Raw genomic sequence first — 72089 nt, 5'->3', positions numbered from 1 at the left:
TCAAATGCTTGAATACATGAAATGGTATGCTATGATTGCATACGTCGATGGAGTGAATCTCCTCGACATTTACATGATACATGGGGGACGCCCAAACTCATAGGCCGACCCTGGAACTCGAGCCGGCATGGGTTTGGTCGGGAACTTCGGTGAACCATGAGATTCACATGATAAGCTTGATCTATTGAGAGATCTCGCTTGGCATACTCGTAAAGTATCGCCTTATAAATGTCGTGCGGGCCCGAAGTGGTGTATGGTGGACGGATGAGAAGTAAGTGGTGAACTACGGATATGAAAATATCAACCCGGTTGACGGAGAGTCTTCACGGGGAGATATACAAATGACATCGGCAAATGTGGAATTTAGCTCCTGAGAGCTTCTACATCCTTGAATTGTTTCTGGTTACGCTTTGTTGGCGTTATTAATTACTTGCAAGCTATTACCTGAATTGTTATTTGGGCTTGTTATTTGAACTATGTGTCTGCATGTGTGTTCTTGGCCTCACGAGCGTTTTGCTCACCCTGTAGATTTGTTTTCCTTAACAGGTTTGAACTCGGAGGTAAAATGAAGAAACTCTCTTGATGTACTTTTGTTTAGGGCTTGTTATTACTTTTGACTTTGCCTTTGGTTTTGGGTTGTATTTTGGAATCGCGAATGTAACTTTTGGAGCATGATGTATATTTGGGATATATGGATGGTTGTTGAACACCTGATGTGCGGGGTTGATATTGAATGACTATTATTAAGTTTGAATACTTCCGCATTTATTGTATCTAAATTATTGGCTTGTATTGTGTGGTCCGGCTATAAGTTGAATGGAATTGCTTGAGTCTTGGCGAGAGCTAGGCAGGCGTTCCGCGGATACCCTTTGGTTCGCCTTAGGGAGAAGTTGGGGCGTCACAGTTGGTATCAGAGCATAGGTTTTAGATCTTGTATTGTATCCTAGGCTTAAAGTTTAGGATGCCTGACTGTGGGATTAATTTGAATATTATGTGAACTAGAGGGTCTATTGTATCCTACGGGTTAAAGAAATTGGTTACTTGAGAGTTTCTTACTTGGGACTTGTAGAAATAAAAATTGAGGAATTAGCTGATGTTGTATTGAAGGAAAATATGGGATGAGAGATTAGTAGGGAAAGATTGGACGAATTTGAATTATTATTATACTTGTAAGTGTGGAAAGAAGTGAGACAATTATTAGTGCTGGCTAAAGCGGATAAGAGACCGAGATTTGATGGTCAAACTCCATGTATCGTGATTGTGAACCCAGATGAAAGAGTTTCAAAGGAAAAAAAATGCATTTTCCTGCTCATTTACCTCTTAGAGAATTTATGCTTTGAAATTCTAAAGGAAAAACGAGGATGTACTAGTTTTATTTTCAAACGATGATTGGAAATAATATATATATGCTTTAAGTATGTGTAATTCTTCGATTTTGGTAAATATGTGAATTTCACTTGAATTTCAATTTAAAAATTTGTGAATAACTGATGAGTTTGTTGAAATTTTGTATGTGATGGGCTGATACAAGGTTAAAATTTTCTAAACTAGATTTTCCCCCTTGATTGTATATTGGTGTATTCTCACACTTGAATTCATCTATGCTTTACAAAAAAAAAAAATTAATAATAATAAAAATAAAAATATCTTGAATTTTCGGAAGAACGGCGAACTTATGTTTTTATAATGAAAATCTTGAACTTGATAAGATTTTTGTTACTTTAAATACTCTTCTTATCTTTTAAAATTCTTGGTTTTCAAGAAGGGTGAGCCTATCTTTAGGTGTACGGATTGAGGGAATTTTGAGATATAGAGTAACCGCATTCAAGAACACGCAGTTAGTGTGAATTGACTTGGTTTCCATTTGACACGTAAGTTAGCAAGTTGTACTTATTTCTTGGGTTTGAACTTGGAGCTTGAGACTTTAACTATAAAACCCTAAAACTAGTTATTCTTGGAGATGATGGTGCTCTGGTTGGTGGCTTGCTTATTAAAGATTTTGAACTTCGAATGGATAACCTTTGGTTTCCGCTTGTGTTATGGTTTGATTGGATCTAATTTCGTAAAGGCATGTGATCTGATTGGAATTAGTGATATTCGGACCCATTGGTTTAATTAAGGACTTAGGAAGGGTGGTGCACGCCGTGAGACCTTTTGTATCCCGCTTGCATATACTTCTGCATTTTGTGACCCTTAATTGCCTATATACAGCATTTGACATATTGGGCTTGTTTTGTGACTTCTTAACTCGTACTATAACCTTCGATACATGTAAAGAATCATGTCTTGATTCTAAATATTTTTGCAACTTGTATATGCATTAAGTTCTTTTATGATTAATTATTCCTTTTCTTGCGCTTATAGACTCCTATTAAGTATGGTAGCAGGAATAGGAAAAAGGGGTCGTGGCCGAGGACTTAGACAACCCTGTACTCGTGAGAAAAATTGATGGATAGTCTTATATAATTTAATGAGATTCTAGTACTGAATATGAATCGAGAAAAACCAGAAGATTAGATCTACCAGTGTATAATGGATTAACCTAGTTGGGAACTTAGTGAGATTTTCCTGTGTGAAATTTTAATAACTGCTTTATACGTATATTATGATTGGTCCTGTGGCCATATTTCAACTTTTGTGAAAGTTTGAACTCCAAAAGTATTTCGTGGGTTTGGTGAGATGACCTGAACTCATTACCAATTTGTTCTACTTGAACAAAAGCGCTTTCAATTTTACTTGACTAATACTATACCCAGATTCACTTGTTTTACTTTTCACAAAATTTATATATATATATATATGTATATATGTATGTATACACATTTTGAACTCGTTTGAGACTCGAAATCAGATAGAGTTCAAGTTCGAATCTTTCTTAGGAACATGAATGCCTATTTGTTATGAATCAGATATTAGAAATGATCGGGTTTTATGTACCTAGCTAAGTAGATAACTTCTGTTAGATACAACAGGACTGGTGGCGTAATAGGTAATTGTGATCACCAAGTTATTCACATTCGTAATTATGACGACCAACACTATTTACCTATTCCTTCTATTAATAATATTTTCTAAAATATACGCCTTACTCGAACATAGATTTAACTCGAAACTTTGAGAAAAAGTGTTGGAACACCCTCCATGTATATGTTATGATTATTATGTATATGTTTTAAAAATCATGCATTAAGTTGCATGATTAATATTCTTAAATCTATTTGAGAGATTTTAAATATGTATTGATGATTGTGGTTAAACATTATTTGAAATCTCTTACTAAGAAAATTTAATTTTGGGTCGTGAAGAAAAATTTGTATCTTTAACTCTAATTTTGAAAATTTTGAATCGCATTTTGCCACAGATACATTCAAAATACATCAAAAGTCTTGACCTTATCTTGTAAGTCATGATTGGTTTGATTTAGACAAAATTTTGAGGAAAGGGATTTTGGTCCTGCTAGTGCGTAACAGTTTTTTTTGTTAGGATTCGGAACTTGTTTCATATGGCGTGTAATTTATGGTTTCACTACACACGGGAGTAAGACCTTAGAAGGGAAGTACATATCATTATATCAAGAGGTATTACTTTAGTCGTGTGTGTGGATTTTCTTAAGTATCATTCGAGGAGAGGGAAGAGTAAATATACCTGGATGACTTAGATGCGTGAGAATTTACAGGTTGTGGATAGTTGAGTTTCAAATTCTGATTTGCTACTTATTTAGATGCTTGAGCAGTTGATAGGCTAACAGTCAGGATTAAGAAAATGGATGAATGAAAAGTTTGGAAGAGATACGTATAGAAATAGAAGTTCTTCACAAGGAGTTGGAATTTCAAACTAAATTGGCTGAATTCTGAGAAGAAAAAAAAAAGGGGTCGAGAACTTAGGGTTGAAGATGGGATCCAATGTTGATCGCCAACTTGAGATATTAAAAGTTGTGAGATTTGGGTGAGTGAGGAAATATTTGTATGCTGAATTAGTCCGAACCTTATTACAGGACCCGGATTATTTGATTCTATTCTCACCTGATGCCCTTATATTAATATACATAGATTATTGAGATTTGAACGATGAGACTGTTAAGAACAAATGCTCCATAGCCTCACATAAACGAGAATTATAATCAAGGGTCAGGAGCAGCGAATAAGGGATTTAAAGTAGAGTTACTACCAACCGGAAATCCTAGAAACTGATGTGCTTAACCACTTCCAATTTAAGATGGGGATGCTTGAATTTTCAGTTATGCCAATTGGGTTGACTAATGTATTAGCAGCAATTATTACATTAATGCATCAAGATTTTAAATCGTAATAGGATTAATCTGTGATGGCATTTATTGATGATGTATTAATATATCCTAAAGTTTGAGAAGATCATGAAAAAAAAAAAACCTGATGGTAGTTTTACAAACCCCGAGAGAACGCTAACTTTTGTTAAGTCCAATAAAGGTGAGATCGATGGGAAGAAATAGCCTTTCTAAGTTATATAATATCTAAGGAAGAAATTGTTGTTAACTCAGCTTAAGTGGAAGCTGTTTAAGAGGAAATGACTAGAAAATTCTACCGAAATTTGGAGTTCTTAGAGGTAGTCGAATATTACCTTGGTTTGATCAGGGACTTCTAAGGATACGAGACTTGGCAAGTTATTTGAAATTTTAAATGTGAGGAAGAATTTGAAGGTGAAAATCGTTTAACCAGTGCACTTGTGTTGGCTTTACCGAGCGGATAAGATGATTTTGTGATTTATACAGATGGTTCAAAGGATGGTTTAGAATGTATATTAATAAAATATGATGAGGTGATTGTATATGCCTTCTGAAAGTTAAAATCTTTCGGAAGAAAGTAATCAACTCATGATTTGGGGTGAGTTGGAAAACGTAAGTCAATGATTGATTTGATAGGCTTAACCATGAAGGGAATGATATTGTTCTAAGTATGAATTTCGAGGACGAAATTCCTTTCAAGGAGGGGAGGATGTGAGAACCCGAAAATTTTTTTATTTTTATAGAATATTATTGGAATATTTAAATGATTATTCACTCATTTTCTTCGAATTATTTATTTCGACCATTTTAAATCCATTTATATGGAATGACGCCTCTTTATAATTTTAAAGCGTTTTGTTGAAAAATTCGCTTTTCGAAATTTGATTAGTTCGGAACGACGGGTGCATGTTTTTCTAGGCTATACTTGAATAGGGAGTGTATTAATATTGAAGAATTAAGAACGATCAATAATAGATTAAGAAAGGTTAATGGAGGAATTAATACTCAATTCACGTGAGGACTCGTAAAATTATTATTGTTAAAACCCCTAATTTTGGCTCAATTAATTATCTATTTGGATTTTTGCCCCGAATATTATTTTCTATCCTTATTAGACCTAAGTACATGGTTTTATAGCTTCGTTATATTTTTAAAGTATCTCGTTTCAAAAATTATTTTCTTAGAAACTTGTTTAGTGAAAAAGTGAAAACGTGTCTAAACACTTTAGCCAATTGGGAGTACAATAAACTCAAAATTTGAGACCTATACAATGGTCCTAAAATAGAAAATTTTAGGTTTAATTATACAAGTGATAGCTAGTGGTACAATCGTTATAAGAATTTTTCAAAGGTTTCAATTTTTATTGCGCCTAAATTAGAAATACGTGTTTGCACGTGCGCGCTTAATTGAGGGACTTTGGACCATTATTTTGGGACAATTAAGAATGGATAATACTTATATAAATGTAAGTACCCTAGAGGTTTAGTGCACTAGTGCAACAAACGTAAGAGAAATCGAACACAAAACGCGCGCGTAGGGTACTAGTTATAATTGATTTGACGTATTAAAAGATTTGACGTCAAGCGTCTTTCGTACGCAAAGGCTTCAGAACCGCAGTTTCATTTCAATCTCATTTCATTTCTGCAAAGCTTCATGGACGGCTAGACAGCAAGAGACAACCGAGGCTTCACCATTTCTTTCTTCCAAAACTCATCCAAATTCTTACCAAAACTTCCATAGATTCTTACCAATCTCCACATTCATTTAGCTTTTCACTTGGACGGCAACTTAGCTGCAAAAGGAAGGAGCTATCCACGGTTTCTTCAAGCTTCAAAGGGGCCGAAAAATCTGTCCAAACCAGTCATCAAAGTAGGTACTAGTCAAGCACCTTGAACTTGTCTTATGGAAGTTGATCTATACATTTGAGTTGGAATCTTCACTTTAGTAGCTTGTATTGTTGGAAACGTGGGCTCTATGAACTCCCACTTTGGGTTGATGGCTGTGATGATGTTTGATGATGGTTTTATTGCTGAATTAGAGCTTAAGGAAGTAGATTAAAGGTGTATTGTGGACAGAAACGTTGTTGAACTCTTGAAGTAAAAAGTTCCCATTTTACCCCTGTTCTGTTCGGTCATTTTAATGCAGAAACTGAGGATTTAATGGCCTGATTATGTTGATTACATGTTGCAGAAGTTGTGTACAAAATTTCGTTGGAAAATATTGAGTTTTGGTTGATCAAACGAATTTATTTCAAAAACTAGTAATCTGGAAAACGGTTTCGCCGTAATCCAGACCAGTGTTTGTATTTCGTCCATAACTCCGTACTCCGACGTCGAAATCAAGTGCCGTTAGCGGCATTTGAAACTAGACGTTCCCATGTTTCCAACGGTGTATAATGGACCTTCTGGTTTCGTGTGTGTAAGCCACACCATTCATCTGAAGTCGACTGTCCTGTTTCTCCGTTCTGCCGAAATGATTTGATGATGCTGCAACTTTAGGCTTGATTTTGAACCAGTTGCATGCTGAAACTTAAAACGATTTCTTCTGTGAAGTTGTAGCCCTATGAATCTATTTTCTAACACTATCAACCATTTCCAATTCCAAGTTAAATTGAGGGAGTTATGATCAATACACGGCAACTGCCTCGTTTTTGAAAACCTTAGTTTTGGACAGATTGCCTTAAGGATTTTTCCAAATTTTGGTTGATTGAATGACCACCCTTCCGAGGGTATTTTTCCATGAAATTTGATAGAGAGATACCTTTCATATGGGAGTATTATACTGCAAAATTTGGTGTCAATCCAAGTCCGATTCGACACTTAATGAAAGGTCCAAAGTCAGAACCAAATCTGGAAATTTTGTAACAGTCTTGAATTTCTCCCAAATTTGAGCTATCATATCTTGGTGCTCGAAACTCCGATTCTTGAGCCGCTTGTTCTGTCCGAAACTTTACTTGTACTTCTAATTGAGTTATAAGTTTCAAGGGCCGGTTTGCAACGAGTGATTTTTGCCGAATTTCCAAAGTTAGCGAAAAACCAACCCCGGCTCAATCCTGGTAATCTAGAACAGCAACTTTAGGCTCATTTTTGAATACCTTCCACTTAGATTCATGGAATGGTGTCTTCTAAGGACTTTTAGTACTTTGGAAGACGATTCCAACGGTACCAAATTCATCAAGTTTCGATTAGTAGAAAGAAAGTTATGATTTTTCAAAGATTTGACCAAAAATCGAAAATTCTGGAAATCCGCGAAGGAACAATTTTACCAGAAATCCGGCCGGATTGTGGCGTGGCCAGCCCTCTTTCGATTTCGATCGTTCGATTTGCAATCGTTTTGCTCGTACTCGTTTCCAACCAATGATTTTAAGGATAATAATCCGATTTCTACTCAAGTCCTGCACCCTTTTGAGAATCCAACTTCAAAGACAAGTCAAACGAAGTTTTCAAATATTTCCGAACCTTACCCGTGTCCAATCTTTCTCACCACTTGGGGACCTATAGTAATTATCTACTATTCGATGTTCAGGCACGCACGAGGACCTCCAAGAGGACCCTACCGTGGAAGTTTGAACTCTCCCTCCAACCTACTTGCTTGCATAACTGGTGAGTGTCAAGTGTATGCCTACTTGAACTCTAAAGTCTTGATTCATGCTTGACTTACCTGATTACATGCTTAGTCTATTCGATTTTGAAAAAAATGGAGTCGAGTGTGTACTTAATCGCACTCGTTCTCATTTGACACGAATAACTCATGTCTAACATGATTTGCCTGGTTTACATGACTTGAAATGCCTGCTTAAACATGTCAAATGCTTGAATACATGAAATGGTATGCTATGATTGCATACGTCGATGGAGTGAATCTCCTCGACATTTACATGATACATGGGGGACGCCCAAACTCATAGGCCGACCTTGGAACTCGAGCCGGCATGGGCTTGATCGGGAACCTCGGTGAACCATGAGATTCACATGATAAGCTTGATCTATTGAGAGATCTCGCTTGGCATACTCGTAAAGTATCGCCTTATAAATGTCGTGCGGGCCCGAAGTGGTGTATGGTGGACGGATGAGAAGTAAGTGGTGAACTACGGATATGAAAATATCAACCCGGTTGACGGAGAGTCATCACGGGGAGATATACAAATGACATCGGCAAATGTGGAACTTAGCTCCTGAGAGCTTCCATATCCTTGAATTGTTTCTGGTTACATTTTGTCGGCGTTATTAATTACTTGCAAGCTATTACCTGAATTGTTTTTGGGCTTGTTATCTGAACTATGTGTCTGCATGTGTGTTCTTGGCCTCACGAGCGTTTTGCTCACCCTGTAGATTTGTTTTCCTTAACAGGTTTGAACTCGGAGGTAAAATGGAGAAGCCCTCTTGATGTACTTTTGTTTAGGGCTTGTTATTACTTTTGGTTATGCCTTTGGTTTTGGAATTGTACTTTTGGTATGGAAATGTGACCCTGAGAACTGTCACAGTTGGTATCAGAGCCATATGCCGACAGTTGGGACTTTAAGTCCTTCATCTGGAAAAGCCCCGAGCCTCTCGTTCGTGAAGAGTCACGAAGCGAAACTCTCCGTAGGGGATGCCCGCGTGCGGGTGGCAAACTGATAGGTATCCCGTGATGTGACCCTTTGGATATAATGTAATCTGTATTCTGACGTGTGGTTTGGAGAATGGATGACTATTATTAAGTTTGAATACTTCCGCATTTTTTGTATCTAAATTATTGGCTTGTATTGTGTGGTCCGGCTATAAGTTGAATGGAATTGCTTGAGTCCTGGCGAGAGTTAGGCAGGCGTTCCGCGGATACCCTTTGGTTCGCCTTAGGGAGAAGTGGGGGCGTCACATCGGGTGGAGGAGGAAAAAGAAGAAAAGTTGAAGGGAAAGTTTTTTGTATATTTTTGAAGTGTGTAGGTTAAAAACTTTGATAAGTTTTTTGAGATTCCTGTAGTAAAAGTTGTTAAAAAACTAGTTTTATACAAACTTGGTAAAAAATCAAGGTTCCAAACAGGCCCTATCTTTTTTTCCTATCCCTCTAGCCTTCCAATACATATCACCCTTCCTTTAGATGCCACGTCTCATTTTCTCTCTTTACTCTTCCTTCCGTGTCATCATTCGTGACACGTTTCACTACATGTCTATTATCCTCTAGAAATCACGTCCTACTCTTCTCTCGGTGTCATTGTTCACCACTCATTTAACTACTTGGCTATCATTTTTAAACATATTCAATGCCAACTATGAAAAAATACTCAAAAAAATTCAAACACCCCAAAAATATCATATACAAAGATTTTAAAGGAACTTTGTCTATTGTAAAAGTTTTCTAAAAACATCCTTAAAGTAGCCCATCAAAATTGAGCCAAACTTTGTGCAATATTTTTTAAGTTGTTGTTCCTAAACTAATTTTCGTAATATCAATGTCTTCATCAAAGCCAAATTAAGGGCCTGTTTGGATGATGACTTTTTTAGGTGTTTATAATAAATTTTACTGTAACTTACTGTAAAAGTTGTAAAAAAAAAACTTATGTGTGGTTGGGTTTTTAAAGAACATGTAAAACACTTTCTTTTTTTAATTTCTTTTTCTTTCTTTTTTTCCCTTTTTTTCTCCATCCAACCTCCCTCTCCATTGCTACCACACCAACTCTCCTGCTGCCACCCTACTCCACCCATCGCTAGCCACTCCTCCCACCCTACTTCCCTTTGGCACCACCATCTCCCTTCCCACCTTTTTTCCCTTCTACTCTTCCGTCTTTCTCCGAAAGAGAAATTGAATTATTTAATCTATCAGAAGAATTTTGCTCAGTGGTAGAGCGGTCGGCTGTTAACCGATTGGTCGTAGGTTCGAATCCTACTTGGGGAGATTTGATTTATTCTGAATTCTTTAATTCAGAATAAAGTTTCAATCAATTCCTGCCAATACCCACGCCAGGAAATTAAGAACATAAATCCAATAGCCCAAACAAGTTGTCCAAATAAGAACATCCATGCTACTCTTCCGTCTTTCTCCTCCTCTCTTCCCTCCTACTCCCTTTCCCCGTCACCCCCTCCCCTTTCACCTTTTACTGGACCCCCTCACTCTTTCTCTCTTTCTCTCATGTTGGTCATGAGACTAGTAGGGAAGGGAGAATGGGTCAAGGCGGGAGGGCAGCAGAGGAAGGGGGAGAGGAGAAGGAAAGGAGAGAGTGGGAAAGAGGGAAAGAGGGAAAAAAATAAGAAAAAAAGGGAGGATGTGCTGGCAATGGCGACGTTGATGATGATGGTGGGAGAAAGAAGGGTGGCAACAGCGGAGAAAGTGGAAATGGTTGAACAAGGTGGTGGTAGGAGAGAGAAAAGGGTGTGTATTTTTTAATATTTTAGAAGTATATTTTAAAAACTTTGTAGTGCTTTTAAATATTCTGCAAATAAAGTTGTAAAAAAAAAATTTATTCTACTAAAAACAGGCAAAAAACTTGGCATCCAAACCGACCTTAAAATCAGTCATTATTGAGTTTGATTCCAGTATAAAACTATACCTGGGACTTGAGCGCAGTATCTGTTCACATCTATCCAAGCCCACTTTATTTACCTTAGCTTAAGGGTGAATTTTTTAGAATATTGTTAAATTTGAAAAAGTTCGGAAAATTGGGATCATTTAGAGGGAATTGCTGAATAAGGGGTCGCCGCAAGTGAGAGGTGAGGCTATTAATAAAAATAATTTTCATTTTCATTTATTTTGATTTCATGTATTTTGGGTCGTTTTTTTTTTTTAAAACCCCTTCGCCTCTCATGAAATGAGCGGTGAAGGAGTCTTGGTCAAATTGCTTCGCCGCTCATCAGATGAGCTGCTAAGCTTTTGTCCTTTTTTTCCTTTTTCGAAGCATTCTTCCTAACTTTATTATTTCATATGTAATTTTTAATAAGTTATTTAATGTTTAATTTCATATGTAATAAGTTATTTATTATTTCATATGTAATTTTTAATAAGTGTCGCCGCTCATTCTAGTTTTTTTTTTTTGCGAAGCATTCTTCCTACCTTTTATTATTTCATATGTAATTTTTAATAAGTTATTTAATGTTTAATAAAAGGCAGAGCGACCAAGTTTTTTCTTGGCGTTTTTATGTAACCTTAAATAGGCGTAATTAGGATTTTTAAATTACAGTGTAACACTTTTTAAATTAAAATTTTTAAATCATATTACTAAAATTCTATTATAAATCAAAATTATAAAAAATTTAAAATATAATATTAGAATAATGTGAAATTTATAAATTAACATGCAATATTTCTATTTCGATCAATAAGTGTCACTGGTAATCCGTCGACACGTAGACCCCATTTTATTACTAATTATTACATTCTATAAATATTGTTTAATGTTGCATTATTTATTATTATTCAATTTAGCATTACCATTAAAAATTTTAAAAATATGACTTAGGTAAATTTTAGAATATTTTTAATACCATACCAATTATTTAAATCCTAAACTCTAATTATGCCTAATTTATTATTATTTAAGTTTATATAGTAATTATTACATTCTGTAAATATTGTATTATTTATCATTATTGATTGCAATAATAATATTATAAAATTTAAAAATATGACTTAAGTAAATTTTATTAGTAATTTAATAGCATACTCGATTATCATGTTAATTTATAAATTTCTCATTATTCTAATATCATATTTTAAATTTTTGATAATTTTGGTTTATAATAGAATTTTAGTAATATGATTTAAGAATTTTAATTTAAAAAGTATTACATTGTAATTTGAAAATTAGTATTTCATGTAAAACGTAAAATTCTAATTACATCTATTTAAGGGTTATGTAAAAACGGCAGGAAAAAACTTGGTCGCGCTGCCTTTATTAAACATTAAATAACTTATTAAAAATTACATATGAAATAATAAAAGGTAGGAAGAATGCTTCGCAAAAAAAATAAATTAGAATGAGCGGCGACACTTATTAAAAATTACATATGAAATAATAAAAAGGTAGGAAGAATGCTTCGAAAAATAAAAAAATAAAAAAGTAGGAAGAATGTTTCGAAAAAAAAAAAGAAAAAAAACTAGAACATAAGGACAAAAGCTTCGCCGCTCATCAATTGAGCGGCGAAGCAATTTGACCAAGATTCCTTCGCCGCTCATTTCATGGGCGGCAAAGATTTTTTTTTTTTTTTTTTTTTTTTTTACAAAAACTGACCCAAAATACAGGAAACTAAAATAAATGAAAATTAAAAGTGTTTTTATTAGTAGACTCAACTCTCAATTTCGGCGACCCCTTACTCAGCATCCCACCCGAATACCCCCAATTTTGTGAACTTTTTCAAAATTGACAATATACTAAGAAACTCGCCTAGCCGAAGCCCGAGTATTAACAGAGTCGGCCCCTATCAATTTTCCGTCAAAAAAACATGGAAAAATCCATTCATTAAGAGAGTCGGCCCCTATCAATTGTTTCGTTGAAGAAGTCCGTTCTCCTTCTTTCCATCGCCCATTGATTTTTGCAGCTACTTCCTCTTCGTAAATTCGAAAGAAAGGTACATAATTTTTCTAATTTACAACTGTCATGGATAACAATCATAATTGTTAGTCTAGTTGTTTGTTTTTCTTTAACTTTTATTTCATATTTAGGGTTGAGTCGATTGGTTTTTCCCAAAAAAAAAAAAAGTTGAAACCCTAGCTGTAGTTTAGATATATGCGTTTGCCTATAATTTATGATGATATGAATAGAGATGCATTTACTTTGTTTAGGAATCAAATTTATATTGTTTAGAAAATATCTGGTGGAGCTCCATGGCCATTTTTTTTAAAAAAAAAATTTATGAAGTCTATAGAAGTTAATATATCGTAAACTTCATCATTTCCAATTAGTTTAGTTGGATATTTTGATTATATAAATATATATATATATATATATATATATATTGTTGGTATTGCTGTGTTAAATTTGTTTGGGATTGGGGAAGTGGAACAGAAGATAATTAATTTTCTGGAAAGAATATTGCTGAAGATTTAGATTTAGAGATTACTGGTTCAACTTGATATATTTAGTAGTTCGAAGTTGTTTAAACTTGAAATTCACTTGTACTTTGGTTGGTATAGGTTCAGTCTTTGTTACCCTACTCAATGGTAATATATTCTGGCTCCTTGAAGAAATGAGTATATTGACCAAATTTTATGGATTGGGTTGTCTTATATTAACTTACTTATCAGTGCAGTACTTCTAACTTCTTGATTTTTTTGCATGTTTTTCATGCTGAGCTAAATAATTTAGCATTCATTATGTTCTTAACCTGTCAGGTTAGAAACTTGGTTCCAATATAAATAACTTTGTCGGGTTATCCAGAAAGCAAATAAAAGCCACTGAAGTTTTCTCCTAAGCAACAATTTTTCTGTTATGACGATGGATGTGGAATTCAGTGAATCCAGGCGTCAGAGTGTTGAGGTGAGAGATCAAGATGAGCCTTCTACTCGTGAAAGGTGGGTAGGTGGATATGACGATATGGAAGAAGATGATCTTGACAAATCGAGAGAGTCAAGCAAGCATCGTGGTAGGGAAAAAAGCAAGAGCAACCGCAGAGAAGATAAAGATCATAGACATAAAGATAGGGAAAGATCCAAGACCAGTCATGGTTCAAAGGATAGCGGGAAAGAAAGTAAGGATGAGAAAGAGCGAGTATCTGGCAGAGATAGGAGACATGAAGATAGAGAGAAGCCAGAAAAGGAGAAGAGCCACGACAAGGCTCGAGAGAGGGATATTGAAAAAGAGAAGTACAGAGATAAAGAGCGTGATAAAGATCGCAAAGATCGGGGAAAGGAAAAGGAACGAGAGCGTGAGCGTGACAGAGAACTGGATAGGGATGCAGAACGTGGAAGAGACAAAGAGAGGGTAAAAGATAAGAGTAGAGATAAGGACAAGGACAGAGAAAAGGAAAGAGAGAAGCATAGAGAGCATGGAAAGGAAAGGGACGCTGATAGGGATAAAAGTAAGAATGTTGTTGAGAAAGAAAAGGGGAAGGAAAGAACTAGGGAGAAGGAGAGGGATGCAGACCAAGATAAGGAAAGGCAGAGGGACAAAGATAGGGCAAGTCATAAGCAGCGGGATGAAGGTCATGAGAGGAGCAAGGACTTGAGAAAGGAGGATAAGTTTAGATCTGACAGTGTAGATAATTGGGATCGTGATTCTGAGGATGGAACTATAGCTGTCAAGGATCCACAACATGCCGATGGTGGAGATGGTGGACCACACTCATCTACAACGGAGCTGGAACTTCGCATTATGAAGTAAGTTAATGTCTGTTGTTTCATTACCTCTTTGTCCTTTTCTGATGTTGCCGGAAATGTGGTTTTACCCCATACCCTTCCCAAAAGCCACAGTATATTTTTACTATTAGTAGTTGTACAGATATCTAGAAAACTGCTTTTTCTTCTTTTGTCAATTGAGTTGATGCTGATCAAATGATTTTGATGCTAAATCTAAAGAGTCAAGACAGACTATTGTAAGAAGTAAGATTCTTATAACTTCTATCTACAGTAGTCAAAAAGGATTGAGATGGTCTTTGTCTCTTGCTATATCGTTGCCAAATTTACCGGACTCGTATTCTCTGTAGTTTAGTGCTCTCTTTGTTTACAATTGTTTTTTTCCCATAATGCCATTAGTTTTGAGTTCCTAAGTTTGCTGAAGTGATTAACACTTAACTGCCATACCTGCTGCTCAAGTGATGATGTTATAATGAATAATGCAATGGTCAGCCTTCCTCAATGTTGCATCAAGGGGGAGGGGGAGAAGGTTGATAAAAGGGAAGGAAAGGGGAGTGGCGGGTATGGTGATAGGGGAGGAGGATTTGTTTTTGTTGGGGGGGGGGGGGCGGTGGAGTGTTTTTTGCAATACACCAATCTATTTCCTAATACAACTACAGTAATTCCTAAAACAACTACTGTAAGCTACAGTAAAGTTTTAGAGAAATTCACAAAATACACACCATCCAAATGGACCCAGAGATTGAAATGAAATAGTTGTAATTGCATGTATCAAGAAATTGAAGCCACTCGTTTCTTTTCTTTTCTTTTCTTTTTCTTATTTCAAAAAGGGGTTAACTTTTGCTGATCATTGACATTATTAACATTGAATGATATTGTCAGAATGAAACTGCATTTCAGTTGAATGCTTATTTGTATCACAATGTGTAAATGCGTGTGTAAACAGCATTCTAGGATGTATGTGGTGTTAGTCTGAAAGCAATCAGGACCTTTTCGACTTTGGCTTCAGTAAAGAATTTTCTAAATGGCTGCATTAAATATAACGTGCTGTACTTATTGGATTGATGGTTTATTGTTTTCAATAGTTTTGTGACTAGCTCATTATTTTTATTTGCCAAGTCCATAGCCTAGAAACAGGTACTCGCCTTGATGATTTCAGTTTATGCAAATACAGACAAGAATTGAACTTGTACAATGGAACTTGTGAAGGCTGTAAATTTGTCTTTGGTCAAGGAGGTGTAACTTGGATCTCTTCTAACTTGTGCTGGTTGAAGAGTAACAGTATATAGTATGGTTTATTCTATTGAGGTAGACAACTTTTTGTCTAATTTAGAAATCATACGAAGATTCTTCAATTGGTGGATAGTTGGAGAATAGCTCAATGTTAAGTATTCGTTGTGCCTACAAGTATGAGGCTTGGAATATTGGTAAATATGCTCCACTTGACATGGGAGGTCTTGAATTTAATATACAGAAGAAGATTCTCTGCTTGCAGTTTAAGTTTGTTTGTGCTTTACCCTTCCTAGATCTTGCAATGGGGGGAATTGTGCTCTGAGGTCACCATTTAGTTTTCTGGCATGCATCTTATGATCTGAGATATATAATTGTTACATGGCTGTTTGACCATGCTGCCTTTCCATACGTATATCCTTTATCATGCAAGTAAACTTGCACCTTCAGAGGGATAGACAGCTGTGTTTTCTTAATTATATGTTTTCTATGCTTTGAATATTGAATAAGACCATCTCTTAAAAGAAGTTCCTAATTTAACCTCAGGATGAAGGAAGAAAGAGTGAATAAGAAGTCAGAAGGTGCATCTGAGGTTTTGTCATGGGTTAATAGGAGCCGCAAGATCGAAGACAGGAAAAATTCTGAGAGAGAGAAAGCTCTACAGCTCTCAAAAATTTTTGAAGAGCAGGTTGGTAATGTTGGTTGTCTTACTTTGCTGCAACGTTCTTGCATTTATGCTTATTTTAAGCAAACATGAACAGTTTGTTTGATATTAATGTTACAAGGACTTTTTATTTGTTAGTTTACATTTTTAATGTTTTTTACTGTACGTGGATAACTAGTTTCTCATTTATTTTGCAGGACAACATGAATGAAGGAGAAAGTGATGACGACAATGAAAGGCAGTACAATGGAAGGCAGAATACTGCTCGTATGGTTCCTTCCTACTCTTTGTTTTCCTGTTGTTGATTTAAACACTTTCAGCCTTCTAATAGTTGCCGAGTTATTGTGGAAATCCACATTTAATCAAAATTTAAAAGTTTAATGTGATAAAGTTTTGGATCATGTGATCTTTTTCTTTTCTTATTCGTCTTGACAGATGACCTAGGTGGGGTTAAAGTTCTGCATGGACTTGACAAAGTGCTTGAGGGTGGTGCAGTTGTTTTGACACTCAAAGACCAGAATATACTTGCTGATGGTGGAGTTAATGAAGGTGAATTTTAATATTTGTTTTCCACCATTTGCTTTAGTCTTCATTGTTTCATTTTTCTTCAACATGGGGGTTGTTCTGAATTCAGATTCCTAAGGTGACAATTACGTTGTATATGTCAGAGGTTGATCTACTTGAAAATGTTGAAATCGGGGAGCAGAAAAGGAGGGACGATGCTTATAAAGCTGCAAAAAAGAAAACAGGAATTTATGATGACAAGTAAGTATACAATAGCTTTAGATATGATCATTGGTAACTCATTTGTGATAACTAACTTCTTTTATTTGTTGACTTTTAGGTTTAATGACGAGACTGGTTCTGAAAAGAAAATCCTCCCGCAATATGATGATCAAGTTACAGAAGAGGTCAAGTTCATTTCTTGTTGTTCCAAAAAAAAAGGGATTTAGATATAGTGCATAGTTTACTCATTAGATACTTCCTTGCAGGGGATAGCTCTTGATGCAAGTGGACGCATCTCTGGTGAAGTGGAGAAGAAATTGGAAGAGGTAAACTTTTCTTTTAAGATTGTGTAGTTAGTGTAGGTTCTACTGAAGATTATTGGAATCATGTTGATTGATAGATTATTTTCTACATTGCAGCTTCGGAGAAGGCTTCAAGGGGGTTCAAAAAGTAATAATGCTGAGGATCTCAATGTCTCTGGCAAGATATTGTCAGACTATTACACTCAAGAAGAAATGCTTCAATTTAAGAAGCCCAAGAAAAAGAAGTCACTGAGGAAGAAAGAGAAGCTGGACATTGAAGCACTTGAGGCAGAAGCTAAATCTGCAGGACTTGGTCTTGGGGATCTTGGTTCTCGAAAAGATGGGAGAAGGCAGGCTCTTAAGGAGGAACAGGAAAGAAATGAGAGTGAGATGAGAAGCAGTGCATACCAGTCAGCTTTAGCGAAGGCAGGTGAGGCATCTAAAGCACTTCGTCTGGGCCAGACTCAAACAATTGTAAAAGAGGAAGACGATACTCCTGTGCTTGGTGATGATGACGAGGACCTCCGAAAATCACTAGAAAGGGCAAGAAGATTAGCTCTGAAAAAGCAAAGTGTGGAGGCATCTGGTCCACAGGCAATAGCACTTCTTGCTTCTTCCAGTGCCAATGATTTAGCTGCAGACAGACAAAATCCAGCATCTGCAGAGGCACAAGAAAGCAAAGTTGTCTTCACAGAGATGGAAGAATTTGTCTGGGGTCTGCAGCTTGATGAAGGTATATATCAGTTTGTTTCAGTTTCAAGGACATGGTTTTTCCATTTTTTAATGATGGATGACTTCTATTAAAACCCGAATGATCAAATTAAAGAATTAGTTCTATTCTTTTGGTAGATGTCCTTTAAGAGTTTGTTCGTCTATGCAGAGAAGACTTCATGAAAAAGGAAATAGGTATGTGGAGTTCATAGTTGGGCCACCTTGGATGATAAGAAGCTTATTTTGAAGATCGAATAAAGTATATAGATTCTTAATATAACTGTACTTTGAGAGGGAATTAGTTGCATGGGTTTTTGGTATTTTCTGGTGCTTGATTATGAAGGATAGTTTAAGTTAATTTACTGTTTCTTAGTATTTTATTTGATTTTGGCAATTCATATTGCTTGTATCATGTCTTGGAGTTCCACTAAAAATCCTTTACTTATTTGGATTAGCATTAGTAGTAGATCTTATCCTTGACTGATAGTAAATGACTTATTGTGTAAGAAAGAGACTTCCTAGGAGATGTTTCAGGTGATAAAAATATCATGCAGAGTTTCAAGCTCGCCTGAGGTGGTGTTATATAATCCACGCTTAGATAGGTTTCTAGAGGTGATTGTTAATGCTTGGTTGTTCTTCTAATTCTTCCTTGATGTTGTTCTGGCTATTCTTTTGCCTATTCTGAGCCCTTAAATGAAACCCTGAAAATGAATTAATGCAAGGACACGAAAAGCATCAGAAAAGCATTCACCCACTCACCTTAATCCCGTTAGTGCCTTCAGTCCCTTTTAGTCCTCCAGGGCCCAAATAACGAGATTTTCTCCCATGAACTATTTGTGTCAAGACAAAGGTTCCATCCAGAACTTGGCATAATGCATGTAAACCGAACAAAAGCTCATAAGTAGTTGCTATTGGAGTTGAAGTTACCAAATTTTGAGGGGTTAGTATCAACTTATGTCGATTTGCTCTACATATAGTTGGTAGTTGGTACTCTGCATCTTCACAGATAATTCAATTTCACTGGGTCCATGTGGGAGACACTTGATTTTTTGGATAATTTCTAACAAAGTGAATGGTATTGTTGGACTGATCTTTTGGTGGTGAACGAAGTGGATTGGTACCTTCTTTAAGGGAAGTAGACATGAGCTCTGCCCTATAGAGAGTTGCTGGAAAGTGCCTTACCTATTCCCTACAAACCCAGAATGTGGTTTGCACCTTTCCAGGCATCTTGGAATCTACTAGCATGGATATGTCAGTTGGAGTACATAGGGAGATTCCTATTTTGCAATTCTCGTTTGTAGTTCTCACTGTTGCTTTTTTTGAATCTCAGAAGCGCAGAAGACTGTTGCTGAAGATGTTTTCATGGAGGAAGATATAGCCCCCAATGTTCCAGAGCTGGAGCCTGAAGAAGAAGAAGATGGTGGTTGGTCAGAGGTAAAGGAAATCAGGGGAGAAGAAATTCCAGAAATTAAGGAAGAGGAGGTAGTTCCAGATGCCATAATTCACGAAGCTGCTGTTGGGAAGGGATTATCTGGTGCACTGAAGCTTTTGAAAGAGCGAGGATCACTGAAGGAGACTGTTGAATGGGGTGGTCGAAACATGGACAAGAAAAAGAGCAAGCTTGTTGGCATTCATGATGATGAGGGACCAAAAGAAATACACATTGAGAGGACAGATGAATATGGACGAATTGTAAGTTTTTCTTCTTAATGAACAAACCTTTATTGAAATTATGGGATTGTACGTCTCTTGTCAATCACTTTGCTTCATTACTTTTTCTGGTGATTATTTCACATGGAAAAGAATTTGCTGCTTAAAGTTGTTATACATTTGGTTTCCATGTCTACAGTTTTCGTTTGTCTAAAATTGATGGATAGGATTAATCAGTTACTGTGTCATCGTTCTAGTTGTTCATTTGGTGCTTAAAGTTCTGGCCTTTGAGGATTTGATGAGAGAGCAACTAAAGCACCATTGGACAATAGGGGAATGTGTAGATATATTTCATCTGTATTTCTAACTTTGTGCTGTCATCAATTAAACTAAACATGTTTGGCCTGTCTTGACTTCAAAGGTTTATCTGTCCAGTTTCTGTTGGCTTAGTTAAAAAGTCAAATGTTGATCCCCGATTAAAAATTTCAATGTCTTCTTTAAATCAAATTAAAGCCTAGATATTGAGGTAGATGGCCCATGGGAATGGTGAAAGAGAGAGTGAGAGAGGGAAAATAGGACTTTTTAAGGATAGGTGCAATGTAGAAATTCTGGAAAATTTTTGTTATTATTATTGTCCAAGCATACTAAGGGTATATACCTGCTACTTAGCCCATCTTGTCCCCATTTTCCTGCAATTGTCAAGAATTAAATCATGATCTGTCATGCCAAGTGTATTACGTATGATACATGGGTGAAGGATGAGTTGATAAATTTTTGTGCAACTCTTCCCTGACTGGAATTGGCTCTACTCTGACATATGGTGATTACTTGAAACGTCACTTTTCTTAGAAGGATCCTATTCTTAGCAAATTTCAGAATTCTTGATATACTTTGTTTTTGTAGCATGAGGAAATAATCACCTCTTTTTTGCATTCATTCTGAAAGCTAATATTCAGATAGTGGGGTTCTTCTGGGTGTATTATTAGAATATCATATATTAGTTCTTTGTTATTTTCATGATGCATCTGTCTGTCACCCACAAAAACATTTTTTTTCTGTATTTCAAACATTATCCTCTGAAATCTATGAAGGTTTTTTAGCTGGTAAACTGCCAATTGCTTGTTAAGAAGAGAAAATTAGGCATCATTCTATGAGTAATTTGATTTCCTTGTATGTTTTCACCAGTTGACTCCAAAGGAGGCTTTTCGAATACTTTCACATAAATTCCATGGGAAGGGGCCTGGAAAAATGAAACAAGAAAAGCGTATGCGCCAGTATCTGGAGGAATTGAAGGTAAAGCAAATGAAGAATGCAGATACACCATCACTTTCTGTTGAGAGGATGAGGGAGGCTCAGGCTCAACTGAAAACACCCTATCTTGTCCTCAGCGGGCATGTTAAACCAGGGTATGGTCAAAACTCTCTAAACTTTCTTAAATATTATTTGCTTCTCATTTCCTGCTGCTTTTTCTTCTTTTATCAAAGGACCATCAAGTTGGATCCCATTTGCTTCTGGAGTTATATTACAGCTCTGATTTATTAAGTTGAGCTGCTAATTGGTACCTTGGTCAGGGTGTATACTGTACAATTCAACTTTCAGTTTAAGCTTAATTGCAAGTTTGTAGCCAACAGCTTCTATTTTCATAACAATCAATAGATTTTCATAGAAGTTCTTGTCAATGGTGTGTGAGAAGATTATGGAGTTCAATTTGTTTTTAGTTGCCGAACATTTGGTAGGGAATTCACTGAAGGGCAGGGCCTCTTGGCGATATTCATTTTTTGCTTGTAAACATAAGCAGTCCTTTTTATAATGGGGCTGGTGGGTTCAGGCATGTTATGCTTCGGACTTTAGAGGGAGGTGGGTTTAAGATCAATCTAATAGGAGTAGGTTTTATCTCTGACACCCATGAATAGCTTGTCAACTGATTGCTCATTTTCATTTGATAGATTGTAATCTATGCATCTTTTTTGAGCTTGAAAGTCATTCGAGTTGTTACTGATATCTCCAGGCAAACTAGTGATCCTAGAAGCGGTTTTGCTACGGTTGAGAAGGACCTCCCTGGCGGCCTGACCCCTATGCTTGGTGATAAAAAGGCAAGTGTCGTTTTACTCATTATGGATTTGGTTGTTTGTCAGGCATTCGTACAAAGATTCTCATCTTTAAACGGTTGATCCGTTCAAATTTGGAACTTATTTACCATGTTTTATATATTTAAGGTAGCTAAAGCCGATTCCTTCCAAACTTCCAGCTTTCTGTAGAGCACCGTGCAATCTAAGATATAAATTATCAAGATATTAAGTAACAAAAATAATGGGAAATGAGATGCTAATATTAGTAATTAATGTAGTAGTACTGGTAGAATAATATTAGGAATTGCAACTACTACTACTAGAACAACAATAATTTAGTTTCAACTAATTCTGGGTACCTCTTTCTATGATTTTGATCTGATAATGTCCTTGCTGCATTTACATGGTGGAATTGCAACTCATCCTTGATTCTAGTATTTCTGTGTATTGCGTAGTGCATTCATGTATATCAATTTTGTTTTCCCTCTTGTAGGTTGAGTATTTCTTGGGTAAACGGAAGCCTGAGCCTGGAGATGCTGCTTTTCAGAAGAAGCCTAGAACTTGAAGTTCCATTGGGAAAGTAGTGTTCGGTCGTGGTATTCAGAACTTGAAAATGTTTAATTTTCATCATCTTGGCTAGTCAACCTCTTTTCTTCCTATTTCTTCCGTAACTGCAGATTTTGTCCAGTTAGTAGATAAAATTTCAACTATATTTTGCTCCGGGATCATTTCATATTTTTCCATTGTGGTTCTGAGTATACGTAATGCGCATTCAAGATATAGAATTTACGGTACATTTCTCTCTTGCATGGTGAACATGTAAATTTTCGTTCTTTTCTCACTTTACACATCCTCAATTACATTGGAATCTGCTTGGGTGCTGATGCAAAACTTGTTTCGCACGACTTCTACGACTCTGTAAATCGAGCTTTTACCATGTTTGAATGCTTGTATCCACACCGATTAGAATTTGGATTTGACTGGTTTATCGTACGCTGCTGATGGTTCAGTTTGGATGTTTGAGATGTGTAGTTTATGAAATCTTTGGCAATTTCTGACTTTCCCCTTCCTTGGCCCCAACCTTCCGTTGCTCTTAGAAGGTTCCCTGTAGCAATTATAAATCCATGAGGACTATATTTCAGTTATAATATACAATAGCCCGTTCTTGTTAACTCGCCAAAACAGCCAGGTTGAACTGAAGTTTTCGCTCAAAGACTTGAACCTGTGGATGAAGCTCCAAAATAAAAATCAAGCCTGGGAATCCACTACACTCAAAAAAAAAAGTTTTCGAGCCGCAAGTAGTCAAGTTAGCTCAAGCTTGTAATCTAGCTTCCTTCCAAGCTATAGAATTTCTGCGTGCCGGAAATCCTTTGGGTTGCGATCAAATTTTTTACATTCTTCAATGAACACGAAAATAAGTTGCGAAACATCTCCGAGGTATTCCCTCTAAACCACTCATAATAAGTGATGAACAATCAGGTACGAAGAAACAAATCACTAGTTCTCACAAGTAGAAAAGCTACATCTGGATTTGCAGCTGCCAATCCTAGCTATGAGTCTAAGAAATGATAGGCATCTTTCTGCAAATTCAACTCTATTAGAATGGGTGATTGGGTGATTCGGGAGGAGGGAATGTAAGCCAAAGGTATCGAGTTCAACCCCTCCCACTGGCAATGAAAAAAAAAATCTCTGTATTGGAAGCCTAGGGGCTCATCCACAACCGTGGCAGTTTGATAGGCCTTGCAGCTTTCACCATGTTTTTCTCTCCACTCACCTTCAACACACTAACAAGAATGAAACGAGAAAAGCAGTTCAAATCCCAATCTTAATGTCAAGTAAGAGTAGAAAAGCACAAAAAGAAATATGTGGCAGCATCGTGTAGCCATTTTTTGTGATGCTCCACGTATTCAAACCCATTGTCGAACGAATAGTTTGGATTAACCATAAAAAGGACCTCGGAGAACTGTCAATTTACAGGATGGCATCTTATACATAGGGTAGCCACCTTTGTTATACAAAAGTATCTAGTAAACATTATAGGGTCGCATGAGAATGCGAGGGACTAAAATAAGCAATTCATACCAATGAGTTGACATATAAAATTAGCTCGGGAAGATTTTCGAGAAGCAAAGTGAAAATCGCACCAAACATAAGTATTAAAATAAAAGCCAGCAGTATCTTCCCAATATACACGAAACTGAGAGATGCCTGGGACTTTTTCTGTGAGGTATTTGAATCATCAATAACCTGAGAAAATGACAGAATTGCAAAGTGTCAGCTGTTTCAAGGTTTCCTTGTCCTACCTTACAACAATCCTATCAAAAAATATTCACATGGCTGTTACGCTCCTCCTCCCCCTTCAAACCCCTCAAGCCAAACCCATCCTCCATCTCCAAAACCTGGCTGAAAAGAGACGCTAAAGAATTTAAATGTAATTTCCGCTTGGGTTCATAACAGAATACTTAAGCTTCCAGCGGCAATTACAAGGCCCAGTATAAGAAGCAAGGGAATAGCATATAATAAAAAAAGATTTCTTCCACTCTTTTGAAGACAGGTTTGTTGTAAAATTACACGCTAAACGGATGCTTAATAGTGGGATCTACTAAAATTAGGAATCTGATTTCTGATGAAGTACATTTACTAGAACCAGTAGAGTAATAATAAACTAATCCAAGCATGAGGTCAAAAATTTGACACAGTCAGCTATAAAATTGAGGCAGAAAATTGACCCGTACAGGATTACTATGATGATACAGAGACTGTCAATGACAACCACCATAGAAACAAACAATTATCATGATATACTACAGCAGTAACATTCTGTGATATCAAAATTTTTTTTTTTAAGTAAAATGCTGTAAGTCCGATGATTTAAGCAACCAAAAAGTGAGAGAGACCTTCAAAAAATCAATTACAGCTAACCACAAAGTGAATATAATGCAAGATCAGAAAAGACCCATGATGATGATCTATTATACTCCGTCCGTCCCAATTTGTTTGTCATGTTTCAAGAATCAAACGTTTTAAGAATAGTGGTTTGATTGTGATGTTTGTGCTTTTCCTTCCAATCTTACCCCCACAAATTCAAATTTCGAATTTGAATGGTAACATACATATGATTAAAGGGAAGAACTATATTGGAAGGAGAGACTGAAAAGTGCTTTGACCTTTTTAACAAAAGAAACATTTTGAGACATCCCAAAATGGAAAGTACGACACTTCCAATGGGATGGAGGGAATATGTGGTAGTCTTTATTTAAACTTGGACCTCGTGTTCTTCCCGTAAAGATACTTGTGTGCATTTCTTCAAGAACTTAATACCGCTTTCCACCTCAGAATATAATACTTTCGATGATCTATAAACTGCTCAAATTCAAATGTAATGGCACATAAAATCAAGTAATTTACACTAGGAAGAGGCTATTACCCAAAAGTCACCGCAAATGGCACATTGCAGTATTTCTTTGCATTTTTCTTTCCTTTATGTCCAAGCTGAGTAAATTGTTTAAGAATTGGACAAAGAATGCATATAATTCTTTTTTCACTCCTGCAGCTTATTTGTGGATGATTTACTACTTCGGGATGAAGCATTTTAATGCAAGCATTCCTCTACAGGGCTCCATCTAAGGGCATGAAAGACATTATATCTCTGTAAACTCTCGTGTTCCTATGTGGTTCTTGTGAATGAGCTGTGAAGTTAAATAAGCCATGCATCTTTAGCATGGTCTAGCTGACAAAACCTTCTTAGTTGGTTTAAATACTATTGTTGGATTGATTTGTACCATGATGCATCCTATGTACTTTGACAAGTAAAATTTTAACTTGCCAAATCAGTTGTAGTTCTGATCATGCCATAGACCGATCCAAAAATTTTCATTTATTTGCAAACTTTCCATGAAGTCCTTCCATCTAAATAAGCAAGCCACCTAGGGATTTAGGCCACTATGATAAGGAAAAGACCCACCCCATGAAACCATCCATGAGAGTTTGCTACTAAAGAATCTAAATTCTACAAGATCCAGTCCCATGGCTGTTGTCCACAAACCACAAGCATATAGATTACTTCATCAAATCTCTAGCAGAAGTTTTCCACTACTCAGTTGCCATTTTCATGTGCTAATGATATAACCTCACTGCTTGTAATTGAATTTCATACACCGATACCCACAACTGTGCAGCAAAAATAAGATTAAAAGATGTTTGTTTACCCCATACCTTATCATCTGGTCTCTTCACTTTTCTGGTGGCAATATTTATACCTTTTTCAACTGCTGCTTCACAAATAACAAACAAATAACTATCAAAATTTTATGTCAAGTAATCATTAGCAAACAAATTAAAACCAAGGAAAAGATCAGCACCTTGAATATAATTAACTGTCTGCAATTTCCAACCAGGCCCATAATCTACAAGAAGTGAATTAGGACCAAAGCTTACAGGTTCTTCTCCTTCTTTAACAGCTTCAATATGGGATGCCAATGAAATCTCCAATCCACCTTCTGCTTCAAGTTTCTTGTTTATTAAATTCACTGCAAAACCAGCTTCTGTTCCATTCGAAAAACGCCTAATCTTCCCTGACCTCTTACACAGAACTTCGAAAAACTACAACAAATATACACAGACATAATATCAAATGAATGCTAAACACACAAAAGCAATAATTTACCATCCAAAACCACAATTTTTCTACATATATTGAATATTGTGCATTCTCCTCAAAAGGGTCAATTGATTTCAAGCAAAAAAAAAAACCCCCAAATTCAGTAAGACAACCAGCAAAGGTGTAAAATTTCAAAAGGGTTAAGTGAGTGCAGGTCAAGAAATCCAAATTCAGTAAAAGAACTGACATGTTCTAATATACAAACACTAATAATACACAAGAAATAAAACTAAAAATTGCTCAGCAGTTGTAACCACAGATACAATTAAGACTATAGGAAGCTCACCAGAAGAGGTTGCTGTGAAGGAGGTTCTGATGATGAGGAATGATTATGCACTTTCAAGTCATCTTCTGCTTTTGCAGCTGGAGAATTTAGAACAGAGCAGAAATCGACCATCTTGTACTGTTTGTTTTCATCTTCTTCCCTGATGAGATTGAAATCCGGACATTTAGCCAACTAAATTGAATATGGTCTGTCCATCTCATTTAATTATGCAACATTGTAACTAATTCGATCTGAACCATTGCTCTGGTTGACTACAGAACTCATACTCTAGATTTTTATGGTGCAGGTAAAGTCAGATTCTTAGAACTCATGAAAATATTATGCCACTAGTTTCTTTCCAGGGCAAATGCACGGAACTATTTTGCACTGCATAGTACAATTAAATACAGCAACACAAACTTTGAAAACTCAAATATATATTCAAGTAAATAAATAATTATTAATGAATAATTATTGAGAAATTATTCAAGATTAGAAGGATATATATTGTGTCTAAAACTTGAAATATGTCAAATAGTGGAAAGGATATGCAATATCTAAGATTTAAAATTAGAGTTAGTTATAAACACATAACACAGTGAACAAATTTAAAGCAAATTAACACTGAACAAAGTATTGCAAACTTCAATCTAAAGTAAAAGTACTAAAACAAATTAAACACAGCAAATTAATTTATTAAGCTATAATCATCTGCCCAAAAAAAAAAAAAAAAATCCTATTCCAGCATACCAGAATATAAGATCAATATCAAGACTTTCATTACAACTAATAGAGTCTGCTGAATGCATTTTAGTAACCAGACTTGAACGAATCACAGTACATATAATTAACAATCACCATAAGCAATCTCCAAGGCAAGAGATCATCGAATAATTCGCCATCTTGGGCTGCTGACAAATCTAGACTGCTCTCCAGTCAACCTTAGCCTGAGAATCCTGTAAACAAAAAGGTTAATTAGCTTGCCAAAACATCAGTACCTAACTCAAATAGAGGGATTGATCGAAGAAATCTCCAAAATCAAAACAAGGCCATCTATCAGAATTTTCATCCGTCGCAATATATGCGAGTAAAACGATTTATAAGAATCAACTGAATAAACAATAAAATCATGACAGCTTAGGGCTTATGATCATCAATTAACCTTCTCTCCAACTTGTAACAAAAATTAATTCTAACGGGGAGACGAAAACAGGATAGAAAAGGCAATTGTATACCTCTAGTTTAGAACTCCGCGTAAAAGTTTATCTCCCACGACAGTGTAGAATTTTAGAAACTGAGGGATTTAGTAGAAGAGAGTTGGGGGCAGGAGAGTTGGGAAAATAAAAAGAAAGAAAAGGTGCAGCCGTGCAGGAGAGTTTTGAGAAAATAAACAAAGGAAAAAAATGAAGGGACCTCTCCAAAATTGATAAACGAAAAAGGATAACGCGTGAATCCAAAAGGTCAACGCTGAATGCCTGCACCAAAGTTTTAAGTCTCTCCCTGATCACTTGCGATTGGATGAATTTGGTTGACTTAATTCAATACTTAAATTTAATAAATTTAAATTTAATATATTTAAATGTATTTGATAATTAAAAATTTAAATAATTAAAAATTAAATATTTGATTTAATTAAGTAGTACTAAATTTTTTAAATAAATTTGTTTCAAAAAAATAAATGATAAATTATTCATTTATCACTTAATAATATGATATACACTCAAATGTGTTGAATTTAGTACTTAATAATTCAATAATTTAATGGATTCGAACTTCAAACTTCAGATTTCAAATATCAATTTTCAAACTTCAGTTTTATCAAACGCACAACTCAATCCGCAGAATAAGTATAATACAAAATGATTTTTTTTAAAATTTTTATTACATACTTTGTACCCTTAAGTACATGAAAGTATGCAAAATAGGAAAGGTGAGTTCATTATAAATTTCAAACATTATTATTCACTGAATTATGAAAACTTCAGCCTATGGATGGAAACTTTTGCAGACAACATAGAAGAGTCCATGTGGCGAAACATATTAGTACGTACTACGCACTTGCATTATACAATTTTTTTTTAAATTAAGAGTTTGGTGTAAAAATGCGCAAAATTTCGCATATAAATTTGTATGTGAATAATATAAATACATTAAAAATACGGATAAAATTATTAAAATTTTCAAATATTATGCTACATTACTCTTTCTAACTCTTATTTTTGTATATAAGATATTAAATTTATTAAACTTTGTTACTTTACTAGGTTTACATGTATAAATATATAGAAATTATGATATATATATATATATGTTAATAATTGTGATATGTGACGTTACTACATTACCCTTTGTATACAACTAGAAAAATATGTTAATAATTGTTACATAAATTTTGCAAAAATGAAGTATATTTCAGAATGCATAATAAACAAAAAGTTTATTATGTGTTTTATAAGATTATATGAAAAGTACGACTATTTTCCAGAGAAATTTTCAAATACACCACAGGATTTACAAGGATTGAAAGGAAGAAAAATGAATGGAGAGAGAGAAAGAGGAGAAAAATAGGAAATCTAGAGAGATAAACTATAGTGGGAAAATTGACACATACCCAATTCTCAATCCCACGTCACGCTTTTTTTTTTTATTTTTTATTTTATTTTGGCAAACCAAACTTACAGGTGCATGCTAATGTTCTCTAAGGGGAGATTTTCCTGTTTCAGTAGCTTGCAATATATGATGATTATGTCCACAATTTTCACCAGCTTGAGATAAAGATGCTCTTTTGGTATTTTTTTCATACTTTTTCAAGTCAATCAATTACTACAATCAACATTTTTAAAAAGATTAAATGACCCTTCACTTACTGATTTTTGCTGTTAAAAACATAGAAGCTAAATTTCCAAGTAAACATTAGGTGGTGAACTCTGTAAACTACACCTAAATGGGAATAGCAATTAGCAAGCAGCTTCAGAGTCATTTGGACAATGACGTTCCTTACTGTGCAACTTGCAATAGTAACATTTCAGATGGCTTTTCCTGAGCTCATGCAGATGTTGTAAGTGTGGACTTCCTTTGAAACTCTTTTTCTTGCTGTATTGTATGTCAAACAACACACTGATATTGTTCTGATAAAGAGTCATTAATGAGATATAAGAATAATACTACTGTTCTGTTGCCAATAGCTTATGCAGAATTCAATTGTTGCTAACAAATATCTAGCCACTTTGTTTTTTTTTTTTGACAAGGGAACCTGCAGCCACTACCTGAAAATGCGCACTGAAAAAACTCTGCGTCGTGCAATAGCCCGTCAACCACACGGAGGCGTAAGACGTACTAGGCAAGTCCTGTGCGACGGGCAGATGTCTCAGGAGAAGTTCAAACCTGAATTGGTAGGAAGGCATGACACCAATTCTACCATCTCGGCTAACTCAAGGGACGTCTCGCACTTAATGTATAAAGTTTACAGAATACATTTCTATAGTCCACGGAACCATAACATGTACAGAATTCATTCCTGGATCGCCACTAGTAATAGGGTTGTTTTCATTCTTCGTCATACTATCAGAATGCATCTCCTTGTTTCATCATCACGACCTATAACAGGATCGAGTTTTCCATGTCTAGGTAATTCAATTAAGTCATTGCCATATTTCTAGAGTGTTTCATGGTTACCTGTCGGATAAATATCAGTAGTATTTACTTGAAGATTTTGGCGAAAAGCATGAACAGCATTCCTCAGAGCTTTCTCTCTAAGCCGAAGAATACTACACAACTGCTTACTAAATCTCTTATCTGAATTCTGAAGCAAATGCTAACAAAAAAAATGCTCTGCGGATACAAAAGAATCCTTCATTGCTTCTTTATTCTTTCGTGCAGCAACCAAAAGAACACCAATACTGAAGTTCCCTGCAGTACAATCTACCCTGGCATTGCCCTTTACTGATGGCTGTTTTGACATAAACTACTCAGTAGCATACAAAATCAATGCCGTGTCGATTCCGGCCTTAGTGAGTATTTTTCCAGCTAAGCCATCCTTCTTCTCCAAAAGGGTTTTCATCAAATGCCCAAGACTCCACTGTTTGTTCGTCCTTCCTTTGCCATGATCTAGGCAAAACTCAGGGAGGTATTTTTAGAGGGGATGAAAGATTTACATGAATTGAGGCCGTTGTTCAAGCATGATGATGGTGGTGATGATCTTCTTGTGTCCACAAACTCATGGAAACTCCTATGCAAGGAATAGGAAGAGGCTAAGTAGGATTTTGAAATGATTTCCTATTACCATATGTCTTGAAGTTTTCATGGTATCACTTTGGTTTTCTAGTTATTAAGCTAAGGGAAAGAACATTAAGACCTTGGTGTACCTTGTCTGATTTTGGAATATGATACATTCCCCTCACCTCTCTGAAAAGGTGAAATACGCCAGAGACCAAATTCTGTTTTTCTTTCCCCTCACGTCTAAATGGTCCAAGAAACTAAAAATGACAGAATATATCTTGAGGACAAAATAATATGCAAAGACGAGAAAATATGAGACTTGAGAGATAACATCCCAGTCACGGTTTTTCTTTACCTTTTTTTGGGTGGTTTACAGAGTTTTGCCATGCTAGTCGAACAAAATCATTGGATTAGTTTTATATTTCATCTTGGTACACAGTTCATTCATTTGCTAGTATACATGCATTGTAAAAATCTTGAGACAAATCTTACAATTGTTCATTGCTGAACCAATAATGCTCAATTTAATCACCAGGTGAGGCACTTTCGTGCCCTCTCTTTATTTCCTTGGGCTACAGACCTGATACAACACCATATTATGCAGTGGTGTCCTTTTCTGGGTACAAAAGAACGGAAGAATGAATCAAATAATAAACGAAGAAGAAGTCATATGACCCTAGCACAATCGCCTGCTTCACATATTATGACTGCCCGTTCTTGGTCGATTTGGCTTGCCAACTTTGGCTGGACTTTACGATATTCATTCTTGACGAAAGATGCTGCACCTAATGCGCAGTCTGCATCCACAAATGCAATACAGCAACCACGGAAACCTGCACCACTGAAACGTGCTCCAAAAACTCCAGGAGCCCTCAAAAGTATCTCATACAGTTGTATCAATGGTTCACAACCTGGACAGGAGACAATAATGAAATTTGTTTCCTTTTCCGTTTCTACCATTTCCTTTAACAGCTAGGCATGACAATAGTGCAAATTATGCATGAGGTACGTGTATGTATAAAGCCATTGATGTTAAGTCCAAAAACAAATCAGTTGATTTGAAGTCGGTCAGCACAACTCAGCTCAATGATAATCAGGAGGTTGAGCAAAACCTCCTTAACAGATTGAGACTCAGAAGGAGCTCATATTTTCATGATTAAGTCTCAAAGATCAATCGCAGGTTCACGCCTCATGACAGGTATCAACCAAGCCCCAAGCGAGTTTGAGGCAAGCTGGCACACTTGCATCTTAGAATGTTTACTCTGACTATTGTCAGATCCAGTTAATCTCATATGTTCCTACAGACTACTAGCTTTTAGAAAATTAGATGCCTATTGATCATGCAACTATAAGCGAGCATAGCAAACAGAGCGACCAAATCAAGCTGGATATTCATTCCATTGATATAATCTTAAGCATAAAACAAGCCAAACTAGATGATAGAGACTTACATAAGGCACTTGAATCGGTAAAAGCTAGAGTAATGTTTGTTTCTCGCAGAACTTTTCAAATCCTTAAGATTCTTGCAGAATATGAAACATTCAACAATTCAACATAATCCACATTAAAGAGAAGGAAAACATTTCCAGTGTTAGTAAAGCGCATTAAAATTGCATTGGCCGACACCGGTACTCAATCTCCCCCATGCATTCAGTGAAGATATGAAAACTTTGACCACGTCAAGAAAGAAATCTTGTCTACAACATTTGTATTTAGGTTTGGGAGGGTGGCGGCTGGGGGTGGGGCACTATGTGTTTATTTATTCGCTAATACACTCTCTCTCTCTCTCTCACTCGCTGACCCCGCTTACTCTTTCTCTCTCACTCACTCACTGCTCAAGAAGCAAATCACTTCTAGTGACCTTTAAACATAATGATTTCACTGTTTTACCTTAAGCTAATTCTGTCAGAATAAAACCATTGTATACTGACTAGTATATAGGACCAAAATAAGAAAATTCTGCGAAAGAAATAAGGTGTCTTGATTACATGAAATAAGAGTGCTTAGTGTACAAGATTAATACAATTAAGAAACACAAATAGAATGCATTTCAGAAATACAAATAAGTTAATTCGACTCAGGTAACACAATACATCAAAAATCAAGAACTGGTTCTTTTGCAAACAATGTTGTGGAATATGATCACTGCACTTAATCATCAAAAATACCAAAACGAAGGAAATTTGCTTATAGATCATCCAATCAGCTCCAAGATTCTCCCTAATAATTCGATAAAACTTTGATATAATGTGCCAACACCTATAAGATAAAAATTTTCAATAAGAGTTGTGATTTGTAAAGCAGAAAATGTTACTGCATTTCTAGAGAGCTGACAAAATGCGGTCAAAACTGTAGAAAGGGGGGTGGGCTCCAGATAGTCAAAACTCCCCTTTTCTTTTTTGTTAGTTTATTTGACTTCAGCCCACGTCAAATAAAATAGAAAAAATTCATCCAAATATGCCAAATTTAGGTGTCCCAAATCTTTATTTTTCATATCCTCATCCTACAAACAGAGTGTGGCCCCTTAATGTCAAAATGTTAAGGCTATTGTACCATAAAAACCCAACATAGACACTATACATCTACAAAATTATTCATACTTCCATTTTAATAAATTAGGTTTGCAGCAAGCTCCTCTCTAACTTCTAGTAAGCTCACATCTTTCTAAGATTGTCTTCTACATTTCGTGCTAGAAGGAAAATAATCAGGTGTTTAAGAGTCCAGAATACTGTAGAACAACACAAAAACAAGATCTGGCAGTTTGCCTCATGGTCATAGGAATTCATGGGCAAAACCTACAGTTTTACCTCTAACTTGTAGCAGGTTGTATAACCTTTAATAAAGTCTAGTGCCTTTATGGTTACCTTGTCCTTTACATCGTGTAGATATTGTCAGACAATCAACATATTGGAACAAAATAACAAATTCAACTCTAGAAGAGCATACATTTGGATGCTAAAATTAAATTTGGACAAAAACATATATCAACAAAAGCAAATCATACCACTTTCGTAGTTTTTTATCGAACTGAGACCAGATTCTGAGATAAGCTTCCCAAAATCTTTCAGACTGCCAGAAGCCCATGCTTCAACTCCTTCAATCAGAGAAAAGATTTTTAGTAGTCTATCATGAAAAGCAAATTTGAAGGAAATGTTCAAAAGTGGAGATTCAATTACAGCAAAGCATAAGGGTATTAATGACATGATAGAAAAGGCTGTACCCTTCATAACACGCTTATTTTCTGAAAAGTAGTGTTCTGCTCTTTTTGCCAGACTGGGTTCCAACTTGCTCTGCATAAATTTTTCAACATTCACAGCATGAGATCAAGTGGAGAAGGAAAACCAAGTAGAAAGAACAGCCAAGCTCATTATTCAGACAATGCTGCATCAACATGAAGAAGATTTAAATATACAAACACAATAAAATACTATAAGTCACAACAATGCACTTCTAAGTGCGTAGAAAAGAAAAGTTACTGATATAGTTCATAACTTTATTGAGTAATTAAGAGATAGATTCTTTTGCTCTATCCTTGTGCTACCTTGCGGTACTTGATGAATGAATGGGACAGGTCATTAGGTCTCTATTCGCAGAAGGTCATAGTGTATGCAAGATTTCAACAAATAAATTCATATTGAGCTACATAATAGCAGCAAGAAAGTAACTTCACAAGTTCTGCATCTAATGCAATCAAATGTTTCATAGGATTCACTACATGATCTGAAGCGGCAAATTAAAAAGGTAACAATAGATAATATATCACAATAATCAAAAGAAATGCTGACTTCCAACTCATAAAATATACCATATACAGAAGCCAGAGATCAATAAAAATAGTTTTCCGTGCTTAAAGCTACAAACACCAGTCCTATTTGTCAAAATGGATATCTAAATTTAGAAATAATTACTAAGTCTTTAAACCATTAAAACATGGTTGAGAAATTCTACAGGAGAAATGTAACCTTATTTTAAAAAGCATTGTTTTTAAGCATACCTTGTAAGCCTCATAGATTTCTGGTTGAACTGCACAAACATCAAAAAGAAAAAGAAAAATCTCAGATTCATTATGTAGGCTATAAATGACCAAACAGATATATGAAATTTACAGACCATTGGACAGCAGAGGCTCCAGTCCTTCCTTGCCGGAAGCTCTGTGTAACAGTAAATGAGAGACGAAATGAACATGACATTTATACCTTACTCATCCTTGTAAAACTTTAAAGAAAGAAATAATAAATCCTTTCCTAACATATACATAATGTGTTAAAATTGATATTTCAGCTATTGTCCACATAAACAAATTGACTATTGTCTACATAAATGAAAATCATAAGGTAAAAGAAATGACAAAACTACAAAATATAAAATTAAAACCACTGAAAAATTCATGAGAAAAACTAAAATCCATCATTTATTAACAACCTTCACTTCCTTTATAAGATACTAGCACTTGTGCAATTGTGCTCTATAGTATAACTCAAATGCTGGCAATTAGCCAATTAGGAGCACAAAAAGCATCATTCGGTTGTGCATCATACTATAGCTGAAATGGAAGGTAATTTTTTATTAGGAGCAAGACAAAAACAATATAAATCAGTCTTGCTGAAATGGCTGGTAAATTAATTAACTAGAACACAACAATCATAATACATACGGCATTTGACTAAGTTCTGTTTTTCAACAACTAATGAATGGGATGCTCATCAGAATCCAATATGTTATGCAATTTGATACCCACAATGACATACTACATGAAATCACAAATCACTATCAAAAGTTTCAGCATAAAACCGTCTCTAATTTTGCCTAAGTTGTTTCTTCTAAAGTGCTTCAAAGGTTACAATATGCCAGTATGTTATTCAAATTTTATAAGGTGGCAGCTTAGTTTAGGATTCATAAATTTGGGGGCCTGTAGTTTCAGTCTATTCTAGACACAAATGGGGACAAGTATCATAGAGAATAATGGACCATAGAGAATAATGGATTAATAAATCTTACTGCAATAGAATCCTTGCTGCCTCCTGGCATTCAGTGACTCGACGATTGTATCCAGGATTGGTTGTCAAGGCCTGCTTCAAGCCCGAAGGTGCCAGTAATATCTTATATGAACTCTTCATACTATTCTTCTGGCCATTGAGCAAATTTGGGGGGTGTATGAGCTGGTATTCTTTGGTCTGCACAGACTGTCATAGGTTATAATAAATTTTGCAATAACCAGAATATTAGTAATAAAAGATCTTAAAAGATGAACATGACATACCTCCATCCCAAGTTTAATGGCGTTTTCTTTTATTTTTCCAAAAATAATGTCTACTTTGTTTTTATATGACATGCAATGATATTTTGCATGGTCAAACAAGATAAGGGCCCGTAATTGTTTCACTTCTGAAAACATTAATGTGTCCAATTGCTCCTTAATACTCATCTCTATTTAAATTAATGCATTCAATTTAGATGGTGATAGTGCAATCAAAGAGAAATGAAACAAAAGAATGGACAGGAAAAGAAGAAACAGAACAAGAGCACAGACAGAGAAATTAAGAAAGGAAATATAAAGGAGGTTGTAAAGAGGGGGAAAATATGAAATTTTCTAACTTCAAGAAAAACTAAAGCAACCTACTTCCCGGAAGTGTACATGTTTATAATCCTTAAAATGCTGCAAACTATCTCCCTGTTACTCTATCAAAGCAGTAAGAACAACAAGAAGATAATAAAAATAGTGTCCTATGATCTCAAAGAAGTTTTCTTGGTCCATCAAAGGAAAGCTACCCAGCATGATCACATCCATTAAACATATAGTTATGCACTATTATCATCCAGTCCACACATTATTGCCCCTGTACCAAGTTAAAAGACGTACAATGTTTCACAAAGTCCCATCAATTTAAATAAGCCATAAACAATAGGAAGGCAATGACAAACCAGGAAAAATCATGTCAAAGCTTCAGAACAACATATCAAACTCATTGGAAACAGGGAGAAATTCATGTCAAAGATGCAGAAAAACAATATCTAGGCAATGGAAAAAACTAGGAAAAATAAATGTCCAAGGTCCCAAACAACAGTAGGCACTAGAAAGGAAGCAATCAAAGGAAGTAACTTCAAAAAACTTAGACACAGAAAATAACTAGAGTTAAGTGATCAACCTTGCAGTTCATACAAGTTAAACAACCATAGCTTGAAAGCAATATTGCTGATTGATCCAATATTCCATTCCTCAGACCCAAGTATTCATTCTCAATCAGCCTGCATGTGCCAAATGTAGTATTGTAAACTCCAGGAAACAAATGCTTGACACTATACATCTATCACATAAACAATCTTTAGCGAACTATCTTCCATTCATCCAACTCTATGACAAAAATAAAATTCAACCAACTGACCAGTCCTGAGATAACCTACTATTCTGGTTGATTGCAAACAATCAACCTGTGCACAACCTGTTGGCTTCTGTACCAGCACAAGATTATAGCAGATACGATACATCGGCTGCTAAAATATTCTGGTTTATAAGTTCCTATGCAATAATTTTGTGAATTTGAGAGACCTTGTTATAAAAACTAGAGAGTGTTGGCTGCCTTCTGCTGGTTAGGCATATGCATGTGATGGACTTCAATTTGCATATTATCTAATACTCTTTATAACATGTATCTCCCAGTCCATTAATATCAGACAACTAAGAAAAGACAGTATTTGAACACAATGAGAATTGCTATATCCCACATATTTGCTTACAGGCCTAATACATAAGATGAAGGGAAGAAGAAGATTGACATCAAGGAAGCATACCTATCATACTCAATATTTTCTGTTGGAGAAATTACGAGATTATTTGCATTTTCAAAAGCCATCAAATAAGCTATTCCGACCTGTTAATAATGTAATAGAAAATCAATCAGATAAGATTAAATTAAAGGAAGTTGCAGTATGGATTGTATAATGTAACAAATTTATTACTAAAAACGGATTTAATCCTTTACCTCTCAATGACAGATTTGAGAAAAATATACATTGTGGATCAGAATGTCACTTAGAAAGTGAGAAGTTGGATTAAGAAATTGCAAAACATAATTTTTGAATTGGATTAATATTTCCATAAGTATGAGTAAAGGGTCCATAGATGAAGATAGGAGATTAGATTTCGAATTGTAACAAAATCTTCCTTTCCTCAGGATCTTCTCAAACAACAAATAGCGTCAATATTTAACTGAACAACTCAGTAGTTACAAAAGATACAGGAATTACTATAATGTGGTTAGTACAGCTTTATTCTCTTCTCCAAAGTACAAAAGAAAAAGCAGATTTAGTATTGGGTATGACTTTATCATCATTATAGCAGCTGGTGTCTAAAGATCGGTAGGGAACTTAATTCACATCCTGGATTTGGGTCCTGTTTAAGTAGTAGTCTAAATTGATTTGAGGCTCTGAAGTTCCAACAAAGCGCCTTGTCCAACATTGAATCAACTAAAATCCAAGGATACAGGTCCACTTACACATGAAAGTGATGTAAGAAATCTTAAGAGATTTTTTCCAGGAAACATGAACATACAAAAGTTCAAGTTCCACAAACAATATTTACTACTTGAAAATAATTCCCAGTGGAACATGAATTTTTTAAGAACTTACAAAGAACAATTCAAGATTGTAGTAACAGAAGACTACATCCTGATGATGTGGTCTTAGGAAAGAAAGGAATACATCAAAGCACCAATTGTACTAGACATTTGAGAAATACACAGAAATTATTAAGAGTACGTAAGGGGCTTCTGGAGAGGACTCCAAGGGGCAAATCAGAATGAAGATCTTGATACAACTCACTTCTTTTGCAGTAGAACTAAAATAAGTAGTAAAACAGAAGAGTATGTCAACATGACCAGGACCTTTTTTTTTGGGGGAAAAAAAAAGATTGATCACATTCACCACCAAAATATGAGTATATGACAGGACAATCAATTACATAGAAAATGATGAATGACAGCAGGCTTAACTTAAAGAAAGGAATCCACAACATTTTCAAATACAATGCAAGAAATTGACTATAAAAAGAAAGCTAACTTACAGCTGCAGAGGAGCTGAGACCTGAGCTATCAAGACCATCAGAACCACAAATGAACCCAATGATACCCTGCAAAATTGTCATGCTGGTTTCATATTAAAGACAGCTGTATGCAGAACCCCAATAAAAAAAGGTGCTTATCTGTATAGAAGAAACAAGAGAGATTGTCTGCGTAAGAACTAGGCAAAGTGAAAGAGAAGGATCATTCGAACTTAAGTGTATTTGACTTGGTGATTTAGATCATATGGAATTAAATCATACTACATAGGCCATATAAAATTAGCATTGAGTTTGTGAATCATTTCAAACAGATGACATCTTTGAGTTCAAACAACAATCAAATCAAAGTATTTCCAGTTCCCCGCTAAATCACAAAATATAATTTAAGATGAGTGAGGAGCGTTTTAGCATAAGTAAGACCAAAGACATGGAAAATAATTTCTCAAACAAGTGGCGAGCTCAGAAGACAGGAAAGAAATCCAGATTCCGGGATAAACCCAAAAAGTCAAATATTCTGTTTTGTGGAACACTGAAGGTCCTTGTGACCTTGTTGAATTTTTTTTTTTTTTCCAATTTCCTGTCAAAGCATATAGGTTTCTAGGTTAGAATCAAATTCTACACTTCTTCTTTTTATGATATGATCAAGGTTTTCATTGAAAGTTTATCCTGAGCAAACAGTGCCAGACATATATGACATAATATAACATTTCAAAATTCATTTGAGGTTATAAAGAAAAGATACAAAATAGTGAAAGCGATTTGCGTAAGGGCCTAAGATTACTTTCTAATAATAGGCAATTTCAAGTGCCGTGGCAAGAGGAAGTGCTGAAACTCACTATTTCTATGACATTACATTATCCAACTAATTTCCTTCAGTTAGATTCAAAGAGGAAAGTACCAGCACGAAAAGATTCAAGCATTCAGTATGAATTAAAGTTGCCAGCAGTGATAATGCATTGCCACGTATTAGCTAATTGTCAATCAGGAATCATGGAGTGGTTACTAGCTTCTTCACTGGTTTCATTTAAACGCATAATTCAGCAAGGTAGAACCCATTTCATGGCTCAAGAGTCTTCAAAAGTTTTGAAGAAAGAAAAATTAGAAGAAGAAAAAAGCGAACTCTACCAGCCAAGAAGATGTCAAAGAAAGCACTTGCATGTCTTCTCTACATTAACCATGTTTAATCCTTTATTCTTTAAACACAATTAACAAAACAATAGAACTTTTAACTTTTAATGCTGCAAATGAGATGAAACAGGAAGGACAAGCTTTGAGTCACAAACACACTAGGGAAATCCTTATCCAGTTGTATTTTAGAATACGAATGAAACTTAAACTCACACTTTCCAATATCTATATCCAACTAAGTTCCATTGGTACAATGATAAATCTGGTCATCAAAAATGATGTTTTATGCACCCTTAAATCACAGCAGATGATGTTGGCATTCCTAAAAAAGCCAAAGGCACTCCACTTGAAAAATTTTCTCCCTTTCATGACAAAATTGCCCTTGGCTCATTTGGCTTTAACTTCAACCTCTATTGCTCCATAGTCTTCTCGCGAAAACCTTAAAACTGGAACCTAGAGCAATAGTTTGCAGATTTGGGAGAGAAAAGTTCAGTCTATGAATCATCAATCAGTTTTTGTTTCTTTTTTCTCACTAAACTTTGCACCTGATGTCTTACTCTATTGCTCAAAAGTTGACATTTACTTGTTAATTTGCATCTCATAGAAAATGACAGTTGCATAAATTATACATACGTTACAACATAATCAAACCTTGATTTTTATGGTAAGTGAAGAGAGGGAAGACAATTGCCTAAGCGAAAGCTTAAACATAAGCAAGAAGAACTCATTGGATTCTTACTTTGCTTTTGCAGAAGTACATGATTTTTCAAAATCAAAAGAGAGTTTATGTACCAATTGCTATGAAAAGACGTGAGAGTTGTAGGGGAAGAAATTCTTGGCTACTAATGGAGCATTGCCTAATCGATTCTGTGGGAATAGGTGGTCATTTAATTGTCTTTGAGGGTAGTTTTGTCATAAAAGGGAGAAAAATCTCATTTATGGGGTGCCTCAAGCCTTTGAGGAGTGCTGATGTCATTACTCTAAATTATGTATCTATCAATTAGGCTTAGATTGTCCTTAAAGGAGTACATCTTTCCACATGTCAGCACCCATCTTTTCCTAGAAAAAATCGAACATTATGGAACTCATTGTTTCCCCTTAGCTTCCACCAAAGATTATTGACCATCTTGCAGAAACTCAACCAAACATGCAGATCCCGATCAGTTTCTTAAAAACTACGTTAAATGACTCAGTTCAGACACATTTTAAATCCATGAAAAAGGACAGAATCAGTAACCTTTCTCAGGAAGTTTCCTCTCTTTTGCAAGGCATAGAGCGCACCCCTGGCATAACTTCCCCAGTTACATTCTTCCTCTGATTTGGATGAGTTCATTACTGGAATTGTATTATTTGAACCATTATTGAACTTTGGAAGCTGGATTTCATCAATTCTGAAAATTAATAATTAGTGCATTAGTCATTTCATGGAAACATACGTATATAAGAACTTATTTTGGCTGGAAGAAATATGGGCTTCATGTCTACAATAACAAGTGTAAGACTTTGTATGTAGACTAATCAACAACTAGGCAACTGTCTAGGATCTTTAGTCCCAGAAAGCTTTTTCTTTATTGGACGACATCATCATTCAAGAAACAGATGAAGAAAGATTTTTTACCAATTCCTGGACATAAAATCAATACCTCAGAATCCCTACCTGCACATAAAGAATCTTTAATAGACCGCTGGTATATATTTTACAAGGCCAAGACCTGATTATATTGATTGACCTCAACACCAAGATGGAACTCAAGTATTTCATATTACCATGGGAAAATGAAAACTAAGACGAGCGTAATCAGCTTTATCCTGCAGAATCGATCTCCCTGTGTTATGCACAACTTACCTATGAAAAAATAGACAAGAAATTGATGATTAAATACATTTCAGCTCAATCATGGAAAGTGATCCTCTGCAATGAAGTCATTCAAATTTTCAACCTGAACTTAACTTCCCCTTGGAACTGCCCTGATGAGAGTACGACCTACAAAAGAAGTTTCAGCAACCGTCAAAAAAAGAGAATGGTTCAAATTAAGTAATTAGTAACTCAGTTATGCTCCACTAATTTGGTACATATGCTAGCTAGCACATCTATCTCTCAAACATCAGCATAGAAAAGATTTGCACTATAGTGGCAGAAGGAAAGGAAGAAAGCTTCTCCCTTGCTTCCAACTGCTAAGACATAAGACAATCTAAAAGTTCTTTTTCCTAAAAGAAGATGAGAGGGGCTATTGCTCTTTAAAAAGAGAGAAAGAAGGACAAAAAAAAGAAAGAAAAGTAAAGATAGGTAATACTAAAAATCGAGAAATGTAATCCAACCTGCCCAAATGGCGTTTAAAATTCAATTGGACTGTAACCTGATCTCATTAGAGTTAAATTTAACTCAACAATCATTTGACTCCAGAAAAGATAAAAACGTGGCTTTACGTATCGAGGATTAGCTGAGAAGGTGATTAACAAGTGACATCCAGGAGCAGCCAAGTGACATAGGACCTCTTCTTAAAACCAGGAGACTCAATTTAGGTAAAAAAAAAAGGTGACACTCAAATCAACTCTCACCGCATTTCAAGCCCTATACATGAATAAATCTTCCATCTACAGAGCTTGAAATGCAAACAAACGACAAATTGTCTGAACTTCATTTCTATATTGTCCCTCAGTACTACCTTAGCTTCTTGGTACATTAACTGGGCCCCATTAAGCCCTGGTTCCACTCATAAGCCCTCCCCTTGTCCGTTCCCCTTGTAATGCTTAGAGTCTTCATTGAACTGAGATATGAAACCAGAACTATATTTTCACATTTGTTTTTAATGTCCTCAATGGTTATACCCACAATGTCATCTGCATGTAGTTCTTTAATCTTCAAGGAATGGTCTACCATGTTTGAAACTTACTCTCAAAGCTGCAAGATTTTTGTCAAAGCCATTTAACCCGTTACACAAGAGAGATTTACCTTGTTACACTGTACACCACTAGCAACTCATAAACTTGGACCTGTTACCTGCGGTTTAAACTAATAAACTTACCTGGTCAAACAATTATAGGATGTTGATCAAGGGGAAACTTATATTCACCTAATATTTATAAATGGTTAAATTACAGGACTTCAACATTAGTAACTGCAGGAAATTAATGACATGTCTGTCTAATGATCAAGTCTATGTTAGTGTATATGAATTATTCTCCTTTACGAACTACCTAGCAATTTTTTTTATTGTTTAATGTAAAAAAAAAGGTTTCTCTGTCCCAGTACCCAAATATGTGCTCAAAACAAATTTATAGAAGTAAAAGAAAGCATCAAGCCAAATGGTACATGAGTCTGGTCAGAAGTTCAAATACCAGTCTGCATGTGACACAATCATACCTGAGAATCATCAGAAGGAACAAAACCAAGCAGAATGCCCTTATTTATTGTCATAGCAGAAACTGTTCCACCCTGTTAGATAAAATTATTCACAGATTATCAAATTGTTGACTAAAATTTTAATTAGCATACTTAGTACAATCAGTAAGTTAATTAAAAAGTGCAAGAGAAAAGTTAAAAGTCAGATATACAAGTTTTATAGGAGTCTAGGGCATTAATGGATTCTATACGTAATCAAAACCAACATGTGACATTTTGCAAAATGGTACCAGATGCATAAGTCAACTCAAAATTCAGCAATTGGATATATTCTCATTTCCGTTCCTTTTGCCTTGCAGATAGGGGTAAGGGGAGGGTGGGGTTTAGACTGGGAAATGGCTAGCCAAGTGAGGCCATAGATGCATAATTCCAAGCAGTCATTGCCAAAACCATCATTTGGTCATATGAATCTACCAATGGAACTCATAGCAGCTAAAAGTCATCTTCAGCACACAAGCAAGTGAGCAACACCTCTTGTGATATCATGGAAAGGCAAGCTCAATGCAGGCTATGTCCATATACAGCCAGAAATATGCTAATTCCATGTGTTCAATTCATGACTGACACAGCCTGATGAAGCAACACCAATGTGAAAAGGCTTAGGCCAGCTACTTTTATACGTCAACCACATGACCTGCATAGCACAAAACAACCTTGCCATTGAAGAATGGCAAAGTCCCTTCACCATAACCACCCCTAAAGCTTTTAATTGCACATTTGTTATGTTTTTAAAAGCATGTCGCGATAGTTCAGTGACCGCAACATCTTCTCTACAAAACTCTCTTAAACTGATCCCTAACCGTCTAGGCCAAGAATCCAAGAAAAATCGAGCATGTAAAAGGAAGAATTGTGGACTCACCTGATGATCAATGTGAGCTCCCAAAGGACAAATCCGGTATGGAGATACGACAAATCTAACCTCTTTGGCATCTCCACCAGACATCTGAGCAACCTTCTCTCTCATTCCATCCAACTGCATTATTAATTTCATTAACAAACTGGTAGAAAATTTCAAAGAAAAGACAACATTGCAACACCAAACTTCAATGCACCGACACTTTTTCAGCATCACCAGAAACATTTATAGACATCTTAGCAACCTTCTCTCTCATTCCATCCAACTGCATTATTAATTTCATTAACAAACTGGTAGAAAATTTCAAAGAAAAGACAACATTGCAACACCAAACTTCAATGCACCAACACTTTTTCAGCATCACCAGAAACATTTATAGACATTTAAAATGGGATAAAACCATTTGCATATCATTACAAAATCCCATTTGCATATCAGGATAAAATCATTCAAAGAATTGAACCCACATTACCATTTTTACTCGATCAGCTACAGATGACCATTATACTAAAATCTTTCAATCAAAACACAATGAATAACAATATGTCAAACACAAACCACAATATGAAAAAAAAAGGCCCAGAATTACCTCCGACTGAGAAGGCCAAGACATCCCATCCATCTTTCAAGATTTGATTCTTTTTTCTTTTATAACTCTTCACGTGATTGTCCAATATGATTACTTATTTAAAATGGGATGTCTTGGAAATATACGGATATAAACTGTAAAAAGTGTATGTTAAGAAATATGAGTGCAGTTTAAGAAAAAGAAATGGGCACCATAATCATTGTGATTGTGGTGCGGTTGAAATGAACCGGGAAAGAGTTGTCGGTTGAGAAGTCATGATCGTATGAGAGCACCCTCATGGTTGGAACAGTAAGATTTATTATTATCTAAGTATCTTATTTTTCATTCTTATTCTTTTTTTTTTTGTCGAAACGGTAGGATCATTCTTATCCAGTTATCTCTATTATTATGATCTTATTTACCTACAAAATCACAAGTCAAACCTGGAGACTTTGTCAAACCAGGAGTCTTTTGCAAACAAATTCAATTAGGATTAGGATGACAACGGGATGGTTTGGAAGGTATATAATAGTCTTTCCGAATCCACTACCCCTTTCCGATATGTCCCTTATTACACAAGTTTTCCATCATCATTTCATCCCACTCTACGCCTCACTCCACTATCCACGTAAGCAATTATTATATGTTTTATTTTTTTCATTTAACTTTATTTTTTTAATTATAAATCTTATATACACTAGAAGTTTAGACGTTATCACTATTGAATTCATAACATATGTGAAAAATTAGATTTCAAGTTCAAATTTTATATAATTATTATTCATCTAATATTGACAGTGTATAGACTATCAATGTAAGAAAAATAATCTTATTTTTTAAGTATATTGTGCTAATAACAAATATAATAATCATTCTTTTGAAACTTTAGCCAAAAATTAAACATGAAATCAAGTTTACAAATCAATTTGTTGCTATCTTGGTTGTTTTTATTTTGTCTCTCTGTTTTTATATAATGGAACAAGAAAAGAGCTAAACAATACGGCGGATAATTGTATAAATGTGTCCCCTTCCTCTTATACCTCAATCGACAAGTGAATCGTTATTTTCTAGTTCATGATCCAATCGATTCAACTATCTAGGTCAAAGGTTTAATTTTTTTTAAATTTATTTTAATGTTGAATAACTTGGATTGGAGAAAAGTTAAAAAATAAAAAGAAAATTTTGGTGGAAATAGGTTCAACAGCCTAATTTTTACCAATTTTCACCGATTTGTTACTATTGGAATCTTTTGCACGACATTACAGATATTAATCCAAGGAAATTATTTATTTATTGAAGGTAATGAAGTTTGCAATTATCGCACCAAACAGAGTATAAGATCATCACGTGGGAACAATGTACTTGGGCCACGTGGCAAAAGGTTGAATGGAGGGCCTTTTAACAAGTCCTAGGATGGAAACCGCCCTTTTTATTCTTATGTAAAAGACTGGGAGGTTTTCGGCTGTGCTAAGCACAGCAGCCCCCTATAATCTGTTGTCATATATTTTCGTATAAGATAAGATTAACAGTAATGTTTGTGAAATAGCATTCTTATAATCATAAATTACCAATCAAGCATGTGCCTAACAAATAAGACTAAACAAAACCAGGAACCATCTTTGTTGCAAAAAGATAAGAGAAGATGACAAAAGATTGGCAAGTAGTTTTACAAACAATTTGACATCTTCAAGTGCAAGTCAATCTTACAGAGATGGGAGATGACATGCTGATTGCCTAATATAAAGTGCAATGATAAGTTACAATTACAAAATATCACATATTGAGATTCATTAAGTTGCACAAAAGAATAGTTTCTTAATGGATGTCAATATTGTGTCAAAAGATGCAAGATTAGCAATTCAGCTGTAAAGTGCTTCAAAATTAGCAAGATTAGCAATTCAAAAGGCTTCAAGCAAGTTCAAAGTTCGTCATCACACTGCTTCTTCAAGGGACTTCCAGGTGCAATATTAGTTGGAGCAAAAGTTGAGAATGCATTGGTGGATAGTGAGGCAGGTGTATCAACTTCAGCAAAATTTGAACCAATTTCAGGACGCACACTTCCAAAAACCAAGGCTCTCTTTGCTATGGCCACTAGAGGCGGCATTTTGTTTGCAGTAGTAGAAGATTCAGCAATGGTAACAAATAGTTTTTTGGTTGATCGACTGAAAAATTCGTTCTTCTTAGCAGACTGCAGGAGCATGAAGGTCTGGAATTTTTTCATTCGTTTCTATAGTCGTGATTGCTGTTGAAATGTGAGCTAATTCCTCAGTAGTGTATGCCTTGACAATACTATACCTGCCTTCCTTCTGGCCTTGATAATCTGCCTCATAGTAGCGGATGAGACACACAATCAAATATTTTTTTATTGCAGATGCTAGTTTAGGAGAAAAGTTAAACTCCTGCAATTTTTTGTTTTAAAGTATAAATAATTATTGAGTGTATCCTGAAATATTATCTATTTGTTTGGAAGTAGAAGTTCTTATTGTAGATTTTGACTTGGGCAATATATGCAAATTACGAGTAACTTCATATTGTGCAAAAAGAATTGGATCCCAAGCATAAGTTATGGAAGGAAAAAAAGAATGGATATAGCCCAATTTCAGAGCATTTATTCTATATGTCCTGGTCCCGGAAAAATAATATAAGACAAATGAAACAACTTTAAAACAAAGCTAAAATCAAATGGATATATTGTTTGATCAAAGCTGGAGAATAAACTAAGTCATAAAGAGCAGTGATGAACTTTCTTTTTTTGAAAAAAAAAAATCTTCAACTAAACACATAATATACTACTAATTTGAAGTACAAACAAATCATTAATATATTTCGTACTTGATTTTTTTTAAAATTTTGTACATAGTCATTCTAATGATTATAGTCACTACACTTTTACATGGTGAGAGCAGCATTTATACCCAAGAAAAGAAGCATAAAAATCAGAATATTAGTCAGTTATTACTTGTTCTAATACTCAAACAATGATATAAGAATAGATACTCGTACTTTGTTGATAAAGTTAAGCCCAGGCCAGCATTTAGTTTGTTACTTGGTCATTATTAGCTATATGCGATAAACCTATTAGTTGTGATTGTTTTTTGTTTGATAATATTCATGAAGACTGGAGTTCCACAAGCCAAGCATTTCAAACAAGAATAGATGAAGTCTATGAAGGGAAAAAAAGAATCGACAACATTAAGCAAGACGTATTAAGCTGGTAATTGTATTATCATGCAAGAGTTAAACTTGTAGTAGAAATTTGTGTTAGCAAGATTGTTAGCTTACCTCATTATGAGCTTCCCAGAATTGAACAGTTGTAAATGGTACAAGCTTCTCAGCATCAAGGCCAAAGATAACAGTGTTTATGGAGCTTGTACCATCATCCACAGCAATTCCAATTCGGGTCCTAATACACATTGAGAACAAAACATGATATTCTAATTTTTCATTATAGGAGAGCGAAACTTAATTTGGTAATTACCTTGCTACAACTTTGCTCTCTTCTTTGCAAGATGGGCATCTCATATCCCATCCCACATCAACATTGATAGCCCTTTGGCAACTCTCACATGCTTCAAACCAGAATTTTTGCTATCCAAGGGTCAGCTTGGTTTTTCCTATTATCCAAGTTGTTTTTGCCTAATAGATGTTTTTTGAACAGAAAGAAGAACACCTAAGTTTTGCATTATTTTGGATATCTAAAACATATAAATCAGGTTATAAACAAAAAAGGAGGTTACATCTTTGAGTGTGTTAAGTGCATTAGCTACACTGATCACATCATTAACACTTGGAGGTGGTAGCAGCCTAGATGAATCTTTGTATGCCATTTGTTGAATCAACTCTACAATTTCTTCTTTATTTGCTTTATACCTATCCAAAAAATCAATGCAGTGGACCATAAGATGTCAAAGGGATCTGGAAGAGTTGCACTAAAATGGTCGAAGAACATACACACCATTCTTTGAGTGCATTTGCTTTAGAAGTGGGAGGAACAATCAGAAGGCCACTCCTAGGCTTGGTTGTTAAGGATAAGTCTAATAATAAAAGTAATAGTTTATGTTAAGTAATAGAGCAATTTCAGGATAGTGATTGGCTAAGTTATTCTAACTGGATGACTATCATAGAAGTATGAGGTGTTAAAAGTACATTAACTTCACTTACAATTAAAAGTTGTGATTTTCAGCTTCATGCCAATGATAATATTGGCATTCCCAATGCTGTTTGCAAGTTGTGTTTCTTGATTTTGTTCAAACTCATTCCAAAGAATAAGAAGCATTGGCCTTTTCCTTTACAAAGAAGGGGGAAAATGGGAAAAAATGTGAATGCAATAGTTTTATGCATTGAATGGAAATATTAAAAGTAAGGTTTATATAACTAACTCTTCATTCACAACAATGAAGTCTCTTGTTGTAGAGCCGTTATTCTGTTCCTTTGTCGCAAATGCATTGACAACAATAGCCTGTAAATCTTTGTACAAACTAAAAGAGAAGAGGTTAGCTGTGTTTCAATAATAAAGGAACTATGAAAATGAATTTATATTTCGATTAGTAAAGCATGGATATAACTTACTCTGAACATTTTCCGTGTCTGCGAACCTAAAGAGGTCCTCAAATTTGGTGAATTCAAAAGTGCATGGTAGCATTGGTGGATTTAGCTCCACATACTTTTCAACTAATGTCTTGTTATGAATTACCCATGAGAAGTGATAGTCGCTAATTTTATACTTCGCATCCTGTTTTTTTGACAGTCCCACTAGTGATATAGTATCGCTTAAAGGGCTGCAGCAGATTAGCAAAATAACGATTGTCGTTCTCATAAATGACTGCTGAAACCTTAGTCCCCTGTTCACAGAAAAAACCAAGCTAGGCAATATTAACCAAAAGGCTAAAACAGAACATTCAAGGTAAGAAACATACAACAGCAAGTATGTAGAGTTTTTTTTTTTTTTGGGAGGGAGAGGGGGAAGAAAACATATAACAACAATGTTTGAGTTGCAAGAAGCCAATCAATAAGAATAACCAAAGACGTGTATGAAGAAAAATAGTAGAAAAACCACAAAAGAATTAGACAATTAAACAATAATTCTTTCGAAGCAGGCAAATTTCATTAATATTAGCTATAAACTACCCTTTGATTTGTCATAGAAGTAATTAATGTTATCAAAAGACTGCTATCCTTTGGTTCAATTTTCCTTAAAGGCAAAAAATGCATTTCAGATGCAGGGATATGTAACAGGAGAAAACACAGCACTTTTCAAAGGATTTGAAATATCAAAAATCTCCATGAAGTTGAGTGGATGTCATTTACAAGTATATAAACCTAATGTATAGATACTTTAGCAGCTACTGGTCATGTTAGCAGCAGAAATTTTTCAGATTCTTTTCCTTCTTGAAAATTTCATTTTTTGGGAGGTAAGCAATAGAATTTTCATAAGTCCTCTATACTTTGTTTCATCCATTGAATGCAAATTGAGACACTCAAATGCACCCAAACTGTAACATTTTCAAATCACTATCTATGATCTCTCATGCAGAAGGTTATACTGATTAGGCATGTATCATTGGTTAATAGTAAACCTTGGAATATTGTAAGGCAGATTCATGTAAGCTAAATCAGAACTTCACTATAGTCAATTTGAATGCGTTGCTATTTTAAGTTCCAATGAAACGATATTACCCAAGAAACATAAAAAGAAACCAATATTAAAAAGTAATTAGTTGGAAATTAAGTTGCACAAAGGAAAATTAACAATCTGGACATCTTGATGATTTAGGAAACGTTAAATTGCTAAGATTAGCTTCCGTTTATATTACCTCAGAATCTGTTAAGACGAAACACTGAAATCTGACAAGCGGTGATCCATTACTGGTTAACACATGCGATTTCTCAACAACTTGCACAAGCACTGTCCACCTTTTCATCTTGTCTTGGACTTCATGCACTGAAAGGCATCTCCTTGCCATTGTTATTTACAATAATAAGAAAGACACATAATCAGTTTGCAAGTTAAAAGAGAAGAAATTCTGGAACATTCAGCAAAACTGAAACTAAATCACAGAACGACAAATTTACTTGGCAGCTATGCTAGAAGTTTCAAGAACTTCTCTAAATACAATTTTTTTTGTCTGATCTATTCTAGGTTTGTCAAAAAATGGAGGTTTAATGAGCACTTTGACTTGAGAAGCCATTCTTGCTCGTGATAATGCAACATAGAATTGCTCATGGGAAAACACTGATTCCTTTAAGTAGATACCAACATAATCTAGTGTTTGTCCTTGAGATTTGTTTATTGTCATGGCAAAGCACAAGAAAATTGGAAACTAAGTTCTTGTATATGGAATAGGATATTATTCATCAGTTGGAGATTGTATGGAAATTCTATGAATGAACACATATTTTCTAGCAAAATCTCTCACAGCTATTTGAGCATGAATGACATGTTTGCTCAAACTTTTACAAATTAATCTTGTTCCACTGCAAAGACAGTCTAGGTTTCTAAGCAATATCATAGGAACACCAGGTTTCAAGATTAGTCTATAAGGCGGAAGGACACTAGGAGATAATATGTTTAAATAATCTTCATATTGAACTTGATTGTTTGGATTCAAAACTCGATCAAAACTCAGATATTCTACTGCTGTGCCTGGGAATTTTTCAATTAAGATGTCATTCACTTCATCCACAAAGTGATTCTTTGTGGTGAGGATTGTTCGATTTAATGGCAAGGCAAGATTTTCTAATCTATGTTGAATGTGGGGATAAACCATATCTTATCAGATCATGAAGTGATGCATTCTGTGAACCGTTGCTAACTAAATAGAAGAAGGCAGTTGTATGAGACTGTTGTCTTCAGCTAGTTCAGTGCCATCGCCAACCCTTAATAAGAAATCAATGAATGAGTGATCAAATCGAGCCCTCATGTTTTGTGTGAGCTCTAAGTTTTCAAGAGTTGGCCAAATAGGGGAATTAATCAAAGAAGCAACAACGGTTTCAGATTGGCTTCCCTTACGAACCACTGGAAAGGTTTGCCTGAAATCACCCTCAAGAACAATCATTTTCCCACCAAAGATCTTACCTGAATTCATAAGATCTCTACGAAAATCATTTAGAGCTTCAATCGCAGATTCTTGCACATTGGAGCCTCATCCCAAATAATTAATTTGCATTCCTTAATCATACCTGCCAAACTGCTTTGTTTACTAATTTTGTATGCTCTATCCTCTGAGGTATCAATTGGTATTTTAAACTGAGAGTGAACGGTTCTACCTCTAGGTAGTGTTGATGCAGCAATGCCTGATGTGGCTATCGCTAATGCTATATAACTCTTTGACCTAATATCAACCAACAAAGCTCTATAAAGAAAAGATTTTCTAGTTCCACCAGGGCCATCAACAAAAAATACACCACTCTTATTTTCATAAATTCTTTTAAATATAACTTCAAATGCATGCCTCTGATTTTGATTGAGTAAAGAAATCGCATTTAAGTCCTCTTCAAGGACTTTTATGCTTTTTTCAACCAATACCTCTCTTGTTTGGTTCTCTATATCTGAGAATAAGAAATTATTAGGAAGTAAGCCAAATGAAACTATATTTTTTTCCATTGACTGTAGAAAACCATTTATTTACTCTAAAACTTTTCTTTTGATTTCTCTAGGAGACAAATCAGTATTTCTCATGAAATCTTCGGACATGACAGCCTCAAATTTTATCCATAGCTATTTGGGGTTATTAGGACAGGAGTAAACTAATAGCATAGCAAAAAGTCGTCTCATTTCATAAGCCATATGAAATAGAGACGCTTCTTGTAGATAAATTTCTTGGCTATCATCATCCTCAAGTAAGCCGCGCAAAAGAGCTGCCTCACGAAAGGTGCTGACTTGCACTCCATTGTGAGTCATTAAGTCTTCAAAAGACTTTGGACCATGGACTTTAGACAAAAGAAGCCTGGGGTAATATCTTTCTCCCTCAAATGGATGAGCTGTATTTATTCAACCTACAAAATCTCCCTTATCTCTAATTTTCCAGCACTTTTCGTCAGCTAACCATACAAAATGGTCTGGAAATTGAGCATATGTGCAATTTAGCTCTTGTGTAACTGAATCTGTTCTATTCATATAGAAAAATTCAATTAGCATTGTCTTCCTATTTCTTGGATTTTTGACTATGTTATTTAAATTTCATGCTTCTTGAAGTGAATTGGCTCAAAATTTGGAAGGTGCAGCTGTAGGTGAATGACAACTGGTTTTATTTTTCTCATGAAAAATCGAAATAGCCTCCAAACAGCCTCAAGTGGCGAAACCCACCGAGCTACTTGATATTGCTGAATTTCATCAATCTGATTGTTTGGACTATCATAATTGATATGGAAACTAATTCAATCATGGCCTTTACAAATATACTTGTAAATGTATTTGACAAACTAAATTGTTGAGCAGATCTCAACATTAATGTGACAATTGAACTTAACAAGTAAATATGCATTATAAGGGACAACCCATCTATTATCAAACTTTTGTTTTTTGACTTTGATTTTAACACCATTGTTCCTTCTTCAATATTTTGGATAGGAATCTAGTGTCTGGATTGTTTGCTCAAAGAACTCTTTTGGATAAGAATTTTTGCGGTAGCCATGCTTAGTCATGCAAACACTTGATGGGTTTAACACACCACAAAGGCCGTGCATCATGTGCTTTTTAACCATGCTGTACAAATGTGGATATTTTATTTTATCTGGAATTTCTGCACTAATAATTTTATCATATTCATCAGGGATGAACATTTTGTGTTGAGGCTTTAAGATTAAAAGAAAATGAGCATGTGGCAGGCCTCTTTTTTGAAATTCTATCACATAAGTATAGGTTGCCACTTCTCCAAAAATATTTTTCTTTAAACGCTCATTCTTTAATTCTTCTAGTTTAGCACAAAAGACCCTTACAACCAAATCTAATCGATTTTGGGCTTCCTCTGTTGGCAGTAAATGTTCTTTTATTTCTAGCAAATTGGGATTGCAAGTCATGGTCAAGAATATGTCTGGCTTGCCAAATTTTTGGACCAAACCAAGGTCATTGTATCTATGTATTTTCTTCTCATATTTCTTGGTCCCCCAGTAAAGCTAGTTGGTAAAAAACTCTTTGACCGATATTTGCTGTTCGGACTTCACCAACATCTATTAAGTCTACCATGCCTTGTAAGAATTTTTTTCTAAATTCCTTTTGCTGGGTTCTCAAATAATCTAATCTTTGTCATTCAAGTTTAACATACATATCAACAACATATTGTTGAAACAGCCTACCAAAGTGCAATAAGAAAGATTCATCATCATTTCTCATTTGCAATTTATAGGCATAGTATTCATGGATGGAAATGAAATCAAGATCGCCATCTATTCCTGCCATTACTGGTTGAAGGAATTTAGAAAAAAGGTTAATGAGGCTGGCATTGTAAAGTTAATTGAACATAGGTGGAAAAGATTTATTCTATTTACAATCTTATTCCATCTGTATTAACTCTTCGACAATAGAAGCATTCATTGGAGAAATAAAAATTTGAGCATCTTTTTTCCTAGTCTTTTTATTTGTGCAGTTTTTTTCCTTGTTTTTTAATCCCTCGATGCCAACCAGGTTCACTAAAAGGAAGCAAAAGAGGGTATTGGAGAGGGTCATGACAGCCATAGTAATACTCGATATTATGTGAATAGCCACCATTGGTGTACACTCGAATATCTCGATGGCTTGTTTCTCCATTTTTTCTCCTTCTATCCATAAAGCAGCAACTTGAGACACTGTAGGTTTATTAAATACCCTTTGGTCTAAAGCAGGGTGTGTTCGCAAAACAATGCGATATGTGTCAAGGTTATGAACTTCCTTTAAGCCGCAGAAGAATCTAGCATAGGGATTTTGCTACATGACATTCATGGTTTTCTGGTAAATACTCTCAATTAATCTTGGGTAGGCATTTAAACGATTTGCTAATTCATTTTCACTATCATGAAAATGGAACTGCAAATTTTTTGAGGTCTTTAAATTATTGATGAAATGATAAACCTGATCTTGCACTCTAAAAGTATATATGCCTTTATTTCTCTTAACCAAATTTTTATCACATTTTACTCCAAAGGAAGTGAAAGCAAAAATGTTATTAATTGTTCTAATACAGGTCCTAAACAGCTGAGCTTCCTTAGATGATGAGGTAAGAAGTTCTTTTAGAATAGTTGGGATTGAATTTTTAGTTAAAACAATATCCCCATTAGAACAACAGAAATTTGTTATTTCATGAGCAAATTTTTTTTGCACCACAATGGGGACAGTTTGGTTGGCGAGGAAGCAGATTGGCAGCAGCAGGAATGTGATTTAAGACCTCCCGACCTATTTTTGGCTTTCTTGCTATAATCGACAAGAAAAAGATATTTAGTTATTCATTTTGTCCAGCACAGGCCAGCAGAGATTAAAAAACTGAAGCTAGTAAGACATTAAAAAGTTGACAAAACCTGTATGCTTTCTCTTAGGCTTTAATTGGCTTGGTTGGGGTACGTCTCTATCTATTCCTTCTAGGGGTGTGCATCGAATTCGAATTCGATAATTCGGAAGTTTGAATTCAGAATTTTGGTATAAGAATTACCAACCGATTTCGATTTAAATTCACCAGTTCTGATTTTGATTTCGATTCCGAATTCAATTTGGAATTCGGTAAATTCCGAATTTACCGAATTCAGAAACCTTTTTTCCCCTTTTTTTCTTTTTTGTTAGATGTATTGTTATATAATATAAATTTTATATTACATATATTATAAAAAATATTATTATGTATAAATATATTAATAAAATATTATTATATACATAAATATATAATAATATACATATTATAAAACGAAATTGAAATTTCGATTTCGATTTCCGATTTCAGTGCCGAATTCCGAATTACCGATTTCAAAAATTTCGAATTCAATTTGAATTCGGTTGGTAAATCGAAATTTTGTGATTTTGCACACCCCTAATTCCTTCAGTGTTTGCTACTGAAATTGGATAGAACATAGTATAAGTTAAACAAAAAGGCTAAGGTGTAGGAGGTTAAATGTTTTCATACCATATTAAAGGTTTGGAAAACACTGTTTGTAAAAGGATAATCATTCCAGCAGCCAAGTGAATTGTTGCAAATATGAAAGGTCGTGAAAAATGTATAAAATTAATTTTATAGTTTATAAAATGACAAATTAGAGTATTTGATTTAATTGTAAAATTGAAGTCATAGGAAACTCAAGTTTAGGAAAATGGCTTTAAAAAAATGAGTTTAAAATATAATTACATGATGTTTTTTATGTTATGGACCTATTTTGGTTCTCATCAAATAGAAATCATAAGCTTTTACAGAAAGAAAAAAATGGTTAACTTGGAAAATATGCAGAACTTAGTGAAGATAATGATATGGAAAAAATGTAGTTATCAAAATGTATGAGTTGGTTTGACTTTAATAGCAGATTAATGAGGGTGATTAAGTCAAGAACCTATATATTCATATTGAATTGATTGTGGTTGCATGATACCGACTATAGGAATGTCAACAATTGTAGAAGGATGAAGTTGAGGCTTGGTAGGCGCACTTTCAGATGCCTATTTTTTTTTTGGCACCTTTTATCTTTTAGTATCACAGATCTCTGCCTTCTATTATTTGCTGCAGCAGGATTTTTTGTTGCCAAGAGTTCAGATGGTGCATTGGCAAATGAATGCATTATATTTGAACTTGCAAATAGCAAAGTAGATGGACTCACAGGCTGAGTCATACCAGGCTCAATAGAGTGAGTCACAAACCTAGAAGAGCTAGCGTTTTTAGCTTTTATATGCTAAAAAACTGGAAGCGCTAGAATAAAAACCTGGAAGTCTCTAGCGCTGCAGATCCAAATAACGCATTCATGGATGCTTGCGTGTCATTGGAATTGACTGGTAGGATAGAATAAACATTGGAAGGTCTAAGAAAAAATGGCTGATATGATTCCAAAGATATGGAGTGAAGCAAGCTATCTCTTTGAGATTTTTTGCTTCTATATCTCATAATTTTTTGGCTTCTATTGTGACGACCCCACCTCCCCCTAAGGCGAATCAAAGGGTTTAGCGGATTGCCTGCCCAACTCTTGCCGGGACTCAGTCGTTCACTTCAGTCCTCACTTAAAACCGGAATAAAACTACAGGAATAAATATATCAACAATCTAAAACTTAAAGCGAAACTTATATACATTTCTATCTCAAAAGGGAGTACAAACACCGAATATACAAAATGTTCTCAATCCTTCATACATCCAACCCGTGCCGAAAGGTAGGGCGAGAACCATTACAAAAATCTGAAATTAGTCTAGGCTAGTCTATAATGAGCTCTCGTCCTTACTTGCCTTCCCCTGTTAAGAAAACAAAACTAAAGGGATGAACTAAAAGCTCAGTGATGTTGCGAACATATAATCAAACAATAAGTTCAATGCATTAACCATCAATAACCAATAATTCAAGAAACATTTACAATGGAAAGCAATACTAACACATTCATCAAAAGGATACGAGCTCACAGGGAACCATTCGTTCATTCTCCTTTCATTCCCTTATTCCTCCAATCATTTAAAAATGCATTTCGATAAGTAAAACTCCTCATTTGCATTAACATTCGTTCGTTCATTTCATTCACCCCCTACTGGACGTTGGTCCGGCTCCACCAGACTATAAGGTAATACTCGAGTATACCAAACATTCACCCAGGGTCACCATATCGCCCGACCGAGTCCGCTTCTGGCTCGAGTCGATCGGTAACGAAGGGCAGGACCCAGTTCAGCCAAAAGGCTTACATTCATGCACAAGTAACAGTTCAATCATTCAATCATTGAAAATTTCACATTCGTTTAGGTCGAGTGCGATAAAGTACACACTCGCCTGGAAAACTCATTTTGGCAATCATTGAGGACACTTAGCACATTATCTAACAATAATAGCAAGCCATGAAGTTATGAAGTCAGGGGGAATATAACAAACAAGGAACACTCACCTATTTACGTAAAATAACGTCCAAAGTGTTCTTCCGGGTATTACCCTTAATCACCAAGGAACCCTAATATAATCAAAAGAATACATTATGCTTCAACTATCAAAGATTTAAGTAATTCAAAGAAAATTCGAATACGTACTAGTATAAAATATAAGTTTTGGTAGTGAGAAGAGTACATTGAAACCAAAGGATATAAGTAAAATATTTGTAACATTTAGACTCACTCGTAAAATTTTAAAATCTCCATTTGAGTTGAAGTGACAAAGAAAACGTATTTCTATTAGTCAAAAATTTCATTTTTCCAAGGGTACAAGTTTCGGCCAGATTCTAACTTATATACCTCAATAAAAGAAGACGCAAATATCCTAGATGGTTCATATGGTATTCGCTCTCAAATCGTTACCTAATTCTCGAGTGTAAATTTGGGCAACACGCCCTTTGAATTTACCTATTTTCCAGCTATTTATGGCTTCATTATTTTCCTCAATCAATCCCAAAGTCACACACAATATCATCTCATTTCAATAGCTATTCCATAGGCTCCAAGTCATACAAGTACAAAATCAAGCTAGGAACATGTGCGGAAATGAAGGTTGAGTCAAGAAACAAAAGACAGATTTGACGTTGTTTTGCGTAACGGACACAACCAAAGCTATGCTTATCGGATTGAGGTGAAATTTATACCGTTTCGAAGCTAAGACAAAGGCCTACAACTTTGATGAAGACCCCTCAGTCCAGTTTGTAGTGTATCTAAGTCAAAATTGCCATTTACAGAACCAGAACCTCACATTCGGGCTAGTTAATCGCACTATGCGTAAACAACCATAACTCAGGCTACCGAAGTCCAAACTAGGTGATTCTAGGGGCACTGGAAAGCTAAGACATAGTAATACAACTTTTGTGTTTTGGCTAAATGCTAGTTCAATATGTATCAAGGTGAAAAGACATGATCAGATTGGTGCACTGTCAAAACTGTTCACTGACTTTAATCCTATGGCAGTCAGGGTATTTCCATCTTTTCACAGGCTATGTTACTCCGATTGATCTGAAATTTTGTAGGCAACTATAAAACATCATTACCTACAACTTTTATGTTTTGTGATAAGGCTAGTTCGGCCTCTAACATAGCCAAACAGATTCGGGCAGAACAAGGCAGATTACTACCATTGGAACCCTAAGCTGGAATTTGTACCCACAAACCAGAATTTTCTTTAAACCAAGTCAACTACCATCTAAACACTAGATATTTCATATATCAAAACTATCAAACCATGACTAATCATCAATCTTCATATTATGGCAGAAATTTCACCAAGAAAACTGAAATATCCATAAATCCACTACAACCCATGCAATTTTCTCACAAAATTACTAATTCAACAACTATAACCACAAATTGCCCATTAATTGAAGTAAAGAAGGAGTTTCTTGAAAATTTACCTTATCTCCTTAAGGAAGATGGTAGCTTAAGCTTTGTCCTCCAAAAATAACTCCACAAACACCCTGAAAACCACCTTACCTAGCACTTTTATGGTGGATTTTGCAAAATTTCTGGTTGGAGTTCAATATGGAGCAAGAAATTGAAGTGAAAAAATGAAGTTTCTCTCCCTTTCCTTCCCTCAAAATTTTCAGCCAGCTTATGGATAAGATGAAGATGATGTTGGTCAAATTTTATGTTTAGTAAAGGTGGAGGAAAAATAGTCAAAATCCAACCCCAACCAAATCGCGACACTTGGCACCTTTTGTTTTCAAACTTATCCTCTTGTCTCTCAATGGTAATCTATCCAACTACTCTCTAATTATCTCCTAGCACCTTGTAAAATAATAACACTTAGCATAAAACTCACTTAGTCACCAAAATTATATCGCACTAGCGGGTCCCACGTCTATAACGCACTTCAAACTAACGTACACTAACTCATAATTTTAAAACTGTACTTACTTATAAAATACATAGAAAATTTAATATTTCAAAGGACAGTATAAAAATATAGGCAAGGAAATAAAATATTGCTTAGAAAATGTGAAAATTTTCGGGTTCTCACATCTATTATTTCTTATACTAAGAAATTGATTTTCTAGAAATGGAAGTGATGTACTCATGGATAGCTAGCTGCTATTTGGGCTCACAGGATGCAAATGAGGCATATTAATCACATTTGAGGTTCTCGGAACACGAAGGCACGACAGCCTATCTAACCATTTTTGTCTCCATCTTTGAATAGCTTGTTTTCTATAACTACCTTTATCCATATTTTTCAATCAGCTCAAATGGAGGAATGGCAGTAGCGTTGTCAAAATCCTCATTTATGACAAAATACATAAGAAAAGAAGGATGCTAGTCCATCAAGCTAGACATGATAGAATAGCTAAAAAAACTTCTCTAGGATAATGGCTAACTATCAAACGTTTTGATAACTATTTAGCCAACCATATAATTGCTCTATATTATATGGTTGTTTATATACTCTTACACAAACAATATAAGACAACCAAATGGACAGAAAACAACTGCGGAACAAAGGTAAAACCAACTAAACATATGACTAATAAAAGCTTAAAGAAATTAAACATAAAGAGCAACCAAAGTCTAACAACAAAAGCATAAAAAATCTTGAACTAAGGAGACAATATAGCTAACTAAAGAGTTTTTTTTTTTTTAAAAAAAAAAGGAAAACAAAACTTATTATATATAATATAAAAGTCACATTGAAGTGTTAGACATACCTAGCAACAGTAACAATAAGTCAGAGAGAGAAACACACAAAACTCTGTGTCTAGGATGAAGTGGAGATTATCCAAGCAACAAAACACAAGGGAAAAAGAAATATCAGGGAAAGAACATGGACAAAAAGGGCCAAAGAAAAACAATAAATATTAATTCCTGCATTAGTTTGCTATATGAACTGTTGCACCATAAAGTTGTGATCAGTGAACACATAGAAGTTCTACTTCTACACCATCATTCAAGTACTACAGTGATGGCATTTGTCTTAATAGATTGTATAACTGATCTAAATGTCATTCTTAAAATATATTGTGCTAATGACTTTGGCTTACAAAATCTATTATTGATGTCTATTACTACAATCTTTTTCTAGTGTATATAGCAATTTGACTGTTCGACAGAACATTGATTATATACAAACCAATAGGACAGCTCAATTGGCCAGAATCACATAAGCAAATAGATCTCTTCTTTTTCTAAGTATGGCACTAATAATATATTGTTTCAGGAATTCACCAAATTTCAAAATGAGGATTATTAAATTGGGAGCTAGATTGGTATTTCCACTTTTGACTTGTTTTTTTAGGTGAATGGGTAGCTGAATAGGTTGCAACAGCACAATTGGCAAAGGGTTGCAGTAGAACACAAAAGAAGATTACCAAAGGGTCGCAGCAGCACAATTGCAAGTGTATGGGTAAGCAACATTTGGACGGGCTCATTGGACTCTTAAAAATGTCATCAACCACTGGAGTTTGGAGTGGATGATCAAGAATGTTTACATCAAGCTTTAAGGTCTTACCAATTTTCTCCTTTATTTATTGTGCTTTATTTGCAAAAATAGTACTACTGTCAATATTAACACAATTAGCTGCTCAAATAAACAACCATTTGTTTCACAAAGGATCACACAAAACAAATAGCAGCAGTAAACTTAAATTAAATGAAGCAGAAACTGAAGGAAAACTACTAAAAAGAAAAGGGAAATGTGAAATGTTACTTATGAAAATATAGTCACATAAATGAATCCCAATAAAACTTAGTGAAGAAAAACTGCTCATAGATTCAAGAAACAGAACAAACTGACCTTCAAGTTAAATGATTCCTTGACTGATGATATGAACCGTAGAACAAGGAACCTATCAATTGAAGCATATGTGTATATTAGAATTTGTTAATCTGTCTATTATTCATACATGCAAAATTTGACAAAAAAAAATGAAAGATTTTTTCTCATCAAAGAGACTCCAAAGAAGAAGGTGTAAAGACCACAATGCTTCTTCTTGCAACAACATCTCCCCACTTAGAAAGCTCAATTCATAAGGCAGAGAAGCCAATACCATGCACTGATAAATACCTCTATTCCATTTTTGATCTCGTAATTCTCTGGAAAAGCTATAGGCTAAATGGCTAGGAAACCTATTTCTCATCATAGCTGGAATAAGGAAAATATCATATCTGAAAAGATATTTCTTATCATTACCATACGGCCAATAAGAATTGAATGGCAAAGCATGATTTGAGGGGAAAATTGAATGGCAAAGCTGATAAGAATAGAATGACAAACCTAATCTAACAAAATGTTCCCAATTTCCCTCCCTTGAAGTACAATTATCATGTGAGTGACCAACAATTCCTGCAACATGAAATCAATATAGAAATGGATTGATTTGATATTGAAGAAAGAGGAAAACACGACAAGTGTATGCAAGAGTAGTTCACTTGCTCCCAATTTCCCTCCTTTGAAGTACAAACTCCATATGAGTGACCAGCAATCCCTGCAACATGAAATCAAGTGTGTGCAAGAGCAGTTGACCTACTCGTTTGAAGAAAGAGCTCACTAATCTTCATAAAAAACCCATCTCCCAAATCATGTAAAAATCCAAACCTTTTGGTCAGAATACACGTTTCGAATTGGGTTTGGTAGAATAGGCGCTTTGAATTGGATTTACTTAGAATTGGCGCTTGGATTTTTTTACTTAGAATAGCTGTTTGGTAGAGAGAAAGAAAGAAAAGGCTTCAACGGGACTTTTTGAAAGAAATAGTTCAACGGCAAAAGAAAGAAAGGCTTCAGGCAATTTGCAAGAAATATTTGAGCTTGCCACTTGTCAAATAATTAAGGAAGCCACGTGGCCAGATAAGAGGGAAAAGACTAAACCTCCCTTCTTTCTTATATACAAGGTAGATTTAAAAGTATTTTAGTAATTTAAATATTTGTGACCCCATTAACATACATCAAATACATATTAACTAATGGTTATATTACGAGTTCCATTAGTAATGTTTTGCTTTTTTTATGAAATATCCCTTCAAGATCTAAGTGGTACCAACGCATTAATTACGAATTTTTTGCATATCTTGTTGTTTTAATCATATGTAATTGAAAATTAACGAATTTATTTGCAAACTCAAGGATAATGTGGACCATGTCGCACCCGATTTTTAATAAATAAAAAATGATCAATTTTTTTGAAAAGTGGTTCTCGATTTGGAAATAAAATATAAAGGACCTAAAATAAGATTTTTAAAATTGAGACAATTTGTCCCCAAAAACGAGCTTTGAAAAATAGGAGTTGATACTTGGTATTGGATTTAAATTTATCAAGTTACTAAAATATTTTAAACAAACTTTTTAAATTTCAAATATTAAAAAAACTCACTCTTTGAAACCAAGAAAAAAATGTTCTAGAATCACAATTAAGGAGAGGTAAGACTAGGATTTGATAGCTCAAACCTTGTACACCCTTTCACACCAAACCAAATATGGGTCCAATAGTTTGTTCAAATTTTTTAAAAATAATCCTTATATATGTATGTGTATATATATATATGTATGTATGTATGTACATACATGTGTGTGTGTGTGTGTGTGTATATCGTGTTTTGGACGTTGTCTACATAGATGCAAAATATAAGGATGTATGGGGTATCAAATAGGGAAAAGATTTTAGTTTCAGACCTAATATTGGTGACAACATATGAATTGTGAGGCATCAACTTAAAGGGGATACAAGCAATATAAAATGAAAGTCAAAGAAAAAGTGAATAAAACATGTATTTATAAATGAACAAAGAAGAGGATGCAATATAGTGAATACAAAGTAGCCAGGCCTTGTGATAAAATGTTCTTTCTTGAAGAGGGATAACAGCATGTTAAGCCAAATTCACCATTTTTTCATACTTAAGGAGTGACTCTCAAACTTAATTTCAAGTAAATGAATAAGTTCCTAGTTCTTGCATGGTGTGCAATTCTAAACGAGATGCATTAACACTTGCAGAATAAGAAAAAGGGCATCATGGCATGCAAATGAGAAAAAAGTGCTAAAAAAGGGGGAAAATATATGAAAGAAAAATTATGGCGGCCCCACCCCCCTCTAAGGCGAACCAGAGGGTTCGGCGAGTCGCCTGCCCAACTCTCGCCGGGACTCACTCACTCAATCATCTAACATCATCAAATATAATTCGTAAATAAACTTTACTTCTCGCATAAGCCAAGTACTTAAACAAACCGTACCATTCAACTTACTCTGTCCAAAAGTACAATTTCAAGCATCAAAGAAAATGTCTAAATTAAAATACTTAAATTCAACTTAATTTACAATTTAAAATTCCTAAACCAGGGCACAGAAGCACCACAGGATTCATATTTTCCCAAAGACACAAAAGTCATCCAAAAGATACTAAAGTTTTCCCTAAGTACATATACAAAAGTGGGCATTCAAAATATAACATTTCTTTTCTAGTTTTCCAAGACTTCATGCAACTCAGAACCTGTCAAGGAAAACAAATTGGAAGGGATGAGCCAATAGCTCAGTGGTGCCTCGAAACATGCAATTCACATAGGGCAATTTAACAAGTACAAATGGACAAGTAAGCAATTAACAATTTAGGAAATCGAAATAACATGACAAGAAAAGGATACGGGGCTCTCAGGAGCCAAAGTCCACGCGCTTGATCAGGAAATTTTTAGTAGTTGACACTCCGTCAACTTTCACTACCTAACCTCCATGTAGAATATTTCCTACTCTACTTGTCTCCTAGCAACGACTTCCCCCTTATTTTCGGACCCGACTCCAACACGAATTTTGCAAGCACTTTTACCAAGACGGCAGAGAGGTACCTCCCACTCTAATAGAGCGTGGTACGTGCATCCGTTTGGTTTATTTAGTCGACGAGACCACGCTCCAATCGACATTGCAACACTTGTACTTGTGATATTTCACGCAATCACATAGCATATAACATTTCATGATATTTCTAGCAAGTACTTTTAACAAGTAGTTCAACTAGCAGTTAAACACGATTCACGCAAGAGACACTCACCTCAAGTGAAGAGTCTAGAATTGCAAACTTTGATCGAGATTGTGCTCTTCACCAACTCCTAAAATCATACAAATATTTCACATAAATTTCCACTTTTGAGTTGGCGAATTTAACTCGAGTCAACTAGCATTTAATTTCACTCAAAAATCCCAAACTAGTATTAATTGTTTTCTCAAAGTGAAATCCACAAATTTCGAGTGAAATTAAATTTTGAGGTTTCTTTAAAACCAAAAACTTGCTAAATTCGTCAAATATTTCAATAACCAAGTTCTAGAGTCATATAAGCAATTAACACCACTTTGGTGTCACTGGTTGAGAAAAATCATATTTACCCATTTAGAGGAATTTTCCCCAAAAATATCTTGGGAAATTCCTTTAAGAGGAAATCATATAAACCAAGTAAAACTAGTCGTTGGAATTTCTATAAAATAGAAACTCCTTAAATTTGCCAAATTCCATTGACCAACTTGGTTCAAGGATTTTCATGAAGGCAAAACTTGAGTTTTCAAGAAAATTTCCAAATTTGGCATATTTCTCGAAATAGGACATTTGGTCTGATAAAATTCAAGGTTATTGACTCGAAGTGGACCTAGTAACAAAGGTTAATGCTAGAAAACATTTTCGGGACAAATTTAGTCCACATTTAACCAAAACGAAATCCAAACGTCAAAATCATTTCTAATTTCAAACAAAATTTCTGTTTTGGGTAGCCTCGTAAAGAATAAAATTTTGGTCCACTTTTTGGACGTAAACTCTACTAGATTTTTGTCCCAAATAGAGCTATACACACCCCTTAACTAAACACAAGTCAAATTGGGTTCATGTTAACGTGAAAATCATTCAACATGTCTCATGCAAAGCTGGACAAATTTCCAAGTGCATTTGGTACAAGCAGTCCATTTTCTCTTCAATTTGTCCAAAACTTTTCAACTACCCAAAAGCTACATTTTCCCCCAAACAATACTACACATATTGGTAAACATGTATACAGCCCAAATAGTTCACAAATTTGTCGAAATCAACCCCCAAAAATTCGACCAAAATCTGGAAAATTTCCAGAATTTTCGGGTAGCTCAAAGGGCATTTTTCTCTTTGATTTTTCAATGAAATTTCCCATTGTACCAAAGCTGCATTTTCACCAAAACTACTCTACACATATAGGTGAACATATACATGATTTAAATAGCTCAATAACTTCACAAAATCCAGTTCAAGAATCTGGGCAAAGTTGGAAGAAAAACAGGCCTGCTGGTTCTGTTGCAGAGCAGAATTTTTCTCTTCTTTTTGATCAACCATTTCCAACTTATAATTCATACTTTAAGTCCCTAACAATCACCACTAACTAGTCTAGCCCCCAAACAAACAATCCAGTTCATTACCTAAGCGAAATTTGCAAAACATCAACAAGTACAAATCTGGAAAATTTTCCCTTCTCTCGGCAGCACCCCAGCTTCATTCTAAAAAAATTTTCCCAACATTTAACCACCTCAAAACATACATATAGCACATAAAACACCTCTAGCTTCATCAATCATTAGCTTAGAGGATCAGCAACCCAACATGTTTCACCAAGACAAGCTAAAACTTCAAGAACCAAAAGCTGCAACAAATCTGAAATTTTGGCTAAGGGGGTGAAGCGGAAGTTTTTGGGTTACCTTTGGTGGTTGTTTACTAGCTAAATGAAGTGCCTAGTTCCCCAAGTTCGCTCCTAGAATCACTGAGGTCAGTCGGCACCCCTTGCACTCTGTTTTTCTCTCGGTCAGACTAGTCCGCAGCAGCACAGCAACGATCGAAGGTTGAAGCTGGAAATGGAAGGTGAACGTTGGGGTTGGGAATGGTTGAAGATGGAGGGCTGTTGGAAGCTGGGAATGGCCGTGGCTCTTACCTCTTCTTGCACCAGATGATCGAGCTTGAAGAGAAGAGAAACGGCTGGTAGTTGGTGATAAGATGGGTTGAAAATGAAGGTAAGCTAGAGGTATAGGTTTGAAGACTTTTTGGGCATGCCATTAATGGTGACAATTTCGAATTTGAATCGCGTTTAAGCGCGAAATTCTTATCTACTAGTAGAAATTCCTCATCTAGCATTTTCTCAACTTAATTATACATTTTTATAACCTCTACATATCATACAGTTCAACTTAGAGCTATATTGCGTATGGGAGTGCGAAAATCCAACTTAATGTTTAACCGAACGCGAACCGTCAAATAAATTTTGAAAATTCATGTAGATTAAAATATAACATTTATATAAGTGAAAACATCATTAATAATATAAATACACATTTTTTTAAATATAAATTCATATTATTTAATAATTTTCAAAGTTTAAATAATATTTATTTTAATTTTCAGAAATTAATGAAATTTTGAGACCCTCACAAAAATTAGCATAACAAAATGCATGATTCTACTGTGAAAAGAGGTTTAAAAGTGTAGTATTGGACTGACCCATTCTACAAGCCCTTAATAGCATTGGACTAACTCATTCTACAAGCCTTTCATCATCATTATATAAAGCAAATAAATTATAGGATAAAGTAAGTAAACACATAAAAGTACATTGAACATATAACACATAGATCATGATATTTAGATTCAAAATCCTATTGACAGCAATTAAACATGTAACTATGTAAGCCGCATAAGCTTCATAGTCATATCTATTACATTAGAGTACCTAAATAGAACCTAAATTAAGAGAGGCTGAAACGAAAATATAACCTTTTGATTACATTTGCTAGCCAAATACAGTCTAATTTGATTAAAAAAAAAAAGAAATCAATTCTATCTATTACATTGACAAACAAAATACAATCTAAATTAATGGAAAGCATTTAAAAGTAAGAAAACAAAATTAAAACTAAAAAAATGACGAAAGAAAGGTACATAGGATACATAAAAAACACACAAGCACATAAGAGCATATAATTGGAGTTGTAAGGATACTAGGAGTATCTCCATTTGAAGTGGCAATCTAGAGTGACTGAAAAATAAAACTTATTTCAAACATATAAAGGTGTCAAGGTAATTGACATAAATACTACTTGTGCATACAAATACAAAATTAAAAATAATCCACAACTCAACATTACAAAGCACAAATAATGATCAAATGAAAAATAAAAATCCTAATTAAAGAGAACAAAATCTACTAAGAACCAAAATGCAAAATGATCTAGTTTTTTGGCAAAGATGCAATTTTTGTAAAGTTGGGACCAGAATGCAAATTCAAAAAATTAAATTGAATAGCCAGTTTTATTCCTAAAAGTACTAAAATTAAGCATAACTTCAGTGAGAACTAATTACTAAAATTCATCAAGTTTTTACCAAAATAAGGAAATTAAGTTTTAATACTAATATGTTTAACTCAAGACCTAATTATAATTAAACAAAGGCCAATTAAAATAATTAAAGCTGTAAATGAACACAAGAAAGAAAGTTAAGGAGTCATAGAGAAATTTTGTTGGGTTCTAGAAATAATTTGGGCCTTTGTGCAATTCTTAAAAGTTTAGGGGCTTTATTGTAAATACTCTTGACCTAACTTGTTAGTTAACTATGTAATTTGAGCTTTGTCTCGAATAGAAACTACTTGGTTCTGCTCTTATATTATTCTAATAGGTGAGAAACTCAATTGAAGAGAAAATGAACCAAAAAACGTGGCATGAAGAAACAATGGAAGAACAAAATATGATGAGTCAGAGGCTTGGCAGGATTGACATGTTTTAGTATTTTGGTGATAACTTGAGCTACCTATATCAGATTGAGATGATTCTTGATTCAATTTGAAGCTAAAATAACGATCCACAATTATTATGAGACATCAAAGTCTAGTTCTCACATTTTCATAGCCAAATATTCAAAATACTGATGTATAGTTACGCTGCGATGTTCTTCTGACCAGTTCTCAGTATTTTGGGTATATCTAATGACATGTTCTTTATGGTATTGGAAAGCTAATTCAAAGACTATAACTTTCATATTTTGAGCAAGAGCTAATTAGGCCTTGTTGATGGAGATTTTTGGCCTTGAAGTAGATCTGCGCGTGGATCCAAAGCGGTCTGTCCGCGGATCTTTAATAGCTTGCATCGAAGCTAGAGCTTTTCTAGTCAAGTCATCTGATGAAACACAGGTGGCAAAGTTTAGGCCAGCGTTTGCACAAGTTTTCATCAGAAAAATATGAAATTATCGTTTTTTAGCTCCAATAAGCCCAATCATACCTCGTTTCGGATACTACTTTAAGAAACTATAAAGGGGCTATTTATGATGTTTTTAGGGGTGAAAAACATTAGTCTTACTTAGTTTTAGCATCTTTTCATAGTTTATTTTTGGGAGATTAAGATTAAATAGAGGTGAATCAAGGAGCACGCAAGGAGAAGATTGAAGCAAGCAGCTGAGAAGTTTTCTTACTCTTTTTCTTATCTCTGTAGCAATTCTTTGTTTTAATTGCCTAATCATGTTGACCTAAATTGTTTTTAGGGTGAGAATTTTTATGAAGGAATTTGATTAATTTTTCTAGCTTAATTTCTTATTTTTTTGCTATGATTTATCTATTTCAAATTTAATTATGTATTTATGCTTGGCCACCATAAACATGTTCTTAGGGTTTGTATTGAATTGAGAAGGGATATACAGCCATGCATTAGATAGATAAACATATTTAGTCTAATCACGAGAGTAGGTTAGGATTTGTATAATGCACTTATATCACTAAAGTTCTTAAAGGGTTTAATTGAATACTTGTGATTTCAAGAGAAACATAGGATTTAATTAGGCACACTTTAGATGTATCGAAAGATAATTTAAAATACAATTGTGATTGTGTGGTGCATTTATAATTTGTTAAGAAATTAACTAGATAATTGACTCAAAAACTGGATTAAAACCTAAAACCCTAGGCTTGCGTCTATTGTTTTCTCATCACTACTTTATTTAAATTGATTATTATTTTGCCTAGTTAGAAAATATAATTCCTTTAATTTAACTTTGTTAGAATAATTAAAGTAGAAAATTAACTCGTCCCTATGGGTTCGACCCTGGAATACTCCAAGTGATTTATTACTACGATTGACCCTGCACGTTTGCAAAAATTCGTCAATCACTAACACACTTCAAATGGTGTTAAATCTTAACCTGCAATTACTAAAGTAAACTTTGGCAATCTAAGCAAAAACAAAAAATGAAACAAGGAGTACAAGTGATATCAATTGCCCACTATTACTTCTATGGCCACCAACAGAAAATATTTGTTATTGGAAAAATTACTTGAATTTTGGAGAGACAAAAAGAAAAAATTAATAATTATCTTCTCAAAGAAGCCCACTGCCAAAGAGCACTTGCGAGAGGTTCTCATCTTCTCAAAATCTCCCAAACCGGTTCCACTGCTCGTTTCAACCATCCAAACCATTCCTCTATTGCCTCCTATAGTAACAAAGAAAGAAGTTAATCAGCCTACTTGAGAAACCTACACTTAATTACATGTCAAACCACCCAAGATAGGGAAAATGAATAGCCCTATACCTCATCGGCGGTCCGACACCACTTTCGATAACACTACTAATTTCTGTGTACTTGCAAACTTGAGTGAGTTGGGCTTCTTGTGCTTTATGTTAATTGAAAGAGCCTTGCATGTTGTATGTTTTTTTGAAAGATGCTAACAAGAAGTACCCTTACGATTAAGGAAAAGTTCAAGAGAATAAGGAAGAAAAAGTGGTCAGGTTGAGACAAGCGAAGGAATTAGTCTCTCTCTAAAGTAGAGGCATTTCTCTCTCTAAAGAGAGCTCTCTCTCCCCCTGGTGGGAGCTACCGACAAACAGACACAATACTGCTTTGAAGTTTGAATTTTTAAACTCTGTCCAAAAGCCAATTTCTTGGCGCACTTTCTTCAATCTTGGCCTTCTGAGTTCCTTTAATGCAGGGGGTTAGAGTGATGTTGTCGGATTATCAGCAACAGAGAGCAATCCATTGCAATACTCACTTCGAACGATCCCATAAGTAGGACCACAGTTTGTCTTTACCGGGGGAAAAAAAAAAACAAAGAGAGAAGGAAGTAAAAGAGAAAGAGAAAAGGAAAATATGGAAATATGCATGTAGAGCAGGATTGAGAAAAGAAAAACAGAGAGTGAGTAAAAGATAGTATCTTCTATAGACAGAAGTTGAAGGGTCACTACAACGCAGAAGCAAGCAGGCGTCTGGGAGATAGCGGCTCTGCATTATGCTTTCAGAACTTCGTGCTACTCAAGTGAGCGACGACAGGTAAGTTCTCAGCCATAATATTCCTTCCCAAGTTGAGAGTCAGTATCTTTTTTCAGCTAGAGTTTTTCTGTGGTAGAATAGGGTAGAGCTCGCCTTTTGTTCTGCAGGAAGGTAGATCTGCAAACCCTCAGAGCTGTGTGTGGTATACCATCCAGAACTGCTGTTAGTATGGCGGATGAGCTGGCAGAAATCTTGTAAAACTTTGACCTTTCTAGTGCAGAGCTTCAATTGGCGAGTCTGGAGAAGGAGGAACTAAGTGGGGGAATTAAGGAGTGTCAAAATAGTGTGATTGGCAAGGTAATGGGTGATAAAGTGGCCAACTACACCGGGATCAAGAATTTTGTGGTAGCTGCTTGGAGTTATCCTAAAGATCTGCAAGTGGTGGAGCTAGGAGTCAACTTGTTCCAGTTCATTTTACCTTCAGAGAGTGAAAGACAGAGGATTCTGCTAGGGGGACCATGGATAATTGATAACCAAATGTTGGTATTGAGTGAATGGTACGAAGGTATTGAGGAGGATGACAGGGCCTTCAGGATAGCTCCTTTATGGATTCAGGTTTGGAATTTGCCGGTACATTGGATATCTAAGGAAGCAGGCAAAAAGATATGTGCAAGTTTTCATAAGGTTAGAGAGGTGATTGTTCCTCAGACGGGAGGTAAAGAAGGAAGACACCTGAAAATCTTAGTGATGGCAGACATTACTAAACCTTTGCTTAGAGGATCTATTGTGAAAGTGGGGG

At 35.0% G+C, this 72089-nt stretch overlaps 4 protein-coding genes across 8 annotated transcripts; 1 reads left to right on the top strand and 3 right to left on the bottom strand.

The window, feature by feature from the left end:
* The first annotated feature begins 12563 nt into the window (after nucleotides 1-12563).
* Nucleotides 12564-22678, top strand: LOC113775682 (SART-1 family protein DOT2). Its single transcript, XM_027320662.1, has 13 exons — nucleotides 12564-12798; nucleotides 13562-14545; nucleotides 16298-16439; nucleotides 16613-16682; nucleotides 16851-16964; nucleotides 17084-17180; nucleotides 17260-17326; nucleotides 17408-17467; nucleotides 17561-18176; nucleotides 19485-19846; nucleotides 20990-21210; nucleotides 21813-21897; nucleotides 22367-22678. Exons 2-13 carry the CDS (start codon nucleotides 13659-13661, stop codon nucleotides 22436-22438), a joined length of 2793 nt encoding a protein of 930 aa, XP_027176463.1. The 5' UTR covers nucleotides 12564-12798; nucleotides 13562-13658; the 3' UTR covers nucleotides 22439-22678.
* Nucleotides 22679-23727: 1049 nt separating this feature from the next.
* LOC113775980 lies at nucleotides 23728-28198 on the bottom strand. Of its 3 annotated transcripts, none has more exons than XM_027321043.1 (6): nucleotides 28034-28198; nucleotides 27657-27754; nucleotides 26820-26958; nucleotides 26235-26475; nucleotides 26089-26147; nucleotides 23728-24120 (listed from the first exon to the last, which is right to left on the bottom strand). In XM_027321043.1, exons 2-6 carry the CDS (start codon nucleotides 27698-27700, stop codon nucleotides 23950-23952), a joined length of 654 nt encoding a protein of 217 aa, XP_027176844.1. In that variant the 5' UTR covers nucleotides 27701-27754; nucleotides 28034-28198; the 3' UTR covers nucleotides 23728-23949. The 3 variants fall into 3 exon arrangements, with proteins under 3 accessions (XP_027176844.1, XP_027176846.1, XP_027176845.1); XM_027321045.1 differs by having other exon boundaries at nucleotides 26089-26141; XM_027321044.1 differs by having other exon boundaries at nucleotides 26089-26144; nucleotides 28034-28197.
* Nucleotides 28199-31405: 3207 nt separating this feature from the next.
* LOC113776397 (galacturonokinase) lies at nucleotides 31406-45243 on the bottom strand. Of its 3 annotated transcripts, none has more exons than XM_027321541.1 (14): nucleotides 45049-45240; nucleotides 44463-44576; nucleotides 43565-43636; nucleotides 42141-42184; nucleotides 41438-41591; nucleotides 39076-39141; nucleotides 37806-37885; nucleotides 37163-37262; nucleotides 36015-36199; nucleotides 35127-35167; nucleotides 35011-35039; nucleotides 34237-34306; nucleotides 34021-34110; nucleotides 31406-31927 (listed from the first exon to the last, which is right to left on the bottom strand). In XM_027321541.1, exons 1-14 carry the CDS (start codon nucleotides 45079-45081, stop codon nucleotides 31683-31685), a joined length of 1323 nt encoding a protein of 440 aa, XP_027177342.1. In that variant the 5' UTR covers nucleotides 45082-45240; the 3' UTR covers nucleotides 31406-31682. The 3 variants fall into 3 exon arrangements, with proteins under 3 accessions (XP_027177342.1, XP_027177343.1, XP_027177345.1); XM_027321542.1 differs by having other exon boundaries at nucleotides 36015-36190; nucleotides 45049-45239; XM_027321544.1 differs by lacking the exon at nucleotides 31406-31927 and adding an exon at nucleotides 33007-33275 and having other exon boundaries at nucleotides 45049-45243.
* A 6596-nt stretch (nucleotides 45244-51839) lies between these two features.
* LOC113774336 lies at nucleotides 51840-52927 on the bottom strand. The gene is made up of 3 exons (XM_027318883.1): nucleotides 52765-52927; nucleotides 52207-52575; nucleotides 51840-52102 (listed from the first exon to the last, which is right to left on the bottom strand). Exons 1-3 carry the CDS (start codon nucleotides 52925-52927, stop codon nucleotides 51840-51842), a joined length of 795 nt encoding a protein of 264 aa, XP_027174684.1.
* Nucleotides 52928-72089: the final 19162 nt, after the last annotated feature.

This window comes from Coffea eugenioides, chromosome 6, assembly GCF_003713205.1.
Source record: "Coffea eugenioides isolate CCC68of chromosome 6, Ceug_1.0, whole genome shotgun sequence".
NCBI classification, from domain to species: Eukaryota; Viridiplantae; Streptophyta; class Magnoliopsida; order Gentianales; family Rubiaceae; genus Coffea; species Coffea eugenioides.
Note: the sequence above shows the minus strand (reverse complement) of the source record. Positions and strands in the feature narration are given on the sequence as shown.

Coding starts and splice junctions, on each gene's coding strand:
- LOC113775682 (XM_027320662.1), top strand. CDS start 13,659: ATGACGATGGATGTGGAATTCAGTGAATCCAGGCGTCAGAGTGTTGAG. Junction 17,181..17,259: donor ACAGGAATTTATGATGACAA/GTAAGTATACAA, acceptor GTTGACTTTTAG/GTTTAATGACGAGACTGGTT. Junction 21,211..21,812: donor AGCGGGCATGTTAAACCAGG/GTATGGTCAAAA, acceptor TGATATCTCCAG/GCAAACTAGTGATCCTAGAA.
- LOC113775980 (XM_027321043.1), bottom strand. CDS start 27,700: ATGGCGAATTATTCGATGATCTCTTGCCTTGGAGATTGCTTATG. Junction 26,959..27,656: donor TGCCTTGGAGATTGCTTATG/GTGATTGTTAAT, acceptor CAATCTCATCAG/GGAAGAAGATGAAAACAAAC. Junction 24,121..26,088: donor TGAAGAGACCAGATGATAAG/GTATGGGGTAAA, acceptor TCATTTTCTCAG/GTTATTGATGATTCAAATAC.
- LOC113776397 (XM_027321541.1), bottom strand. CDS start 45,081: ATGGATGGGATGTCTTGGCCTTCTCAGTCGGAG. Junction 36,200..37,162: donor TAACTTGTATGAACTGCAAG/GTTGATCACTTA, acceptor AACCTATGACAG/TCTGTGCAGACCAAAGAATA. Junction 35,040..35,126: donor GGAGCCTCTGCTGTCCAATG/GTCTGTAAATTT, acceptor ATGTTTGTGCAG/TTCAACCAGAAATCTATGAG.
- LOC113774336 (XM_027318883.1), bottom strand. CDS start 52,927: ATGACTCACAATGGAGTGCAAGTCAGCACCTTTCGTGAGGCAGCTCTT. Junction 52,576..52,764: donor TATGCTATTAGTTTACTCCT/GTCCTAATAACC, acceptor TCTTATTCTCAG/ATATAGAGAACCAAACAAGA. Junction 52,103..52,206: donor TAAACAAAGCAGTTTGGCAG/GTATGATTAAGG, acceptor TTATGAATTCAG/GTAAGATCTTTGGTGGGAAA.